A 51057-nucleotide genomic window follows, 5' to 3' on the forward strand; every position below is an offset into this window, starting at 1 on the left:
CCCGTCCTGCCACCACCAGCACCCCAAGGCAGGGGTCCCACCCCCAAAACGGGTCCCAGCTGGGAGGATAAAGCCCCCTGCCTGAAACAATGAGGCTGGGGGCTGAGACAAAGGTTCAGCCACATCTCTAGCAGGGCACTATTGCTGCCAGCTCCTGGGCTGGCACAGGGATCTGTCCTGAGCCGGGCCAGGATAGGGCCCCTGTGATGCTCTCATCATGCTGGTGGGAGGTGACCTGTGGGACAGACCAAGGTGTCCAGCTGCGAGTGGGCCACAAAGCTTTTCACCTTTGATAGCATGCTTTTTACAGTCTTTTCCATTCCCAAGAGAAACTTTGCAGGAATTTTCTATTTCTGCAGGAAAGGCAGCAGGGAGATGAAAGGTTGATCTCTCTCGAGACCTTTGTACTTTATTTTTACTTTTGTTGTTGTTTTTATTTTAATCTTGAGGAAGGAACAGACTAAAAGAGGCATAAATAAAATCCAGCTAGTTGGGACAAAGATACTTGGTTGAAATCCTTGCCCAGTGCTGTGGGTGAGTTTGTACGTGAGAGAGACACTCAGCTAAAGGAGGATTCTGCATCTCAAACCAGGATTTTTTTATCTTTCTCTATGTTCCATCTGGAGAAGAAGGAGAATGACCAGGTTAACCTTCACCTCTGAGGAGGGTGAGCAGTGCTGTAGAGGATCATGTCCACAGTAGAGGATCATGTCCAAGAGCCACCTTTCTCCCCCTGTCCCCAGCCTCAGCAAAGCAGCTTCCTCCCTGCTATGAGATGGGGTTAAGATAACTCTCCAAGGGCTGGTTAAAAGCCTGAATGATGCTTTGCTAAATGCAACATTACAGAAGCACAAAGTACTGTTAGCACTAAGCCTGGCATAAGCTGAAGGAGCAGTCTCGTTTTCTTTTCCAAGACAGACTTTGGGATTTCCTTCACCTGGGTCAGCACCTGGTGGTGTGTCAGGAGGCTTTTTTGGAAAGGAGAGAAAATGCTGTCAAGCTTTCACCTGCATCTAAAACATGTTTTAGCCTCGTGCTTCATGCAGAGTATAGTGCCATTGCTTATAACAAATATAAACATCTCAAATTTCCTTGTGTTACTTTCCAAAGATCCCAGTCTCAGGGTGGCTTGTCCATAGTCTCTCACCACAGGTTGCCCTCTCTGAGAGGTTCATTTCCAAGTCCCAAAATGTCTCCCACAACAGTTCCTTTGGAAACTGCAGTCCCTTGGCCATGGCCACCATGCCCTGGGTGCCAGTGTGAGCCTGGACTGGCCACTTCTGCCAGCACTCCAGGGCTTTCTCAGTGGGGTGGCAGGACAAGACAGAACATGTTGAGAAACAGCAAGGAGAGAATTGTTATGCCAAGTTCAAAGATTAGTGGTTGGCTTATTAGGTTTTCCCCTGAGCTCAGTATTGAGTAATTCTAAATGACCCACACAGAAGTCTGAAGGGAGGATTAGTAAAGTTTAATGGTGGAGGTTTGAGTTTGGAAGTGTCATGGGACTAAAAGTGCTGGCAAACAACAAAATGTTTCCCCCCTTGCTGGTAGATGTTTCTTAATATCTTAAAAATTGTTTTACCTCACTTGCTGGTTTTCTGAGTCTTTTTAATAAGCATTCCCATGCCCATTCAGTCTCAAATAGCTCTTGGGTTTCTAAATGTATTTCATTGTTTCTCTGTATCTTTTTGATGCATTTATTCCAAATCCCTTTTAGGTAATCTAATCCCTGGTTTTGGTGGTCCCTGCTCAGGGCTGGCTTTAACTGGAAGTGAATAAACTGAGCTGAAAGACAAGTCAGGTGAGCACTTAAATAACTCCTATAGAAGATGGTGGCTCTCCAGGGAAGTTGTTCTTGGTGGAAGCTTCACCCTTGAACTAAGTAGTATGAAAACAATCTCCATAGGCCATGTCAGTGGCAGTGGAAGTTATTTTAAAAGAGAAGAAGGTTGTACAGATACCTCAGGAAAGTCCAGGCTGATGGAGACCATACACCAACCAGAAAAACATGTCATTGCTGGTTTTGGCACTGATTTATATAAAAGTATTTGGAAAAGATACTCTTGTCATCTGCCACTTCAGCTGACCCACTGCTTGATGTAATTTCTCATAAAAACTGTTACAGGGACAATCCTTTAGTCCTAGTGAGGAAAATCAAAATACAGCTTCAGTCTGCTTTTAAAGCTGCATCTTATACCATATGCAAGGGTTTTCCCAGACACATGTTCTGGGGTGTCACACCCAAGCAGCAGAGCCACCTGAGCCCAAGGCATTTCCAGGGAGCAGGAGGGAGCTGCAGGGAGGGGTGCTCTGCCCCTGGAAACATCCTGGTACCCCCAGGAGAGGAGAGGGGCACTGTCTCTTTCTGACAGTGGGTAGCAGCTGAGGGCTGCATCCCAAAACATGCAGTCCTGCTGCTGGTGTGAGGACACAAGTGACCACTAGCATGAAATGCTGCCAAACACCTGTGACTGCCAGCAGGGAGAGAGGCTGGATGCTTCATGGGTGCAGCTGGACTGATGATTCCCAGTGGGACTGGGGCTTGATTCTGTCCAAAATTTAGACACCTGCCAGGAGGTGATGCACATGAGCCAGGGCAGAGCCCCATGCTGCCACAGGGACCCTTCCCCACTGACACACTCAGGATCCAGCCTGTGCCAGGGGTGCTGCCCTGCTGCAAGGGACAGGTGTGGCAGAGATGGATTGTCTCCATGCCATGCTGAGGTTGTCCTCAGCCCTCTTTCAGCTCAGCAGTGACCCAGGCTGCTGCCTGAAATCTGAAGCTCCCCACACTAAGCTGCAAGGTCTCCTCTGTCCTGCTGACAAGTCTCTGCAAAGCACAGGGTTCATTGCAAAAAAGAAAAAAAAAAAAAAACCAAACCACACAGAAAAAAAAAGGCCAAACCACCACATAACAGAAAACACACAACCTGGGGCGCTGTGCTGGCCAGTCACTGCTTGCTGGCTCAGCCTGGTGCCCAGGTGAGCCCTGCCCCACTTCACAGCAGCCCAGGGAATGAGCTGGAGCAAGCACAGCAGGAGATGGCAGTGGGCAGCTCAGCTGCTGCACCAGGTGGGTGCTGCTCAGGTGCAAGGTGTGATTCCCAGCAGCTGCTGCATTAGGTGCCTCTCACACAGCCCTGCCCAGCCCCTGCTGATGATCATCCACCTGGCTCTCTTCCACTTAATGCAGTCAGGAGCTGGCTGCACTGAGCAGCAGTCTGTACAGTCACCAGGCTGGGGACCCTGGCCAGGACTTTTGGGGTTGTGGGGACGTGCATCCATCCATCCCCAGCACATGCCTCCTGCTGCTGGGATAGGGCTTCAAAAAGAGTTGGGAGGTGGGAAGCATGGACACTGAGGGATGCTGTGAGCAGTACTGTGGGCTGGGATCAGCCTCTGGAGAGCCACAGGGAGATTTGGGAGGTGCCCAAGCACCTGGTGGGCACAGAAGCTGAGCACTGGGGTAGCTGGGCACTCTGCAGCCCCTGCACATGTGGCCATGCACACCTGACCTTGCATTCCCTCCTCAGCTCTCCTTGGCCTCCAGGACAGCTGTAAGAAACCTTCAAGCCTCTCCTGAAGCCCTCAGCAGTAGGAAACAGCTGAGCTGTTTGATTTCTCATGGCCCTTCCCACCCTTTAGGCAAGTGCAAAGTTTGGGGGGCCCACTAGCCATCCCTTGGCAGGATCAGAGAGCACCCTGTGCCACCCACCAGATGGAGGAGGGGAAGGGGCACTGACAGGGACAGAGGGGGGACATGCCAGACTCAGAGGGAGGGAGGTAGGTACCCATCCTCAAGATGCTCAGTGCCATTTTCCCTTAAAATAATGGCTTATTTAAAAAAAAGAAACCAACAAACAAACAAAAAAAAAGCCAGCCATGACTCTCCCATGGAGAGGAGATGAAACTCTGGGGCCATCCATTGCAATCCCCTTGTCATGCATATTCCCATTCCCACAAGTATTTCTGGAGCCATCTCTCCCAGACAAGTTCCAGCTTGGAGGCTGTTACAGCAACAATCCAAGACAAAGCTATCTCATTGTCCTCTGCTGAACACAGCCCACTCCTTCATGGACCACAGGGGTTCCATGGCCCTCCTGTGTCCATTCCCCCTGGAGACCTCTCCTCTCCTGCCCACTTGGACATGTGCAGTCCCTGGCTCCAGCACAGGCTCTGGGTCAGCAGTGCCAGCAGGGGATGGCAGTGCCAGCTCCCAGTAATGGCAGCCTGGGAGCGCTGGCAGCCCCAGCAGGGATTAGTGATGATTCAGGGGATTTCACCACAGCCTGCAGGGAGAAGGGCCAGTTTCTGTGGGCAAACCGCAGGCCCTCAGTGAAACACCAGGTTCCCTGCCTGAAATGGCTTCACCAGCCATGCCCCAAAGCCACCTGGTTTGCACCTCACTGCCTCCAGCCTGTCCCTGGCCAGCTGGGACAGCACAGCAGGAGGAGTCACCTCTGTGCCAAAGACAGCGGCCAACCTCCATCAGCTCCCATGGGCAGAGCTGGCACTAGAGAGAACCCTCCAGCTTAGCTGCAGTTTGGATGTGCAGCACATTTGAACTGCAGACAGACACTATTCACACCCCAGAAAACCTGCCCTTGGTGAATGTGCTCACTGCTCTGCTGGTCCAGGCATGGGGTTTCAGGTGAGTTAATTCAGTAATTTTCCAGTCTCACTCTTTCACATGTAATCCAGGAAAGCTTTGCTGTGCTTGAGTGCTACCATCAAACACCATCACAATAAGGCACTGCTGCTGACACTTCCAAGGTCTTCCAGGTTATTCTCAGTTTCACTCCCTGGTCATCAATAATGGATGTGGAAAAAGCAACCAGACTGCAGCTGTCAGCCAAACCTCACACCCACCTGCACAAAACACGGGGAAAAGCTGAGGTCATTGCAAAGATCTGGAGCTTGCATGCATATGGTAAATTAAACTTCACTTTTGATTTTATTCTAAAATTGCATTGAAGAAAGCTCAGGGTTGCCCATTCTTGTGTATTTTTAGCTGAACTTTTCACATTCATTAAAAACTTCAACGTTAACATTTTCCTACCCATTTTCCTGGGTGTTGAACATGAGGCATTCTGCCCTTTTAAAAGTTTAATTCATATATATATATATATGTGTACGTGCATATACATATAAATGGTTTCTCAGAGTCTTACTCACTGGCTGAATGAGAAAAACAAAAATGTTTGGTAGGTCTGGATGCATCTGAGTTTATTTTTACCCTGTCTGATACTGCAGAATTTCCCTGCTAATTTTCAACCCCAGGCTGAGCTCATGCCGCCAATTTGATCACTAGACTCACACTGTGGGTGTAGCAGGTACTAGTTCTCACCTGGCACACTCAGCCTGGCTCTGTGCAGCATTTGGACGAAAAAACCTGCCCAGATTGTGTTCCAAAAGGTGGGGGAAGCCCATTAGTTCAGGACTGACACCTCGGGCAGCCCTCACCCCTGGCCAGTGGCTCGTGGCTGGTGAGGTGCTTGGGTCCAGGGCAAGTGGCCCACATGGCCCTTGAACAGCAGCTGTCTGGGGCTTGTGTGATTTCTGTGTAAGAAAATAAATCTAAAATGTCATAGCCAGGGGAAGAGGGTCAAGCAATGCAAGAGGCCCAGTTATGATTAGCTTCTCATCTTGTGCTGTGGGGTGTTCTCCATCGCTGGGCTGGGCTCCCCTCCACTGCAGACAAATAAAACCCAACAAAATCCCATGATGGTGGGGAAGTGCCCTGCCCCACTGGGAGAGAGCTGGAGAAAATGTCACCAGGCTATTTCCAGCTTTGTAACTATGTTTTTTTAGGAGGAGGGAAGGCAGACTAGCCAGAGGAATGTGGAGCAGCCAAAGGAGCCTGCTGGCCTGCTGCTTCCCCAGGGGAAAAGCAAAGCAAACAGGAGATGAAAAGCTTGAGATGCCATCTCCATCCTCAGAAGAGTGCCTTGCCTACCACACTACCACATTTTTTGTGTGTGGGTGGGTGGGTGGAGAAAAGAACAAAGATCACTCAAAGTCTTCTGCTCAAGTTATTCCATGTTGCGTAAAAATATGGTAATGCTCATCTGAGGACAGGCTGGAGCCTAAACCCTCCCAGGTGAGTGCTGGAGACATTAGGCAATAGCACCTTCCTTTTCCTTCTTGGCCTAGCAATGGATGCTGAGCAAAATGGAAAGCTGGAAGAAAGCATTGCCCTGCCCTAGGCTGTGGTTGGAGCTGAGCAAGAATCCTCTGCGGAGAGCCGGACTGGAGCAGGAGCCTCCTGTGCCCCAGGCAGAGCACTCACCAGGAATCCAGCAGGTAAAACCACCTTGCTCCATCCCTTATTTTTGTGAGAGAGGAGGGACACGGTTTGGCCACCTTGTCCTGGGAAGCAGGAGCCACTCTGGAGCAGCTGGAGCTGCTTGGGAAGCAGCCACCCTGTCCCTGGCCTGGCCGGAGGCACAGGGGAGCGTGCGGGGAGCCTGAGCCCTGCTCTGAGGGCTGGGAGCCTCCCCCACCAGGGCTGCGGTGCTGAGTCCTCCAGAGGGTGAGACACCATGAATCATTTTCCAGTAGATAGCACGGAAGTGGGATAAGGAGCATTTAAGCTGCCAGTGAGTGTAACATGAGAGGCAAATGGTTTCCCAAAGAGATTCATTTCTTGAGCAAGGGCTCTGGGGTGTCAGCAGGCAGAGCGCTGCCTGTACCACACGTGTCCAGAGGCAAGGCTTGGCACCACACCAGCCAGGGCTGGCCAGCTGCTCCCTGAGGGAAGCAGGAACAGGAGGAAAATGTAATGACAAACAGAAATTTCTCTTTAGAACATCATAAAAGTGGTGCATGTCTCGCAGCACCCAAGGGACAATGTGCCGGCCTGGGGGAGCAGGGGCAGTGAAACAGGACAATACAAGGGGCTGCCTTGCAGCAGCAGGATGGCAGCAACCATCCCTGCTCACCAGTCTATAGGGGAGAAAAGCTCAGCTGAAGCATCACAGGAAAGCCCAAAGATGGCACAAAGGGCTCCTGACCCCTCTCCTCCCCCAGCACTGCTGGGACCAACAGAGCAGTCCCCGTTCCGGCCTGGTGAGGACACTGCCATCACCGTGGGGGTGATGAGAGCAGGAGCCACATGGCTCCTTTACAAAAGCTACAGGACACAGGTGGTTAATGCAGGTTCCCTGGATAAAGCACAGCACTGACTGATAAGCTTCCTCTCCTGTCCTGCCCCATGGCAGCCTGCCAGCACCTGGCACCATTTGAGTGCCCAGAGCACAAACAAGTGGCTGCTCCATACAATCCACGATGGGCACCCAGGGCACAAGGGTGAGTAATGCCAAAGACCAAACCAAAGCTTTTAAGGTGAAGGGGCAGGAGCTTTAATCTCTCTCTTGATCAGAGGTTTTTAGAAAGTCCCACCTTGGGTTGGTCACAGTATCCACCTTTTGCCAGGACACATTCTTTCTCTGAAATACTTGCAATTGCTTTGCTTTGTACAAGCTGAAACAAAAGCATGGTCGCATGGCAGCAACACGAGGGAACACAGCAAAGGTAGTGCGTGGGAAAGAAAACCAATTAAAAAGAAGTATTTTCTAGCTGGATGCAGGCATTAAAGACTGGCTTGCTGCTTTGAGCACAATTGTTTAGCCAGCTACAGGCGCTGTCTCAGATTGCAGGGACTCAGGGGCTGAAAGCAGACAAATGTAACAGCTCTGATGGGTTAAGAACATAGGAGAAACAAGATGCATAGAGAGAGAAATGTTTTTATTAGTCCAGCTGATATAGCTAGAAAAAAATAGACAAGTTTTCAGGCAACTCCTTTCATTAGGTAATTGCTGTGAGCGCAGTAACGACGCTGTGTTGAGGAGAGGCACCACTAAATGAACACTCTCTGATTACAAGAAGCAAAACCAGCTATTTGCCAAGCGTCTGTGAACAGTGACATGAAGCACAGCATGGGGGATCTAAAGAATATACAGAACCAATCGGTTGTATCTTGCACCATTTTCTCTTCCCTGCTCTCACAAGCTTCACACAGAAAACTCCTGTGCTGATTAACTTAATACAGGAACACCCAGTACAGAACAAAACTCTTACATATGATCTCCTCTCCCCCACCCAATTAACTTTGAAACACATACAAAGCTGTATTAAAAGAAAAAAAAAATCTTATCTGAAATGTTCACTCAGCCTTTTCTCACCAAAATTAAATTAGCTTACCCCAGCTGGAATCATCTCTTCAGCTAAGTGACAGCCTGCAATCACAGCCTTAGAAATATCACAGCCTTTACAAAAGAAAGCTTCAGTTATCTACACAAACCTATATAAAGCTGCACGCCAAGGAGCTCTGCAACAACCTCTCATCACGCTCCCTCCATCAAATCTGTGTTTTAGCAGTGGGTAGAGCTGCTGAGCAGGTGCATCTGCATGAGCTGCAAAGGCTGCTCTTCCCAAGGGTCTGATGCTCCCAGTTAGCAATACTTGTGGGAAATACTGCTCCTGCATGTTAATAATGTGATGCTTCCACACAGCAAGCACACATGTACAGCCATTCTGGAGAACAGACCTACTTGATGCAATCTTGAGCTCATATCCAGAGAACTACCTGAGCTTGCAAGCCAGGCCCAGTTTGGAAAAAACTATTTATTCATGTTTTAATTGACTGTACTGCTCAGTTTTAGGTTCATGGGGCAACTGGTGCAGGGGCCAGCAAGAGTCAGCTGACTAAAGCTCATTAGCTGGTATTTTCCTCTAAGTGGCAGCTTCCAGCTCCCATCTCTGCCCTGGCTGAGCTAAAATCACTTGAGAAGCATGGGCTGAATTAATCTAGATTTCACCTCACCCCTTACACTCACAAAAGAGCAACTGGTTGTTTACACTAGCTAGGTTGAAGACAAGCTCCTCCCCACAAAGCAGCTCAGGGTCACTAATACCATGGGCTGGAGTCTGACCTCAGAGCCTTGCCCTGCACCCCCCGAGGGCCCAGCTGAGAGAGCAGCAGCCCTGTCTGATCCCTCTGATCCCAGCCCTGTCTCCCCTCCCTCACAGGAACCAGCCTAGCTTGCAGTACCCAGGATAATGAGAGTTTACAGTTGGCATGAGCAGATGCACAAGTCAAAGCCTTGGAGGTAGGGCATGTTTGCAGTGACTCATGTTTAACATTAGTTCTCAAATTTACAGCAACTACAATCAAGTTAAGAGGTTCAACTTCTGAAACTGCTTTAACAACATTTCAACTCAGCTGGTCTGCAGCAGCACACCTAGGAAGATGTGCTTGCACACAAAACCAGACCACCTAGCATAACTATGAAAACCAAGTCACTTAAATCTCAAAGACATTCAGTTAACATATCTAAGACATCTCAGGCCAAACAATAGTTTATTTCATTTTCAGCAACATCTCAACCATCAAAAAAATAAACTCTAACACAGATGGATGGAAGACTTCTCTACAGTGTAACTAAGTGGGCTCTGACCCCAAGGGTTTGAATTGGAGTGACATTTTATTATTCATCCAATAAGTTAGGAAGCATGAGAATAAAGTGCTTTATTTCTGAGCTGGCATGAGGTCATCAATGGACTGGCCTTTTTCAAGGCGTTTCTCCATTTCAATGAGAAGCTTCACTCCATCCACCACCATCTGCACCAGCTCCACCTCAGAGAAGCCGAGACGATCAGCATTGGAGACATCAAACACTCCTCCAACAGCAGCTGTGTCCACACCACCTGCAGCAAGAGATGCAGTTACAACATTGACCTCAGCCACAGCACGTGAGTCTGCCTTTCCTCCCTCACTAGCTTGAGGCAGGGACACAGCAGGACCATTCTCTACAAGCTGCCACTGGTACCTCGTCCTACATGCAGGAGATAAAGCCCTGTGTGACTGCCAACATGAACCACAGAATATGCAATTAGGCCAGTTCTTTATTCTTCTGACCCATGAGCAATCTAACCTGAGGTCACAAGTACCCACTGGAGCCATCTCCTAGCCACAGGTTAAACCAGGATTTCCACCCTTGCGTAGGAACAGGAACAGCTGTCGCCAGGTCCACCTTACCTGGTGCTCAAAACGACACACAGGACATTAACTAGACAAAGTACAAACTAAGTAGAGCAGTGGCATCCTAAACTCCTCCACTATACAATGTGAAAACTTTTTTCTCTACATGTGCTTTACAAGGGTTTCTTTTGGGTGGTGTGACAGGCACTGACAGTGTGAAGCAAGAGATGGCTCTGGCCATAACCAGGCATTTGCTGGTGTCCTAGGGCAGACTGACTCAGCCCATCAGTGTTATTATCAACTCTCACCTGTGCCTCGTTTCTGCAGCCGAAGTCTCTTGAGGACTTCTCCAAATTTCTCATGTTTCCCAAGGTGTGGGAGCTTGATGTGCACACCAGCACGGAGCCCTGTTCCAAGGTTGGATGGGCAAGTCAGGATGTAGCCCAAGTGTGGATTCCACATGAACTCGTAGTTTTTGGCCTTGAAGAGACTTTCTATCTATAAATAGAAAGAATGAATGTTTAGAGATTGTTCTCTACTTTAAGACTGTAGAACATCCATTAGTGCTCACTTGCAGCTTCAGTCACTCAGCAACAGCCACAACACTCAGAACAGCTATTTCAGCCACATAAGCCTCCTCCCTATGGAAAAAATGGCCACCAACAAGGGGCTTTTAAGGCCTTCATCTTGCTCCTAGCAGTGAAACTGGCTAAGTTTAAAAGCTACACTCCTTATGTCACTATCTGTTGGGAAGCTGGATTTAATGCATGTCAAGCTGACACATCTCTTAGGATCAGGAAAGGGGCTGGTAAAGCTCAAGCTTCTATCAAGACTAGAAATAGTGAACTTGAATCCAGCTTTGCCCATGCACCTTCAAGCAATCTCTCCTCCTCCCCAAGGTGTTTCAAAGCTTTAGAGAACTATGTAGAATTTCTTTAAAATACAGTTGAGACATTTGGATAAGGGTGCCACCACATCAAGCAAACATTCTAGATTACACAGCTACAAGGCTTTTTGCCAAAACACCTGTTTTGGAGCCCTCACAGCTCTGGATCTCATCAGGGTGTTCTCAGAGATCCAGGTTGTGAAACACAACCATGGAGGACTCAAGAGGAGGCTTGAAAACTGCATTCTCAGCTCTAACCAGAGAGCCATGTGCCATTTGAACCTACAGCCCAGACAATGGTGATTTACCTTTGTTAGTCCAGTACAGAAGCGGCTGAATACTTCCTTCATGTTGCCACCTTTCTGCATGGAAATAACTCTGAGGTGATCCTCCTCATTGATCCAAACAAGGAAAGTCTTGTTATCATTGTGCCTAGGAGACAAAGCAATCAGTTTGCTGTCTTGCCCATTCACATTTTGAAGATGGCCCCAAATTGCTCATCACTGCAGTTTTTAGTTCAAGATACTCACTTAGCTGCTTCAACAAGATTGATCTTCCTTCTTTTGCCCTCACAGGACCTGAGCTAAGCTGGTAGTCGTTACCCTGCTCTTTTCAAGAGGTAATTTGAATTGGCCTTTACAGAGTGAGTAATAACATGGCATTACCTAGTCTTACAGTATCAAAACCCAAAACCCCCTCATCACCCTAGCTCACTTGTGTTTCCAGTTTACAAGTTAAGGTATTTCTGCTCAGCAATTTGAAGAAAGGTGATCAATAGACTTTGAGGAAGTCCTGCACAATAATGTTCATAATGACACCATGCATAACAAGCCTTTTTAGCAGTATTTTGTCAGATTATGTCAAACTGCACTTTGTATCTTACTTTCACTATGAATTTTAGATCAGGGCTCTTCAGAGATGCTATATAAAAATCCTCTGAACAATGGGCTCCTCCTGCCCCAGCTTGCAGCTGACAACAAGTACTATCATCCATGTTTATCTTGCTAGTAATTTCTGAACTTGATTAGGATAAAAAATTAGCTAGTACCCAAGGAAAGTTATTTATGCAGACAACACTAAGACATTACACACTTCAAGTCTGTAGATTAGTCATGCTCAGATGACAGCGCTATCTGGTGCTGGCAATCTGCAGGTAGATGATGCAATCTTAAAGGTGACCTACAGAAACAAAGTGTGCTTCCTCCAGATTGTACTGAAACAGCTGCAGTAATAAGATTGGAGCATTCCTGTTGATAAAAACCTAGCCCTTAGCTTACAAGGGAGCAAGTTAATTATGCTGCAGAAGCTCCTGAGATGCAGTTTTATGTAGGTGACCTACATTTAAAACAAGCAGAATCCTTCTATTCCACACCTCTGCATCAGTCAATTCCTGTCACCAAGTCTCTGGGGACAGAGGGAGATCTCATCACTAGCACAGATAAAGCCACACCAGTCCAGCACTAGTGAGTTTCTGCAAGCAGAAGTGAAGAGACTACAGGGGAGTAACTATGCATCCAGGATCAACCCTGAGCTAAGACAATGCTATGGTTTGTATCACAAGTTACTCTTGACTCTTGTGGGAAGAGCCGACTGCAGTGGCACATCTGCTCCTTTACAAGTGATCCACTTCCACAAGCTGATTCAGTTTTTGCATTGTAGCTCACTAACCCATGCAGGCTCTGGTTCTGGGCTAGCCAAGCTGGCTTGTTCTTGCCAGCATAAGAGCACTTGTCCAAATTTTGCTGGTTAACTGCAAGTTCTCTGTAGAAGTTTCTCATCAAATACAGTAATATAAGGTGAGAAGTTACTACTTTGCCCAACAGCACAAGTCACCACTGAAACAGCATTCAACTCCTATGACTGCTTCCTCACAGACATACTCACCAGATACCCCTGGCATCAGGCCAGTCTCGTGCCATCCCAGATGCCAACAGAAGAGGAGAAACTGGCTTGTCAAACAAGAAGTGGTCATCAATCAGCTGCTGCTGCTCTGCATCAGTCATGTTCCTCAGAGCATAGTACTTCCCCTTGAGATCACCATCCAGACTACCCAGAGCTGAAAGAGAGAGACTCTTTTAGAATGGGACTAAAGGTTCTACACTTTCCCAGCACTCGGCCATACTTTGTGTGTGGTCTCCAATGTTTGATCTGCTGGGTCTGGTTCCTCCCTTGCTTTCATCTGCAATGGCAATGCCCTTGTGGCAGAACCTGAGGCAGTGTCAGATGATTTGTCTGCACCTTCCAGGCTTATACAAGTAGCCTTTGTTCCCTTACATGCAGTTTTGGATCATTACTGCTGCTGAACTCTAAAAAAGGGGACTGCTTTTTCTTCCAAGGAGAGCCAAGGTTATGAATATAACAAGCAGTATTATTCTAGTCAAGGACTGTTACCCTGCCCTTGAGAAATTTTGAAACAACTACACTCTCAGCCTCCAGAACTGCACCTTGAGCACTGGGAGGCAATAGGAAAAAAAACACAACAGCTAAAGAGCTTCAATGAAAACCAGCGCTTATTCTAGTCAGCTGCAGATTTGGAACAAGACTCCATCTCTAAGCAAGCTGAACATTAATGAAAGTCAATTAAATGTAGCCACAAAACACTGCACCCCATGACGCAAGCCCTACAGTTGCTACATACCTGTTACATTTCAGGTTTGAGCCCTGATGAACCAACCTCTTTCCCCATACACACAGACAAAAGCTTTTGAGATCAGCAGAGGTCAACTTTAATGCAGTCCAACTTCCCTCTGCCATGTGTTCTTGCTCTCAGCTACAAGCTGCAATGCTGAGGCAGCTCAAAAGCAATGAGCCTTTTCCAGGGAAAGCTCCATGTTCATACTAAGCCTCCAGGGAGCTGCCTTTTGCCAAGTACCTCCATTTTCAAACTGCAAAGAGCACCTCTTGCACAAAGGACAGGACAGTGTCCCTGATGCACCCAGCTCTCACCTTACCTTCAACAGAGAGCTTCTCGATGGCGCGCCTCTCTCCTCGACTGCAGTGCGGGGGGAGGCAGAAGCCACGGATGCTCCTGCCAGTTCTGACACGGGAACTCAGCACGTAATTGGGATCCAGGTCATCACCTCCCTGCAAGGTTAGCAAGTACAGCCCTGTTACCAAGATACCTAAACACACGTAGCCCCTGCGCATTTAAGAACCCACTTTACACCTGAGGCAGTGACTCCTGGCCTGTAAGCCAGTGCCTCACTTCAGGGCAATTCTCTTCAGCATTTCATCAAGTACCTGTGTAACTTAACTCTTGCTCTGAGGTCAAGGCTACAGATACTAAGTAGTCCTAGAAGACAGGGATTTGACCAGAACATCAGTTCCATGTCCGTTTCAGACTGTGGTCTGGGCTTCTGTTACCCACTACAGATTTGCAATCTAGAGATATCAACATGAGGCAAAACCTTCTTTAGGTAAGTGTTTATTCTTGCAAATGAGAACTATTCATTTCTGTTCTCCCAAATCTCTTTATTTTCAATATGATTTATGGCTAGCAAATCAATATGGAGTTAGGAACTCCCAGAATTTAGTTTACAATAACCTTTAAAATCTGTAAAATTGTTAAGAATCCTTACTCCTAGCTGTAAAAATATTTATTTAATAGCATGACGCCATCAGCTGGTAATTAAGATCCAAGATCAGATAGAGAAAGTGTTTAAATTTTATGATAGTCCTTGATTTCCAGGACAGTGTTTAAGTTGACTTTTAGAGCCCACAGCTCACGGAAACACACACTGAAGTGTTTGGCACAACCCACACTGCAGCAGCACCTGAAAAAAGCTCCTGCTGCACACAAGCTGCCCAGCCACTGACATCCCACAGCAGCAAGCTCTTCAGGCTGCTTGCACCAGACTCACAGCCCAGGTGTCCATGCTCAGTGGAAGCAAGGGGACAGAGCCTGAGCAACCAGCTTAGGCAGCTGCCAACAACTTCACAGTCCTCAGACCAATAATCTGTAATTGATCAAAACTTTATACCTGCAGGTTATCAGCATTCAGGTCAGTCTTGTGCTGATCACTTGGTTTGTAGCCACCATGCCTGTCTTCAATAACTGGATCAAAGAGCTCCTTGAACACTTCATAGGATTCTTCATCACCAGCCACACATCCTACTGTCATTATGAAGGGATGGCCTGGAGTGGTAATAAAGTCAGAAGAGCTAAGTTTGGGTGACATTTGGCTGTACTCCAGTGCAGCACTAACCAGGCAAGTTCTTTAGTGGCAAGTCTAGTCACTTAGAAGTTCATTCTTACATAGAAACATTTGGAGAGACCCTACATTTTACACTTCATCCAGTTTGTCAAATGCAGTGCTATGGAAACCCATAGCTATTGTCATTAAACCAGGCTCATTTGTCAAGCTTGGTTTAGGACAAATTTGCACAGCACATCTAATTTGACTAGCTAATTTAGATCACTGCATAGAACTTTATGTCTAAACAATCATGCTTTGCTGCAAGCAAGCTTTGCTTTTTGCTCCTTCTGCTACAGAGCTACATTTCTGTAGTCTGCTCATAAATGCCACCTCCACAAGATTAGTTTTAAGTCACCATATTCAAAAGCACCAGTTACTTCAGCTGGTTCACACAGAATATTCTCAATGCATTTTACCAGGATTATCAACCCCAGTCTGAATGACATCATCCAGGGTGAAGCCACTGGGCGTGACTCTGTCTCTCAGTTTCTCGTATAATTCCAGGGTTAGAACTTTGGCCATGTGGTTGTTGTGGGTGCTCAGGTCCGGATACTCCTCATCAGGAGGCAGTCTCTGATTATTTAGTTGGGCCATTTTGATATTGCTAGAGTAAAAATAAATACTGTAATGTTAACATGTAAATACATCTGCTCCCCCTTTTTCATAGAAGTGCTAGAAAACATCATGTAACCAGTCTGGAATAGGAAGAGACCAAGATTGCCAGGTAATCTTTTTTTTTCCCCCCCCTCCTCAGATGAGTTATAATTAGAATGCATTTGGTTTGACTTTTTTTTTCCCTCTCCAGATTGAAAGTATTTAGCAGAGCAGTTACATAATTGAAGTGTCTGGGAATTGGTGTGTCAGATCACAGCATGAAACATAGCTGGATGGAAACATGGCCTCCCAACAGAGCCATGACTTTAGAGCAGTCTCTGAATGCTTTAGATTTGTCCCTCAGTAGCTTGAGAACTTTGGGTTCTCAAGTATTGTCAAGAAGCACTTCCAGTCAGGAGGGAGAACAGATCATTATGCAGACCTAACGATCCCATTACCTGGGTTGTCAACCCCAGTCTGGATACAATCATCCAGGGTAAATCCACTGGGAGTCTGTTTATCCCTCAATTTCTGGTACAGGTCCGGGGTCAGCACCTTAGCCATGTGATTGTTGTGAGCTTTCAGGTCAGGGTACTCATCCTCAGGCTTGTACTTCATCTTCAGAAGGTTGTGGCTGTTTGAGAAGGGCATGGCTGACCCTACCGCAGTCACTAGGGGAGAAAGACGGGAAGCCTTTCACTGGGGGTTTGGCAGCCTCCGGACCGTCCGGGGGAACGCCAGGCACCCAAAAGGTCACCTTGGCTCACGTTCCACCCGCGCCCTTCACACCTTTGCGGCTACAACACCTTCCGCAGGCGCCGAGGAGGAGTAAAGAAAGTAAGTTCTTCACCTCCAGCAGCCTTGCCCCGTCCCCGCCATCCCGGCCGCAGGGGCACAGGTTCTCCCGGCTCCGGGGCGCCGCCCGGGTGAGGGGACGCGCCCAAGGTCGCGCGGAGCAGCCGTTGCACAGCGGGCGGACCCCGCGCGGCTCCGGGGCTCGGGGAGCGGCCGGGCCGCCGCCAGCCGGGGGGTGCTCGGCCCCACCAAGACCCCGGACCGGCCGGCAGGTGAGCGGGGCGGCACCGCCGCACCCTCGGTGCGCGGCCGCGCCTCCTCTCGCCGCTAAAGGGCGAGGGGAGCCGGAGGAGCGACGGCGCCCTCCGCGTCCGCGGACACCCGGCTGCTCCCCGACCGGGGAGGGGAGGGCAGCGCAGCATCCAAAAAGCCCTTACACAACAGACGGCTGCCTCAGGGGACCTGGACGGGGCGAGCGTATGTAACTACCCTGCTAAATACCGGGTTAATCTGGTTTTAGAGCCCAACCAGCCCGGCGAGCACCTGCGCCGCTCCCCGCGCCCCCCGCACCGGCTGCGCCCCTGCCCCGCGCCGCCCCTCGCGCTCCTCCTCAGCCGGACCGGCTCCACCCCACACAGCGGGGGAGGAAAAAAAAAAAAAAGGAAAAAGAAAAAAAAAACGGAAAAAAATAAAATCCTTTGTTTAAAGGCTGCAGAACGGCTCGGCTGCCCCGGGACTTACCGCGGGCTTCGCAGCTACAGCAAGAACCTCCGCGACGCTCCGCGTACTACACCGCTCGAGTCCGAGTGAAGCTCCAGCGGCCCCGCCGCGCGTCTTTTATATAGAGTGCAAGCCCGCACCCCCATTGGCCGTTATTTATAGCCCATTCATTGCATTGGGCCGCGCAGCGGCGGGCGGGGCGGGTGCTGCGCCGCCGGCTGGGCCCGCGCTCGCCGCCATTTTGCTCGGCGTCGGGGAGGTCGGTTGTGGGTGGCGGGACCCTGCGGGCCGCTCCTGCGGCGCTGAGGCGGCCCCGGCCCCGGCGCGTCCGTTACCGCCGGCGTGAGGGCAGGAATCCATCTCGTGTGCCACTGGCCGGGGCGTGCCACCGCACACCAGCGTGGCTGGTTGTAGGCTTCACACCTTTTCCAACACCTTGGTCGGGGGTTCAAACACGGGTCTGGTAATGCATCACCCCAAAGTACGGGTTATGTGGCCTGCGGACTGGCCGTGCTGAGAGCCTGGTGAGTGGCAAGTGCCCCGAGCTGGCAGAAAGCCCTGAGGCGCCTGCGGATGTGGCGCCCAGCCCCCGGCAGCCCGGCTCTGCAGAGGGAGGACCTGCACCTCGCCTCCAGCACCTGCGAAACCGTGGGCTCGTTTTGCAGTTTAATTCGAAAGGAAGTAGGGTGCTGGTGTAAATCGCAATGAATCCTCTGCTCTTGTCATGTGCCAAAAAAAAAAAAAAAATTCTTCAGCTTTGATTGGAGAGGGGGTGATTTCCTGCTAAAGACAGGCACAGGAACTCTGGGATCTGACCCATCTAAAGCTCACCTGAAATTCATGAAAATAGTGACTTCCACTGGTCTTTGTAGGAATGAGCAAGTTTGTCCCAAAGCAAAGATGCAGCTGAGAATCCTGCCGTTTGCAGAAATTGCAGTATGGTAACAATTTGAATGAGTATCTTGATTTGACTTTCACCTTTACATGATAGTATCTTTATCTCACAGCAGAACCCATGTTTATGCTCCTGTCCAAACAGAGTGTATTTATCCATGAATGTGCAGATCTGACTTGCAGAGTTGCTTTCCTTGACATGAGCTGTGAATGTCAGGAGACATCACCTGAAACTCTTTCCCCATCACAATCCTTTCAGCACCATGACCAGTACCCTCACCCTAACGAAAAGAAGTATGTGCACTTTACAGAACTGTTTAGGACTTAAAAATAATAATATACATATAGAGGAAATCATTGCAAAATAAAAAGCCTAGACTGCTTCAAATAAAAATGTGCTGTGTTTGGCTGCCATCCAGATTTCCGAGTTATTCCAGGTCTGGTAGACTGAGATGCTGAGTATACAGATCTCCAGGAGAAGCCAAGGGCTCAGCATCTGTGCAAGTCCGGTCTCAGCTTCCGGATCAAAGAACAAATCCTCTCTCTTGGTCTCCTCTGCACTTTTAACCTCACAAAGTCTTCCCCTATGCACTAATAGTTTCACACAATGCTCATGTTTCAGAATAGTGTAAATTGCAAATAATGCATGGCTAGACAAGTATTAAATTATTATAGGTGTAAAATTGTACCTAGAGTCCTCAATAAATTACAATAGAAATGTAATATTACTGGATTACCTCAGCTACAAACATAATTCTGATTTTGGATTTTTTTTAAATGTAAACCACAAATATTTTATTCTTAATTTGAAACAGGAATATACTAAACCCATTTTCTTACATTATGCATATTTTTGTGGCGGTCTTCTCCACAAAAAGAAAAAAAAAAGCACCAGGGTAGGTTCTGAAGGCTCCTTTTATCTTATTCCATAATCTGTTGCCACACAAACAAAGAAGCAATCAACTGTTCTGTAGTTTAATTGTTCAGGAGACTTGTGGAGTCAAGGTCACCTCAAGATCCAAAACCCAAGGATCCGTTTCATTGCATATGCTCTTTTCCTCCCAGTCTTGCAGAACAGGGAATACCAGTCATGGTGAGCAGGTAGAAGTCTCAGGGTGCCAAACATTACAGCACTTCCAACACAAACACACACCTCTTCTTCACAGAACTTGAGTGGCATGGAAAGAGTCAGGAACACAAAAACACTAAAATATATCCAATTTACACAATGCACCCTCTACCCCCCTTTTCTCACCACTATTTGACAAATTTCTAGCACACAGTAAGTCAGAAGTGACTGGGTTTTACTCAGACAGCATTTAAAGATTTGCTGAAAGCTGTGTGTAAATTGGATCCTATCTTTGTCACAGCATTCCGTGCCAGCTTCCCTAGTGACTTAATTACAGATGCTGTGCCCTGTGTCAACAGCCTCTGATCGCCCGCTTTATCTGCCTCATCTGCTGGGAAACACTGGCTTTGGATAAGCCTGTATGGCCTGTTAGACTGTGATAAGGGCACCAATACTCACTTTCCATGCTGGGATGGTATCTTAGTGAATACTGATTTATATGCTACATTTCCAGTTGGAAAGGTGGGCTGATTACTCCAGAGATGTTTGCGCTGAGCTTTAACAATGAAGAATTAAGGGAAGTTAATCAAGGGCCACGCAGCTAACTTCCTAAGAGGCTTAATTATAAATGTTGTGTGGTGTGCAAGTGCAAGACAAAATGGGTGTTAGCCAGTGAATGTGTCTTCTGAAATTACTTGCGTGAACATAATATGAACCTGAAGAATTAGGGGATAAACATCATCTTGGAAACACAGAACAATATTCCAAATTAGGAGACAGCAAGAGAAAGTGGTTTGCTGTGAACAACTGAATTGTTTCCAATTCCTAATCTACAACTAAACAGCACTTGAAAATTAAACATAACACTCATGTACCAGTAGATTAAGGAAATTGGCCATAGCTCCATCTGCTTAACTTGTCAAATGAAACTTCTCTTCCCATTTATCACTTAAAATGTATTTGCTTAGTTATTATCCTTGGTGTATGTTTTTCTCACTGCTTAGGCAGGCTGCTGAAAATTACTGATTGTTTCCAGTGAGCTGAGTGCCTATGGAAATGAGGAGTTGCTGAGTGTCTCAATCTTGCACACAGTCAGGCCCACGGTGATCTGAACAGCAGCCCATCATGGGAAAGAAAGGACATGAGAACATAAACAATGACAAATATAACCAATGACACTAAAAATGACAGAAAATTAAACAAAGTGGGTGCAAATATAAAGGCACAGTAGAGCCATGATTGCCAGTCAGAAAAACAGCTGAGTAGGAGTTTGCAGTTTAAGAAACCTCTGAAACTGCATACATTATGTTTAGATTAGATGGAGAAGAGTTTCATAACTAACAAAGTCTACTGCAATTATGCTATGGGCAGGTCAACACCATAACAAAAAATATGTTTTCACTGAAGGTAATGGGAAAAAAATCCCTTATTCTTGGTGTAACCACATTAATTTAAAAAATCACAGATCATCATCTAAACAGCTCTCCGTTACTGGGTTTGTGATTGTGAAAGGATGACTTTTTCTCCATTATTATGTATTACAGGTTACTGGTGAATGCACCACAGTACAGAGCGTTATCTGATTTAGCTGGGAACACTACCTGCAGCACGTCCAAGGTGATTCACATGCTCCCTGCTATGCCCATACCGCTCCCATGCCAGGTGGCCTGGGCTTGTTGTGAGCAGAAGATGAGGCAACATTCTCCTCCTTTGCTCCTCCTTGCCTCCTGACTACAGCCCCCGTACCACAGGGCAGGCAGGGCTCTCCACATCACTTCGATCCTAAACACGAGACAGAAGTAGGAGTTAGTACCATGCTGTTAGGGGGTTAGATAACAATTCTGCTGCTTCTGAGCCCACAGTGTGGTTTCTCCTGCAGCCTTATGAAACCTCTGTGAAGAGCTTGGTTGGCCTTGAGCTGCCTTTCCCCGAGGCTGCCCTGGGGGAAGGGCATGCAGAACTTTCTGGAAGCTGTCTGCCTGGGGGCCATCGAGGCAAGGCCCAGGTGTGCCAATGGCAAAGCCATTCCCTGGGGAAAGGGCTTCAGCCCTGCTGGTGGTGGCCCTTGCGACCCCCTACACGTTCAACGGGTGATGAACGCCGAGTTCCCACTGGGGCTCTCAGTCCCCATTGCAGCTGTTCCCACTGACCCACTGGGACCCGTCACTTTCACTGACCGGGCAGCTGCCCGAGGTAGGAGCACCCCACGGGGTGCCTGGGGGCTGCTGAGGGTGGTCAGTGACCGTCCCCACTGCTCAGGACCCAGCAAGGAGCGCTGAGAGGACGGGGCGGGGGCGGTCAGCAGGGGGACAGGCGGGGGACAGGCACCTCGAAGGGGCTGGGGGCAGGGGTGTGCTCAGGGGGATGGATGCTTCGATGGGACTGTGGGCATGACGGGCTCAGGGGAACGGGCGCCTTGATGGAGCTGAGGGACGACGGGCTGAGAGAAACAGACGCCTCAGGAGGGCTGCAGGAACTAGGTCTGATCGCGCCGGGCACAAGCGGCGGCGACTCCCGGCTCCAGGCAGGGCTGGCGGGGGCGGAGGCGGTGGGAGCGTCAGCAGCCTGCGACCGAGGCGGAAGAAGGCGCTGGGCGGTTCCGCGTGTGAGGAGAGCCGGGCCGGGCCGGGCTTGGGGAGGTAAAGGGCTCGGGGCACGGGGAGAACCGTCCCCGCGGGGACGCGGGGTGCCGGGGCCAGGGCGCTCCGGCCCCGGGGCCGTTACGGGTTAACGCTGCTCTCCCGCAGGCGGATGCCGCCTCTCCCCCCTTCCCTGCCCAGCCCGTGCTTCTCACCTGCCCGCCGCTGAGGTTCCCGGGTCCGCTGGCACGGGCCGATGCGCTGCTGGGGTGCAGGAGCCGCATTACCGCCCTCGGGATACGGAAGGGGCTGAGGGCAGCCCTGGTATCGGGGTCACCTCTGAGCGGGGGCACGGAGGCAGGGAGGCGGCTGTGCGTGCGCCTGGGCAGGGAGGCGGCTGTGCCTGCCGGAGGTTCCCCGTGCCAAGCAGCCAGGCTTCAGGAGGGGGCAGGGGCAGCCTGCCAGGTCCCTGTGGGAGCTGCTCAGGGAAGAGAGACGTGTGCCTGCCTTGTGATTGAAGGGAAGGCAGAATCATGTTAGTGGTTTTATTTGTGGGGCTACGAGGGATCCCCTGGGCGTTGGGTTTAGGTCGCTGCAGCCATGGCAAACGCAGAGAGAAGTCCTGACCCCGTGTCAGGCGGCGCGGCCTCAGTTTCCCGCGACAGCGGTGCTGCAGCAATCCCCTGAGTGCTGCCCGGGGGGAAATTTAACAGTGTGGGACCCTCTGCACTGCCAGGCAATGGAGAATACTGGAGGTGGTGGTGTCACTGTGCTCCTTGACAAGGGGGCGAGGAAAAGAAACTTCCAAAATTCCTCACAGACGCCAATTATACCCCAAGTGTGTGAATATAATGTAGCAGGTGAGGCCTGAGGGATGGGATGTCACTTGGGATGTCACCTTGCACTGACATGGATGGACTTGCTGGACTTGATGATCTAAAAGGTCCCTTCCAGCCTTAAAGATTCTGTGATTCACTGCTGTGACTATTAGCTGTGGTAAGTGTAGTGGCTCAAAGGAAGGCAAGGAAGCTGGGAACCAGCTGGTTGGTGTAATCAAAGGGAGAGGAATTCGTTCAGTGTTCCTGCAGGTTTGCTACAGGATTCTTTTGCACATGGGTGTAACTGCAGTAAATACTGTGAAAGAAATGGATTCCATTTGAGGTCCTTTCACATGACGCTTGTGAGAGCTGAAAACTGCACTGAATTAAAAGTATCTGGAATGAGAACTCTGAGTATCATTTATGAAAGATTAAGACATGAACATAATCATAGGGTGCAAGCTATAAAAGACAGCATTTGTTCTATCTCACAAAGTCCTTTATCTATACATTTCTGAATTCATGGGATGCTCTTCTTACTATTTCACCAGATGTCCAGACAAGCCTCCTCTGCCTTGGCATCTGAACACCTTATGCAATAAGCATGTCATAAGCTTTGGAAGTTTCAGCCACAAGCACATCTGTTTATCAACCTCAGTGCCTGCAGTGGAAAAATTATAAATCTAGCTGCTTAACAGTAAATTGAGCTACATGGAGCTCCAGGCAGGAACCAGACTACAGACACCAGACTAGACTTTGAGAACTGAATGTTTTTAATTGAAATGATGAAGCAGGACCAAACTCTTAAACATTCAACTCAAAAGTGCATGAATTCAGTAATTGTTCTGAAACTAAAAGTAACACTGCTTTTGATTCTGCCAGGGATGGTGTACCAGAAATCTGACTTTCAAAGCCTGCTGTCATAGGCTTTAATTTCTAACTTTAGGATCCCTATTACTTCATTAAGCAATTCTTGCATGAACTGATCAACCTGCAGCTTAGACAGTTAGCTGCTTTATCTGAAAGGCAATGTCAGATTTCATGGTAAGCCACCTTCTGATTTCTAGATTGTCTTCTCAAAGCCATCAAAATTTAATTGTAATTCTCTAAAACAGCTCTGAGACCATGGGGCTGAAGTGATTCAGCTGTTGGCATTAGCTTGCAAGTGGTTGTTTACATTTAGCTGGAGCAGAGATCACTTCCCAGACAATTATTTTGCACCCCCAATGGCAAATTAAAGGCCACAATATTCTTTTTTCATGTAGTTAGTCAAGTTTATGCATAAATTAATGCCCTTAGCCTATCTCTAAACGTTCATTTGGAAAACTTTCAAGTATACTTTTGTTAGTGATCCTAATAGCTGGTGACTGAGGTCCAGGCAAGTAGCAGAACGTCTTTATGTTGTAAATCATCAAAAAATAAGCAAGATGGGAGTAGAAGTTAAACTTAATAACATGCTCAGGAACTGTAATTGAACAGGGTGCTGAAATTGGTACTAACCTGCAGTAGCATTTTGAGCATTTACTCAGTAGCAGGCTGAGTAAATTACAATGTATTTCCTGATTTTTCTTTAAAATGTACCATAAACCAAGAAAAATACTTGTTATTTTCAAATCTGTGGGATCCTTCCATTGATTGTAATTGGATCAAGAGTACAGTGGAGAGCAGCTCCCTGAACTCCCTGGACTCTCTTGTAGCATCTTATTTGCACAGTGCGGTTTTGTTCTGTATTGGAGAAAATAAAATTACTTGGTTTTATGTCTGTAGGTTCAGCTCCACTGTGGTCCTGTGAAACCCTCCTGACATATTTATTCTTCTCTAGGTGACAATCATCAGCCAACTACAAGATTGTGACCATGAGTTTTGTGGAATATGGAGATACGATAAAGGATGGTGACACGGCTATTGTGTTCCTGGGCCACGAGTCCATGTTTCCTGTGAAGGTGCAGCATGGCTCTGTAACACAGACTAAGTACGGGGTCATCAGGCACTCCACAGACCTCATAGGCAAGAAGTATGGCTCCAAAGTGACCTGCAGTAAAGGAGGATGGGTGTTCATTCTTCATCCAACTCCAGAACTGTGGACCATGAATCTCCCGCACAGGACACAGATTCTGTATTCCACTGACATCTCCATAATCACCATGATGTTGGAACTGAAGCCAGGCTCCATAGTATGTGAATCAGGTAATAATTACTACGTTGAAATCCTTTTTTAGGAACTAACACCAACACTTTCATGAAAAAAACAGGGTTTTCTTTATATTTTGCAAAAAGTTGCACTTTCTTCCCACTGTGATACAATTTTCCCTGCCCACGTGTTGAAGAATTCTATGTCATGTGCACGTTATCAACTGTTTCTTGAAAAATTGATGCTACCTCAGCATGCAGCCTCATTTATGTGGGTAAACCTCTGAGCATGTGTTTGGTTAATTCATCTTAGAACAAATATGTAAACATTTTCATTTCCCTTTGCTAAAACTGTTGTTGAGTACTTAAAAAATGTTTGTAAATACATGATTTAAATCAAGATTCAGGCTTTGAATTTGCAGCTTCAGAGGATGTAGTTGAGATAAACTGGTGAAAGAGACTCTGGTGATCGGGTGTTGAACTAATAAGAGAAATAAATTGGCAGTATTTATATATGGTACCATGTAAATACATCAATTTCATTCTTCTTTTCCCAAGTGTAATCTACTTGTAGCACCACAACCTCATGCAAAATCACTGATTAAATACAATGGATGATGTGTTCATCACAGGGCTCTGGTTTATTTCTAAACTTGGTTTAATTTATTACAGCTTTTGTGATTTTGCTTAATTTGGCAGTAAGGAGAAAATTGACATAAATGTTATCTTGGTTACATAGAGTTTATAATAATGTCTTCATAACTTTATTACTACAGGCAGTATGAGGCTTGCTTCATTTGAGTGAATCTCTGTAGTTTGGAGAAATAGCAGCTGAGGTAGTTTGTCCTTGTTTTTTCTGGCTGTTGGAGCATTTTTTGAAGCAGTTTCATACACCTCCCTCTCAAGCATAGATATGGCAAAGGATCAGCATGATAGGGCTGTGATGCACTGTGCTTTCTTACATTCACCATTTCCTGTTCCCACTCATGCATAATTTTGGGCAGCTTTTCAGGCATAATGACCACTTTCCAACACAACTGAGACAGCACTTATCTCTGCACCCAGTTGAGAACCAGGCACTGTGTTTAGCTGCTTGCTGTACAGCAGCCCTTGAAGCAGGCAAAACCCTGTGCAGAAGCCTCTGATACTGTGAAAATAGCTGGGTCCTGTGAGTTTGTGATTTGGTTTGCGGGACAACCAGACATTTTTAGTTTTGTCATGGGAAGTTTCTGTATTCATCAGCTCTTCCCCTCCCTGCTATGTTTAGACAGGATGGGAAAAGTAAGCAGAAAATTATTTGGGGGGCAGGGGGAAGAGATTGGAATTGCTCCATATCCTGTCTCACTCAGACTAGTCAAATGTACAGAGCTGTATATAAAATATTTTCAATAATGTCAAAGGTGCCTGGAGAGGATGAAAATGTTTAATCTCTTGCTTATCTAAACATCTAAGAAATGGAAATACTTGATGATTTCCAAAAATGTTGTGAGTCAAAAGTCATAGCCACAAATCAATCCTTTTTGCTAAGGGGAATCTGTCCCAGGTTCATTTTCATGCTTGTACTGACATTGTATTGCAACTTCAGCTTTCCAGGCAAAGTGAATACTTTTACAGCTATAGTTATGCTTGTATTGCTTGCAAGGTTCAGTGTTCACAAAGAAAGGAAAGAAGAAAGAATACTCTAATAAATCCATCTGGCTAACTTTGAAGCAAGAGACCTTACTGCAGATTTACTGTGAATTAAAAACTTGACAGGTATTGACAATTGGACCCTGCAGTGTGGTGAGACCAAGACAGTGATGTAGCCTGATGTAGTGCCTGCTTTGTGGTGATGTAGTGCCTGCTTTGGTGCCATCCTAAATTCTGTGGTGTTTGGTGATCCAAAATCATTAGCTCTAGATCAGCCTTGTGTGGGCTAGACAGAACCAGCCCAATGGTGATGATTAGAAACAAGACAGGATATCTGGTATAGTAAAACTTGAGTCTGCTTCCTGCTGGTGCCAAGTTTAGGTGTATTTTAAGCATGAATTAGCACAGAGGTCTGTATTTTTTATTATTTGAACTTAGATATACAGTTGCTGTGTGAACTGGCAAGGCAGGCTCTGTAAAACATGCTGGGCTCTTTTCCTCTTGTCTTACAAACTCAGCTGTAGAGGTGTGTCCTGTATTTAGCCATTGTGAGCTAGCAGAATTTTGAATTGGTCTCCCCAGCTGTGAGAAGAAATGATTGAAAAAGTAAGAGGAAATACCCTCTGTGTTGTGTTGAAATGCTCTGAATATAAATGATCTTCTGCATTTGATTATAAAAATGGAGTAGAATAACCAGAAGGATTAATTTTATGTCACTTTAATTATATAGTTTAAATTGATTAGTCATTATTTGTCCTAAAAGATACAAACATATTCATATAGTTTTTACCATGTTTAATCATCTTCAATAAACACATAAAGAGCAAGCTTGTCAGCAGCACATGCATAATTAAAATGACCCAGGCATGCTCTGTTGAGGAGGCTATAAGGAGACTCTGCATCTACCTGATGTTTCATGGCAGAGGTGTAGGAATATGATCCTTTTTCTGTCTTCTGCTAATTTCTAATTTATAAAGGTATGTTGAGTTTTAAAACTGTTAGAACTGTTACTAGAGCTAAGATCTTTTTAAAATATTGGTCCCTGCTCTAAGAAATTCCACACTTGGATAGAGTTTTTAACAGCTCTATCTTTCCAAAATTATGATATTCAAAACAGCTGCTTAAATATCTGCTGTGAGTGGCCCAATAGTATGAAAGTTTCATTGTTGTCAGGTAACTCTAATAATCCCATTTGTGTTTATTGCATGTGCAGCAATGCCTAGATAAAGTAGAAGGCTAAATCTTTTTCTTCTGTCTCACCCCACTCTCCAAATCATCAACTTCCCAGGCTAGGCTGTCTGTAGAATAATTCCATTTGACAACTGGTTTTGAGGGGTTCATGTTTATTTTTAATACTATGAAACCTTTCAATTATTTTTTCCAAGCAAAATCCTTTTCTTTCCAGTCCCCACACATCAAGGCTTTTTACTGTTCTCTCTCCATGGTGAGATGTAAAATAGTGCCTGTCTTAATAGTACAGCATGTGAAATCTCATTTAATCTGATAAATCTCAGAAATATTTTGGCTTTGATGGAGTGTAGTATTTAGACAAAACATAATTTAGTCAAAAGTACTTTAACCACCATCCCAGTGATCCTTCAGCATTCACAAAATCAGACTCACGTGAGCAAAAACGTTAATTGGATTTTTTGTTTCCCTTCAGCTAAATCCCAAATTAAAAGTTGCTAAACCCTATTCACTGCTGCACTGCAATGGGTTTCTGAGCTGAGGGACTGGATTTCTGAAGGCTGAGAGCAGTGTTCTGGGTTCTCATAGTTTCTCAGAGAAGGAGTAATGGGAGCTGCCACCCAGCCTTACCCTAGAGCTTCTCAAAAACAATTATGAAATTTTCAGACTCACAGCCTGGGTATAGATTTTGTTAAAGAGTACACCCATTAAAAATTAATGAGGACTTAATGATTAATGGATACTTAATAAATGATTAAGAGTTTATTGTGAAGTCCCAGCAAGTCAGCTGTATGCTTATGACTCTTCTGAAGTGCTTATGGACTTTTTGACAAATACTGCTCCTGTCTTCATTATTTTTGTGTCATAAGTACATCTAAATTGTTTGCAGCTCTGTTTTTAGTGTAAAGTACGGATCAAAGTTAATTTGATTCTGGAATGTGTCCAAACTAATTATGTCTGTGTTTTATAATGTCTCCCTTATCTACCTCTTAGCAGCTGTTCAGGTTTGAGTGGGAGAAGAATTAGAAAACCTGATCCTTGTATAGGACCTCTTGAAGTATTAGGAAGGCCTCATCAGTACAAATGTCATAAACCACAACATTCTCTTGCCACACCAAAACACTGAACTGGTGCTGGGGCCCCAACAGAGGGGAGTAGAAAAGATGTGGATCTATTGGAGCAAGTCCAGAGGAGGCCATGAGGATGAGCAGGGGGCTGGAGCGTTTTCCCTATGGAGACAGGCTGGGCTTGTTCAGCCTGGAGAAGAGAAGGCTCCAGAGACACCTTACAGCACCTTCCAGTACCTAAAGGAGCTGCAAGAGAGCTGGGAGAGGGAATTTTACAAGGGCACTGAGTGGTAGAAAAAGGGGTAATAGGTTTAAATAGAAAGGTGTATTAGGAGGAAACCCTTTACTGTGAAGCTGCTGAAGCCCTGGCACAGACTGCCCATAAAAGCTGTGGATGCCCCATCCCTGGAGGTGTTGAAGCCCCAGACTAGATGGGTTTTGAGCAACCTGGTCTGGTGGAAAGGTGTCCCTGCCCCAGACAGGTGGGTTGGAACTAAAGAATCTTTAAACATCTTAAAGCCCAAACCATTCTGTGAGTCTGTGATGATTCTATGATTCTGTGCCTCTGACCACATGAGGCATCACTGTAATGTATTCAGACTTGTGGCTGTCATTAGCTGATGAGGAATGCTGTTCATACCCTCAAGTGTTTGTTTTCAGACTGTCTGGACTCACTTTGATCTTGTAATTTCACCTGACCACTACACTTAGCTCCGAACCTAACCTTGTTAACCATATTATGTTCATTTTGTAGAAGATTCCCTCCTAAAAAATTCAGACTTTTGAATCTCTAAGGAAAATGTATTTCTTCACTTGAATCTCTAAAGAAAAATTAATTCTTCATATTCTTTTTAGGCAGTGCCAGCCTTGAAAACCTCCCTACTATCCTTCCCTCAGCTCCTCAGTCTGGTCAGTGAGCAGTGGCCCTCTCTGACCTCCAGCCTGTTGCCTAAAATTAAAATGCCTGCTTCAGCATGGTGTCCATGACACATAGGCAGATAAGCTAATTTTCTGTCATGGGAACTTCTTGACTGCAAAGTGAACTTTTTTTATTAGGTGTTTTCTCTTTCATCTATCAGTTCAACTCCTTGAAATTCTCTCCCTCCCTCTCTTCCTTCTCTCTGTCCCTGCTCCTCCTGTGTCTTACCTCTGTTACCATGATTTGGACCCTTGGCTATCTTCCCAGGAAGATATTTGGGTTAATTTCCATCAAATGCTTAATATCTTTTCATGTATTCATTATAAGTCATTACACTAACTTGTCATGTAGAGTGAGCAGTCTTTCTGTTCAGTCTTTCTGTTTCTTGACAGATTTTAGCTGTGGAGTTGTTAGCTCTGTCTCAAGATTAATTTTCCCTTGGTTTTGAGGCTCCTTCCGTTCTCATGGCTGATTCATGACCTATCTTACTCTTTGCTAGGACTAAGTGGTGTAGCTAGGAGACAAATAGAGCAACACTGTCATTGTTTTGTTGTATTTACGCATTTCAGAATATCTTAGGTAGCCAAATTATGCATCAGAAGCTTAAGCTCTCCTAAAATGTTACTAGATATTTTAGAGACCCAGTATTAAATAGCACTTTGCATGCTTTTCTTTTATTCCTGTTTCCAAGCAATATGAACCTTTTTATGCACTTAAGAGCTTATTCAGCTTTATTCCAAAATACTTTTGCTTACACACAGCTGTACACATCTATAAATCCTAAATGACAATTTGAAGCTCCTTTTTTAAAAAGAAGCACCACGATGAGAAACTTGTAGGGAAGACAAGCCAAGCAATAGCCTGCAAAGAGAAAATGTAGTGGAGCACAGAATCAGGTCACTTATATTTATGGCATGGGTAGGATTCCAGGGGATTAGACAAATACACTGTGCAATAAGGAAACCAGACTAACAGAAAACAGTGTAAAATGTACTTTGTATCCTGTATGAGTTAAGTGCTGTGCTTGATGCTGTGGTGACACTCAGTCTTGGCAGTATTCTGTACATGCTATATTTTTGAACAGCTCAGATATTGTCCACTTCAGCTTTTGAGAAGGTGAGAAGTTATTTTACCTGGTCATTGTTTCAAGATGGCTGAGGTGTGTGGAGGCTTCTCTGTGGAAAACCTGTCACTTGAATAAGCAGAGAGTGAGAAGAACAGATCTCTTGGAGGTCAGGGCAGTTGAGAAGTCAATCTGATCAATACTTGCTTGTCTGCAAATCAGAAGGAGCTATCAGTAGGTGCTGAGCTAGAGCGTTTTATACAGATGTCCACTTGCTAGGACTGAAATCCTAAAACTGCATATTTTAGGAGAGGAGCAAAAACATTCCCTTAGAGCTTATATGTATCAGAGAAGGAGAATGTCATGTGCTTGAGCCCAAGAAGGAAAGAATACTGCATCAGTGTGCAGGGCCATTAGCCACCTAAATCATGGGTGTAACACAGGAGCTTAATTCCTGCCTCTGGAGTGAAGTGGAGCCCATTCCTGGTTTACTCTGTGCTGATCCCCTGCACAGTGCTGCCTCCTCAGATGTTGAGCTTTGAGAATGGCATATTGGGGCCCCTGCAGTGTCTCATTAAATGCCTGCAATGCAGATGTCTGCTTTTTGACTAAGATGTTTGAGATCACAGAACAGTCAGTGTAAAAGAGCATCACATTTTCCAAGTGAAAATTAGCAATGACATAAGTGCTCACCTAAGTGAGCTCTAAAGCAGCAGCTGTGATGTTAAGGTTGTCTTCAGTACAGTTTGAATTGTTGTTGTTTTACTTCTCTACTGTAGAGTCCATTCATGATTAAAACATGGTAGTCAAGTGGGCATTGTCCTGTGGTAGAGAGCAAACAGTTCCTAAGACTATTTATTGTGCAGGCTGTCAGAAAAGGAGCATCCTAGTGTAATAATTATAAATTAGTTGTTCTAGTTGTCTTACCTTCTGCTTTCTAGGTCATATCAGAACACAGACATTTCACTGCACCTCTATGAGAAAGAAAATCCACTGGAGTTCTTCCAGTTCTGATCTTGCCTCTTCTGATACAAAATGTTAATTTTTGAGTATCCAGTTTTTTGGTTCAGGTAATTTGTATACAGGTAGTTCAGATATGCTATTTCTGGTTTGGTAGCATTCTACTATGTCTGCAGTAGTACTCCTCGGGTTTTGTTGCTGCCCTGACTGATTCTGTATTATACTAGGATACATTTCATTTCCCAAGGAAACTTGTACCCAACTAGAACTTACTCCAAACTGAGTAAGACTCTTTGAGTCATATTTTGCTTTTTATCAGTAGTGATTTTGAAATAAGGACAAAGAGAAATTGAGATGGTTGCAGGAGGACAAAAATGTTGAATGCTGCAGATTTGCAGGGAAGAAGGTGAATATAAACATTCATTTCCCTTTCTAGAACATCACAAAAACAGAGGGTTGAACCCCTGCCTTGTGCAGACAGTGCTGATTGGGCTTTAGGGCTTGTGGCAGGTATGGACTCATGCCAGACTCATGTTAATGGATCACATCAAATGTGCTGATCTATTGGGCACATGAGAGTTAAGGGTCATCATCATGTCACATGTCTGGGTTCAGAATATATTTTCTAGGAGAGATTTTTACAATAATGGGTGATTCATAACCATCTTGTTTCCTGCAGTTTTGATAGTGTTGTCACGGAGAAGACAGGCAGCATCTTCAGAAATACTCCCATTAATAATATTAATGTGATAGAATTTGATAGGTTAAAATGTGATACATATGTATTGTTCTCATGTTTGTGGTAGCCAGTCAACAATAAATAATTCCTGGCAACCTTGCTTAACAAAAGCTCTGTCTGTAATATGCCTGTAAGTGGTGACTTCCAGTATCTTGGTTTTAGTTCAGGGTTTGGCTTGGAGTGTTTGTGAATAAAAGAGGAGTTTTAGAAAAGAAGCCAAAAAATCTTAATGGGTTTTCCTATGGAGAAGACGAATAGTATCTTCTGTGGTGTTTTTAAGAGCAGATTTAAAAGGAAAGTGATTAAAAATGTAAAAGAATATGAACAAGGAAACTGGATACATGCACAAGCTGCCTCACTCTTCTGCTTACAGCCCAGGCTTGTTCCCTTCTTCAGATTAGCAGGGAGAGATGCAAAAAGTGTGCAGCACTACACATTTGAGAGGTACAATGATTAAATTTCCTCATTTTACAGTAGTTCTCAGTTGTGTAATCCTCCCTTTTGGCATGAACTGCAAAGGCAGAATTTCAGTCTTTAGCATCCTGGGAGCAATAGTTCCCTGCTTTTGTCATTAAAAACCTATCAATGGAATACTATTCCTTTGTTATGCACATATATCATTGAGTTTTCACAACTACATGGCTGCTGTGCTACTGTTACTCCTTTGACTAAGGCAAAGTTCACTTTGACATTTGGATCCTTCAAGTGCTGTGACAGGGTGGCTTTTGCTGTATGCACATGTAGGTGTGTTTTGCTTTTTGTTTTATTTTAATACCACCTTGAATGCCTGTACTTTGACTTTATTAAATACATGTGTGTAAATGTTTCTCTCTTCTCTTGGACCTCTCTGAAGGCAGTGCTAAAATGTGTAGCTCCTGCACCGCTGCCTCCCTGTGTGCCGTGCTGAAGCTGCGGCGGTGCCCGTGTGCCCGCCGGGGTCAGAGCCCTCTCCCAGGGGAGCAGGGGAGCGGTGCCCATCAAACCTGGGCCCTGAGCTCTGTTTACAGTCTGAATGCGTCCCCTTTCAGAGCTGTCGGATTAAATGCAGGGCCGCAGCAGTGTTCCTCCCCTTGTGGGACTAGAGGGCAAGAACCTGCGATCTGCCAGTGAACTCAGACTTCCCGGATGATTATGGAAAGCACTGCTCCAATTAAGCGGCTGTACCAGCCCCTGTGCCCCCTAATTAATTTCCTTTCTACTTGTTCCTGAGCTGCTGTACTTCAGATTCTGTCCTTTATATGTTTTTTAAGATTTATGCTAGCTGAAAGGACTTGCCTCAGGCTCAACAGTCATTTAAAATAGCTAGAAATAGATTTTATTTCTACAGGAGAAATGTGTTCTAAGCACAGGATTATGAATCAATAAACACAGAGAATTCAGGCTTGCTGTGGGGTTTTGAATTTGGGGGATTACTCCATTAAATGCCACTTGAGTGACTAATTTGCAATGGGAATTGGTATATGGGTGTTTTCTTAAGTGAAAATCTTTGTTATTAGTCATCCATCCATTTAATATGCCAATGGATCATTTAAAGTAAGTTTCCTAAATTATCTAACTAAAACAAGGAAAAAAAATCTTTGTATTGTCAGTTCCTGTTTGTATGTGGTAATTGTAGTTACCTACAGTTGTGTGATAGATTTTGTTAGACTAAGTTAAGCTTGTGTAGGTGAGTATGTGTGTAAGTGACCTGTGAAAACAGCTGTTTGATCAGTGTGGCTGCAAGGAGCCAAGAGGCCTTGGTTTGGGGTAATTCCAGTGAGAATTGAGGATGTCTCTTAAGAGATCTGTGCAAAGTAAACTGTATCCTGAAGGCCATTTGTTTGCATGGATATTAATAGGATTTTCAAGCACGGAGCCATGCCAACATATTTTCTTTGTTTAGTAAAGTATAAGGTTTTGAAAATCCATTAAAATTTGCCTTAATCTCTTTTCACCCTAGAAGAGTCTGACACTTAGAAAAAAACCTCTCCAGTTCATTTCCCTGAATTTTTCCTGTTGCATTTACTTCCTCGTGTTCTCTAGTGGCAGTTGTTAGAGCTATAGCTGACCCTTGGCATTAGTTTCCTCCTCCAGGGAGACAGGACAGACCCTGGGTTTGCAGGATTTTGTAGTGAATGCTTTGAGGACCCAGAAGACTGTTTCCTAGGACACCTAGTCCCTCCCTCCTTGTGCAGGAAGGACTGTTCTCTTTCAGGAACTGAACAAGTGGTTTGTGTTCGTTTGAGTTTTGAACAAGTGTTCCAAGCAGGAAGATGAAAGCAGAAGACTTTATAGTTCTGATGTTTGTCCCTGACAAACCCAATTTCATGAGTTGTTTGTCTTTCCTAGGTACAGGCAGTGGGTCCCTCTCCCATGCTCTGATCAGGACAGTGGCTCCCACCGGGCACCTGTACACAGTGGAGTTCCACCAGCAAAGGGCTGAGAAGGCGCGGGAGGAGTTTCGGGAGCACGGGGTGGAGCACCTGGTCACTGTGACCAACCAGGATGTCTGCAAAAATGGCTTTGGGGTCTCCAACATTGCAGATGCCGTGTTCCTAGATATTCCATCTCCATGGGAAGCCATAGGACATGCCAAGTCAGCATTAAAAGCTGAAGGTAACTGCATTTTTCTCTTTCTGTTCAGGAAGCACTGTGCACATATCTCTGCCTTTGAGCCATACACTAGATGTGCTCCCTTCCCTTATGTGATCACTGTTCTCAAATGTCAATCTCCAGGCATTTCTAAGGCTATAAAACCTTCAAAAAGTGTCTTCAATTTACAGTGGAAGATTTGAAAGGAGAAGAACAATTTTTTCCTGCAGGCCTGTGAGAATGGCTACAATTAGCATGGGCAGTTTATAAAAACTCCTTTGAACCATTCTCAAGTGCATTTTGCTAGATCTGAGGTGTGTGGGAAGCAGAAGTAACAATAAATGCTGAAAGCAAATTTCTTTGGCAATTCAGTAGAAAGGTGTTTGTATAAAAGGTGTTCAGCCTCAGTTCACATCAATCATTGCAGATTTGTACCCATTTAACAGAGCACCCCAACGGTAATGTTAAAAAAAAATGTGGTCACACTTAAATATGCTTGTCAGTTTATGTCCTAAATCTTTGTGATTGGAACTAATGAGAAGTTTGCCATTGGATGCAGTGGGAATGGAACATAAAGGATGTTCTAGCTTATGCCAGTTACTCTGGGATTGTGACAGCAAGTGAAAAGTGATGTTGAGATTTTGCACAGGTTTCATCACTTTATTATATCTATTTACCGTATTGAAAAATAAGCTTCAGTGAATAAATAATTCTTTTATCCTGGAATAAGTTTTAATTAATTTCATAATTGTGTGGATCTGAATTAACTTTTGCCAAATTGCTTCCATCTACAAAAGTAACTTCTCTAATCAAGAGAGCATGGAGTGCTGAACAGTGTCCATGCTGGGACATGAGTTTAAAAAAACTTGATTATGTGCCAAGGCCCAGTTCTTTGTTAAAATATATAATCACAGGCTGGACTTGAAGTGAATTGCAAAGTCTTGGTGAAATCACAAGATTGAAGCTTGTTCTTAAAGGTCACTGAATATGCACTGCCTTGCTGAGTCAGGACCAGCCCTGCTGTTAGGGCTACCTCAGCTACTACTGATAATTTTCTAGAAAGCTTTGTGATACCCACGTAACACACTTCCTTTAAAAAGTGAATAAATAGAGTGAGCCTTGTTAGCACTCTGTACCTGCAATGGTTACAGCTCAATTTGTAGCAGCTTTCCAGTGTGTCCTGGGGGGGAAGAAAATCACTGCACTGTACATGCCCTTCCCATGCTCAAATTATCTAATCTAGTGAGCACAACACTCAGCTGACTTCCCAGCTTAGAAGGCGCTGCATTGCGCAGTCCAATTTGAATTATTTAAGTGGTGCATGCTTAGAATACTAAGCAGGGCTGCTTGAACAGTTCCAAGTTTTGAATCCTTGTCTCACTCCAGCATTTGAAATCCTAGAAAATGTAATACAGTCCCAAACCGGCCATACCATCTGGCTATGCTTTTCTGTGCTATGCTACAAGGTTACATCTGCTTAGGCAGTATAAATAATACTTCAAAATCCCACATTTTTGTGTTTGTGAAGTGGCGTCATTCACTTTATGAGCCACTCAAAAGGGGAAGTTGCTGATCCTTGCTGCAGTTTTTGCTGCAACCAGACTCCCATGTCTGAGGTCTGGTACTGGGCTAAGGCTCCTCTTTTGGGCAACTTTGTACCTGAATGAATAGGTGCCTTTTTTAAATTTTGCTATTTTGCATATAAACAAAAACTGGTTTTCACATAAAATATAATTGATTATGGTAGTAAAATGTAAAAACTTAGACACTTCCCTGTTTTATCCTGAGTCATGTGGGTAGTTTTATTGTGGATTTTTTACTGCTGTTAAATCTAAAATATGGCAGAAGGTTATCTGTAACTGCTTCCCTTTCCCTACCACAGGCAGATAATTTAATAGTGCTCCTTTGTTTTGTTTTCAAAGAGTTAAACCTCTTCTGCAGTACAGCCTGTGCACATTCTGCTGTTATTGAACCCTGTTCCAGGGTTGATGTAGTGATAAAGCATCACTGCAGGAAATGAGTTCCACTCTTTTCTGTCCACGCCCTCTCTCTCAAATCTGGACAGGGTCACATTTGAACCATTCACACTGTGGGTTTTGTTGTGATGTGCTCTGCGAATGTCACAGCTGTACTGCCAGATAGTGGTAATTTAGTCCCTGAAGTCTTAAGGTATTTTGAATAAAATGAGAACTAAGCAAATTCTATATATAGCATTAGCTACTCTCTTCCTTAAAACCTCCATACTCACAATAGAGTTCAACTGAGAAGATATGGGAGAGTTCTCAGCCTTAACCAAACCTTATGAGATCTGTGTTTTCTCTTCCACTTCAGCTCAAGGTCCTGAATAGTTGCTGCTCTTAGTAGGCTGAGTGTTAATGATCCTGTGTGCAGAGTGCAACTATCACTCATGTTATGCCTTGCAGGATGCTGTAAATACACTGCTTGGAGCAGCTTGGCCTCCCATTTAAAACACTGCCAGCCTCTGAAGAGCTGAACAAATAAAATGGCTCAGTAGGTTTGTGACTGGAAGGTTCTTGTTCTCTGGTGATGCTTCAGGTTTGCAGCTCAGCTGCATCCTTTTGTGCTGATGTCACCAGTCACACTTCCAGCAGAAAAGCTGCTTGTAGCATCTCTGAGGCACTGCTGCACTGCAGAACTGCCTTTCATTTCCAGACCTGCACTGTTTTTCTTCTGCAGCATCTGCTGATTAATGCTTTTCTGTTGTCATAGCTGCTGTTCCCAATATCTGACCTTGGTGGTTTTTGCACAGTTGACATTAACCCCTTCAGGCTAAACTTTTAAAAATTAGGAAAATGAGAAAATTGTGAGGTAACAAAAATATCCTCAATATTCTACAGTTCTTAAATGCCCTGAAACTTTTGACTCACAGTCATTTCTCAGCTGAATACTGTAGTGCTTTGAATATAATTCTGCACCCACCTACTCTACTCTCATAAATACTGTCTATTTCTTCCAAAGCTGTGGAAGATGAGGGAGAAACCCACTGGTACAATAATTTTCATACAGATTTTAAATTTTCAGGTAGGGGGATGGAAAATTACAGCCATGTATTAGGGTGGATTAGCCTCTTATATTTTAAGTTGCTCCTTATGGTGTTTAACAGTCTGAGTCACAAAATTATTAAAACCACCTCTCTTTTATTTCCTTTCTTTCTTTAAAGATTTTACTCTTTAATTCAGATTTTCCATTCCCTCTGGAGCATCGTGAAGCCCCTAAATTCTGAGTTTATCAAATTGTGATCCTTGAAAATAACTGAATCAGGTAACATGGTGCTGTTAATTCTCCCCCCAAAACTCTGCAGATAAAGTTCACTTTGAACATCTCCCTCTTTGGACTCTGCACTTCCATGCCCATGTAGGAAGCCTCACTGACTATTTTTCTCGATCTCCAGAGGAGATCCCAGTTTTAAACCAGACAGGTATGGCTTTGAGGCACAGCTTCTGTCCCTCACCATGTGAAGGACTTGGACTCCTAATTCACCCCTAGCTTGGGTCTGTCAGGGCTGGGTAGGTCAGGTGCACACAGTGGGCCTGCCTGAAGTAGAAGTGATTCTTTCACGTGTAGAGAGTCAAGCAGAAGGATTCCTGCATCAAAATCCTCACTGTGGAAGGCCAGCCAAAGCTACTGGCTTTGACACAGTTTGAAGGAAGTAGTTTGGGATGAAAGGATGACTAAAGAAAGTTGTTAGGTTTTCTTCCCCAGTATGGAGCTGACTGATTCTTTAATTTCCTTGTTACATGCTTTTACCAGCCCATAATAATGAGCAGGAATAAATTCCTTTTGAGTGATGCACCTACAAGTGCAGAGGTTAAGGTCACATTTGCAGAAAATCACATCAAGCTCCTATTAATGAGCTGGCAAGTGATTTAGAGAAAATTCTCTTTTCTGAATCAAGAAACATCCTTTAATTTCTTCCAACAGCCAAATCCTCTAATTTCACTTGTCAGGGAAGCTACATCAAATCGCCCACGAGCACACGCACTTAAAGGACATTCTGTCCCCTTTTGCAGAGACAATATTTTTGTCACAGAGTAAATGCCACAGTGATGCTGCTCAGTGACTCTCCTGCCTCACCCCTACACAATGATAATGCCTGTGTGGTTTTTTTTTTTTCTTCCTTGAGATCTTTGTAATGTAATCTTCCAATTATGACAATGCATTGAAGTCCCAAAACCCAAGCTGTGTTCTTTTGCCAGAGGTAAAAATGTTGTGCTGTGTTCTTTATGTCACAGAATCATTCTAAAATTACTATCCCTTTTCCCTAAAACTTAATGGTGCTGCACTACATGTGCATCATCTGAATAATACTGGGATGATGAAAGAACCTGTCAGAGCACTTGTAACACATACAATAACCTACAAAAATAAGAGCACATTTCTTGGACTTGTTTTCGGTATCATAAGCACACACTGGAGTTCTTGGTTCTTGTCAATTAACAGCACTAAGATTTTCCACACTTGAAACCTAATGCACTCAATAGCTAAACAGAACTGGTAGAGATGTTAGTCCTTGCTCAGACAAACCACAAACAAAATTGTTTGTTAGAGTTGCACAGGAATATTCTGGCAACTTTTGAAGCACTGGCTTCTTGTAGAGATGCAATGGTGGGTGCCTCAATTACCAATTAGATAAAGTCTGTTGAAATGTACAGTTCTGTGTGGATGAAAATCTTCTGCTTCCCTCTTCCCTTAAGCTCACTTTTCTAATCATTCCAGTCTGAGTTTTACTTCCATTTTCATGTCCTCCCAACCCTGTTGCTGGTTACAATGACTGCCAGGACTGTGTGGGCTTGTTCCGTGCTATGGATTCAGGACATTTAACCTCTCCATTAATGCTTCAAACTGACTCACTCCCTGTAAAACTGAAGGTAGAAAAAAACTTAAGTCTTTCATACAGTCTCATTATTCTCTTCTCCTCAACTGTAGCACTTGTCAGATGCATTATACATGAATAAACACATTTTTAGACAGCTCTTGAGATCAAAAAGCTCACACAGCTTCCCAATGTGAACAGGATTAATCTCTCATAATTACTATATCAATTTATGATGACACACAGATCTCATTAACCAAATTTAGGAACGGTAGCTCTCCTAAAAGGAGAGCTCTGAAAGAACACAAACCCAATTTGTACAAAAAAGTTTCCATTCAGATGTTTTCACTGCTCTCTAGTCTAGTCCATCCCTTTGTGATCCACAGACAGAGCAATGTGCCCCAGGGAGGAGAGGGGGGAGTTCATGTCTTTTCTTCATTCACTAAGGAATCCTTGGCAGGGCAAGACAAAGCAGTGCACATTCAAGTCCTTTAAACCCTAGCCTCTTGCATCTAAAGGACAAGAGGGCTCTCAAAGAGTCTGAGAACTGTGGATGCTGAAATCTAGATTTATATTTGTTTGGTGATTGTGACAGAAGGGGTGCTGCCTGGCTGGTAGTCCAGCTGGGTACAGAGGGCAGCCCTCAGAGTGCAGAATTCAGAAGCATCTGCTCTCTTCAAGATGACAATGTCTCTGCTCCTGGGACAGATGAGCCTGCCCTTCTGAGTGCTCTGGTTTTCTACTTTTTTTGGTTTTTTTGCTGGTCTAAACACACCACAGGAATTGAAACTTCCAAATGTTTCTATTTTAGACAGCCTCTCGCAGTCTGGAACTGCAATTTCATTTTTGCCTTCCAGCCTTCTGCTAACTGTAGCTTTCCAGTCTTCACTCCTAATATCTGCTTAATCACATAATTCCAGCCTGTAGCTGCAAGTCAGATCTGGCCTGCCTGATGGTGCAGGAAAAAGCAGAGGGGACTCCTCTCCCACTTGTTAGGATCTGTAAGGACAGCTGCTTGATGGGTTTGCTTCTAAGCCCTTTGTGGGTATATTTATTTGGGAGGGATGTATAAAAATAACGAGAACTATTAAAAAATAACGAGGCATGAAAGGGGAAAACAAAATTGACTGAACTATTAAAACCCATTGCATGGTCTCAGGTAGATGGAATACCAGCAGTTCACTGTTTTCTCATCTTTCATACCTGAGAAACTTCCAGCAGTGCAGGAAGTAAAGTAATATTTTTTGTGCTTGCCTTCTGGATATTTGCTACTGCAAGCAAGAGCTTTCTCCCTATTAAACGGCTTAAAAGCCTGTTTTCTGTAACCCTACTTCCCCCAGCAGTTGTGAGGAGGCAGCCTGATAAATCTTCACCAAGTTTGGTGTCGATGTGCTGTGCTCAGCTGACCAGCCCCAGGCAAGAGGAAGGGTGCTCTGCCTTTAATTGAAGGCTTGACAAGAACCGTAGGTGGCTTTGCAGCTTGTATGGCAACAGCTGTGTGCAGGCTTTGAGTTTTTGACTGTAAATCCAGAGCATGTGAATTCAAAAGCTTAAATGTATCTTCAAACCCTTACAATCAGAATAAATAAAAACAGGCTTCCTGTAAATGTAAATATATTTTGCTTTCTTTATTGCAATATAAAACCTCAAAACCAAGAAGCCTGAATGAAGTAGTAGTCTCTGGTCTCTCAGATTCTTGCTTTGCAGACAAAGAGTTATTGTGAGCTGACATTTAGTTAAGTCAGACATTTGTTCAGTTCCCTACAAAATAAGAATATAAATTCTTTCTTTGTAACATGTGTGCATCATAGTAGCTTTCTCATTATGTAACAGAATTTTTTTCCTGAGCTTTTCTGTTTTACATCTGCAACCACAGAGTAGAGTGTGTAAGTTCTTTGGGCAGAAAAGATTAGCTGTCAGATTCAGGAACATTTTGGTAGTGCTGGCCATCCTGATGAACATACAAATCTAATTTCATGGGAGTTAATGGGCTGGGCGTGCAATTAAATCAGCATCAACAGACTTGGTTCATAAAGACACATACCAGCATTAGTTTTGCAGGTGATTATTAGATTTGAGTTTTAATTGTCACTCCAGGGAATTACTTGTCCAGGGTACTTTGTTCTAAAGATTCATGATAAGAACCCCTTGGTGCAGAGACTTTATTTGAGGACTAAAATGAAATCCTGCTTAGCGTATGGTGGATTAATGGCTGTGGAAAGTGTTCTTCCCCAGGCAGTACCAGCACATCATTGCTGCACAGTAACTGGAGTGCTACAGTGACGCTTTCAGACCTGATGCTTTCTTTTTTTAGAGATCTGACTTTAGAAACGAAAAAGGAAAAAAAAAGGGTAGTTTGAGATAAAGCAGGCTTCATGTAGTCCTAGCATTGCCTCTATTTTTAGCAGGATGCTTTGCTCTGGCTTGCACGGGTTCTTTAACTGCTTAGATGGCTGGTATTGGAAGGTTTGACTGGAGCCCAGGAGAGGACTGGGGAGGAATGCAAATCAGGTCAGCAGGCATCTTCATCTAATTGTAATAAATGAAACAATAGCTGAAGCTGCATTGCCCAGTGTTCCTTCCTCCTGCACAAAAGCTTTTCAGGAAGGGCAGTTGCCTTGGGGGACACTGTGTCCTGGGTGAAAGCACATGCCCTGGCCTTATGGCAGACAGTGTCCTTATAATTCTTTGATCTGATTTGGCTGTGGCTTTTCAGAGTAAATCTGAATCATTCTATTCTCAGCTGTTAAGGTGACATTGTAGCACTTAGAAAGGTGTAGGGGGCCTATTAATAGCCCGTATTAAGAATCAAAAATCAGACCTGTGCATAGACAAGGAGACAAGTGTTACTGTATCACTTCCAAGTCCCATCCTTGAGTTTTACAACATTTTGCTGTAAGCCTGCACGATGTGATATCCAGTAAACTTCAATGCTCAGGAGACATGCTAGTCAGCTTGACTAAAAGGGTAAAGCCTTAACAGCACTCCATCTATGGCCTGGAGAGCTGCCTTTATTCTGTGCACGCATACCATGTCCTCAGCTAAACACAGCCTCTTTGTCAGGGGCGTGTGTGCAGTGCTGGGGCTCCAGCCCTGGGCAGTGTGTGGAGAATGACTTCTAGCTTTGTGTACGTGCCAGCTGCAGTTTGGTGCTCAGTCCACAACAGTGGAGAGTGATTCCAAAAGAGTTGCTGCTCTAAAAGGATCAACTTTAACAGTTTTGCTGTGAGCAAATGTGGAGGGCAACATTGGATGTGGAAGATGAATGAAGTTGCTGTTGTTGTTTTTAAAGGGTCTGAAGCATCCTGTGGAGTTGTCCGTGTTTGATTTTGTGCTGACACTTTAAACCAACAAAGTTGCCATGTGAAGATTTTCTTGAAGAATGTTTCCACTTTGTCTGTATAATAGTAATTCTGTGGGCATCTGGGAGAATTTGAAAAGAGATGAAAAGTGCTTCATTTTGGCTTTTGCCCTCTTTTCCACTACCTGTCTTATTTTGCAGGTGGCCGCATCTGCTCTTTCTCCCCCTGCATTGAACAAGTTCAAAGAACCTGCCTGGCCATGGAAGAATCTGGTTTTACAGAGATTAACACCTTGGAAATTCTGCTCCGAGTGTACAATGTAAGGACAGTTAGCCTGCAAATCCCTGACCTTGGAAAAGCAGCTGAGGATAATTCTAGCCCTGGCTTTGACAGCAGCAGCCCATCACATCAAGGCAGCTCGTGTGCTAATCTGCAGCAAGGGACTGTGCAGTTCAAGAGTGGTGTGCCACTCAGGGAGGTGGTTGGGCACACTGGGTACCTGACCTTTGCCACCAAGAGCCTGCTCTAGTACCTGCCCAGTTTGTGCAGTCTGCAGTGGATTTGTGTGTATTCTGTTTTCATGGCTCTTTTTTGTATGGCATCCAAAGTTTTACTTGTCAGGGAATTCCATATATAGTCAGATTTGGTTGGAATATGCTTTGTTTAAATAGCACACAAGCATTAAGCAGAGCAGCATCAAGGGAATGCTGAAACTCTGGAATGGTGCTCCACTTGCTGTCAGAAAGAAGATAAATTAATAGCAAATGGCCATTCACTGGAATGTGCAGAATTAAGATCTCTCATAAGAAAGCAAAACAAACAACAGACAAATTACAAATAAGTTGGATTTTTTCCTCCTTTTTTTCTGAATTACTTTCCCAGGTTTATGTTTTTATTTTTTCCTAGCACCACTGGACACTATTCTTTTAACTTCTCCAGTGTCTGTGTTGCTCTGAAGAATGTGCAAGTGCCTACTTCCTCCATTTTAGATAAGAAAGTTCCAAGATTACAGGGTTGCCAGCCCAACTGTTCACAGAATCAGTGTTTCCGTGGAATAGTGTTCCAGAGGATTATTGGCAACACTCAGGAACACAACCTCTTACTCCATTCCAGGCTGGCATCTGCAAATCAAAGTTTTGACTACACAGAGGTCAAAGAAGTGTGGTAATTGTTGGATTTAATTTAAATTGGTATATTGTGCTCATCATTTTGTAGTAGAAATTTGAACCTGGATCCATACGGTCATGTTCTAACAGAACAGCCACTTTTATAGTTGATGAATCCACTGTGAAAATTAACTGAACAGCTGGCTAATACTATCTGACCACCTCTTTGTAAGTGGTATGGATGAGGTTCCAGTTGTTTGGTGGTTTATTTCCATTATGGTGTATTGTTTTCCTGCAGCTGAATGACAGAAAGATTGCTTTTGGCAGGATTTCTGTCTCCAAATTACATCAATAATGCAAACTTAGTAAAATCCTCAACCAACCTCATTAATTAAGTTTTCGGATCATTTACTCTTTGGTCTTCCATACAGAGCTGGTGGGTGTGATGAACTGTTTGAATGCTGGATTAAATTTTGTATTTATAGATTAAAATAATAATGCAAATTTATTAAAGTTCCTTCTTTTTTTCTTATTTAATTTTTAATAGTAAATTCACAAATATTCCTATTCCAGCAACTAGTGCTGCCACTCAAAGCATTTAGCTGTGCCTTGCATTTAGCTGTGCCTTGTATGTACCTGAACTTATTGATTGCTGTGCAAGAGAAGCAGCCATTCATAAAGTGCTGCCTGAACATTTAAGCTGATATCCCTCCCCCTTTCTTGACAAAAATAAACAAAGCTAAGCTTTTAACGTGTTTCAGCAGAACGCTAATCCATAACGGTTTAAAGAGAGCTCAACTGATCACGGCTGCAAAGATAAACTGTTGAGCAGATTAAAGGCAGAGAGCAATTCTGTTCAGCTAAATCAGTTATGTAAGTTGGCCTACAACTGCAGCATTTCCCCAGAAATTATGGGAAAGTTCCCTTTCTGCTGCTGTTCGTGTTCTCCAGGCTGTGCTGCTGACGCCGTGTGTGGGGTTTGGTGGCTGTGTTAGAGTGTGTGTGTGTTTGTGTGTGCTGGGATCACCACCCAGCAGCACAGCACAGCACAGCTACTGCCAGACTCCAGAGGAAAGGATGGGGAATTACAGCCACAAGGTTCTCCTTAACTTCCTTCAAGGTCATCATCATTCACTAACAAGGGGGATCCCCAAGCTTCTCCAGGGATAATTCCAGCCCCAAACTTGATTGGTCTTTCCAGACAGACCTTATTTTAAAGTAATGTAACATCTAAACAGGACTAAAAAGGAACAAAGTCACATTTCTGTGCTACAAATAGATGTGGAATGGAAATACCAATGTGTCTTCCTGAAGTTTGAAACAAGGCTGATGCCTTTTTGCCTACAAAGCCCAATTCAAAACCCCTTGAAATAAACCACTGACTTTGCTTGGTCCCATATTGATTTGACCTCTGCTGAGGAAGGGCAAGCATTGCATAGAAGAGAAGGATTTCATTTCTGTCTTTGCAATATTTAAAAGGCTTTCTGCGTTTTTGTTGCTGATGGCAGCCACGGCCAGCAGCACAGCACCACTTCCTGCTGTTGCTTTGTTGTCAGGGTCACAGGGAGGATCCCACAGTGTCCAGTGTGGACAGTACTGTCCTGACAGACCCCTCACTGTTTAATGCTGCTTATGGCCACCTGTGTCCTACATTCTGGCTGCACTCCCTGCCAAACGTGGTAGATCAGAAAGATGGGTCTTTCCCTCCACGCTGAGGAATCTGCCTGGGCCACACTTTTGGAGACTCATTTCTCTTCTGAATACATTTTGGTCTCCAGTATGGAACAAAACACTTCTTCCTGCCCTGGTGCAGTTCAGTCACATGTTCAGGTGCACCTTTTCACTGCTGCCATGCGCCAGGATCCCTCAGCCATGGATGGGCACTAGGACACAGCCCTGCACAGCAGCCAGGTCCTGTTGTGCCCCATGCAGGCTGGCATGGAGAGCAGGCTGTGACACCTGGCAGCCCACAAGGCACACAGCAGTGACTAAGATGAGTGACATAAGAAACACTCAGAGCTCTGCTGCTGTTCACAGTTTACCTGTGCTTTAATTAAAGCATCGCAGATCTGCATCTCACTGTGGTTGTTTCCTGCCTACCTGTTAGCACAACACTCTTCTCTGAAGATGATCATAAATCCTGCTTGAGAACCTTAAAGGGACAAAGTGGCAAAAATTCTAGGAACTCTCTCTTCTGCTGCATTTCCTGCTCTGCCTTCTCCTTAGGTACTTTGGGATACGTGATGGTGAGGAGATGGTTCTTCCTGGGAAGCGTTCCAGAGATGAGGGTTCTGCTTCACACTGTCTCCCTTGAGAGTCCATCTGTGCTCCATTAGTCCTGGTGAGCAGGATGTCATGGTGACCCAGAAAGGAGGGGGGCCAGAGAACGAGTGCTCATCCCTGCAGGGGCTGCATCACTTGGCTTCAGGAGTGCACTGTGCAGCCTGGGTGTTCATGCCTTCCCAGGTTTGTTCTGGTCAGAGACTGGAGAACTGTGCCCTCCTGGGCTGCAGTTCAGGGGTGTTTGGTGGTCCCAGCTCACCTCTGTGCCAGTGGGAGCAGAGCAGGCTCTGAAAAGGAAGGTTGGGAAATGCCTGAGCTCTTGGAGGCCATTGTTGGACTGTCTCAGCTTCTGCTTGCACAAGTAGGAGAGAGGCACGATAAGAGCAGAGTGGGAGAGTCAGCATTGCATAACCATGATGTTATACCAAAGGTACGTGCAGCTGTGACCAGTCAAAGGGAGGAAAGGGGTTGCTGGAGTACCAGAAAGTTCTGTCTGTGTCACCATGAGGGAAAGCATTTACATGCTGCTTGGCCTCTCAAGTGCTCCTGAGGAATGATGTTGTTTAGATGCCAAAAGAGGGGAGCCAGACTGTGTTATTTCCTTTGTCCCTACGTGACAGCTTCTGAACTGGAATGGATCTGCATCAGCATCAACACGGGGAACAGAGAAACCTTGAATTAAATAGTGAAATAAAAATAATTCTCCTCGCTGGTATCCAACCCTTTACCTGCATATCTCACCCAGGAGATCTGTGTCCTTTTGCAGGCTGTTGTCCTCTGCTGCAGGGCAGCAGTTTTGAACTCTGAGGTAAACTGGCTGATATGCTGCTGATAGGAACAACCACAAAGGCAGCTGGGAACAGTCCTGTGGGCATCTCACTGTACCTTGTGCTTCCCCCTGGCTGCCAAGGTCAAGTGCCCACAACTGGGCTTCCCCTTGCTGTGAGTGGTCCCTTCCCATCATCCCTGCTCCTGCCCTCAGACCCAAAGCCAACAGCCATTCCAACAGCATGCACCAGCTCTTCCTGCTGCTCCAAGGCCACTGAGATTGCACAGCCAGGCTTTGGGCAGAGCATTTTCCTCTCCTCTTTACTGCAGTGCAGGACAAGGGCTGTATTTTGCCACCCCATCAGGACCTGCAGGTACAGCTGGTGCTCCTGACCAGTCACCTGCAGAGAGCAGCAGGTTGGAGCTGCTGAAGACCTGAGCCTGAAGTTATTTCGGTGGGGGCTGAGTGGGTTGATGCTAAATATCATATTCCTTTACAGTTGTTAAGAGGGCAATCTGCATGAGTGCTTCCAGGGGAGCTGTGGAGCTCTCCCCAGGGGTTCAGATAGCTGCAGGATATGTCAGAGACCAGGACTGAGTGAATTCAGAGCTTCTGCTCCCAGAGGTACAAGCTGAATAGTCAAAGCTATGGAAGGAGAAGGAGCCTTTTCCATCATCTTTCTGATCCTGATTCACCATGTGCATGACTAGGTCTAGCCAGCTCAGAGAAACTGTTGCTTTAGCAACCTCCCTTTGTATTAGGCACCATGCAGGAAGGGGAAGTCTGCAGTGGGATTTTCCTCTCCCTCATGTTGCTTTGGGAGAGCTGTAGTCCCCCCTCCTAATCTGAGCCAAAAATACATTTGCAGTAGTTTTGCCTGCTATGTGTCTGCAATTCCGTGTGGCTGGTCCCTGGGCATGTGGAATGAAAGTTTGTGATGTCAAAATATTCTGAGCCAGAACTTTATTCCACTTGAGGGGATGTTGAAGGCTCTGATACCTTTTACACTGGTCCCCCATCCCCTTAGAAATTGTCCATAAAGTACCATTGCAGAACAATTAAAATAATCAAGGGTCACCTGTTTGTAGGAATCAGCTGGATTTGAGAACCAAATCTGCTTGGAGGAAGCACAGGAAGGAACAGTAGTAAGGTGGAGAATGATTTCTAGGAGAAAGCTCTTCCTTTCCTGGCCTTTTGCAATAAAGAGGCAATTTCCCAGGAAATTCCAGATTCTCCTCTTGAAAGCTGTGGCTCAGAAATGCTCATTAGTGAGGATATCAGTTCAATCAGGCTGTCTTAACAAGGGATGTAGGGTGGGATCTACAGCTGATGGAGTGGAAAGGAGGGAGGGAGAGGGAAAGACGTCTGCAGTCAGCTCAGCCTGTTGGATTTCAGGTGCATCATGTCACACTGTTAGAGGAGTTCAGTATGGTTCAAATTATGTCAGCAAAATACACAATGTAGTTATGTATTATACAATAAAGAATCACCCATTTAAGGACATTACTGGGCAAGAGACTTGAGTAAGAGAGAGATTTGATTGCCTATGTTGAAAAATCAGATTTAACTAAGAAACTAGCTACAGTTTCTGCATGTTCTCTTGATGTGTTTTTGTGTCGTCTGTCTGATAAGGTCGAAACATGTAAGAAAATTGATAATATTTGGAATACAGAATATTTGGAATTGTGGAATACAGAACCCACAAGCACATCAATCTTCCCAGACAGGAGACTGACTTCCAGTCCCAGTGTTCCCAGGAGGATCCTTCATTACTGACATTTCCTCACTGATCTTAACAGCCCTTTAAAGAGAGAGGGAAGTGCCCTTTTGCAGCAGGGTGTGCAGATATTCTCATGGTCACAGCTGATCACCAGCCTGCAGACACATGTCAGAGCAAGGATGGCAGCACTGGGCTCCTTTAGGTTTTTACAGGGACTGTAAATGGGATTGTGTTCCCTCTGAAGGCATTACAGCCAGCCCTGTGCACTGCTGGCATTAGAGCAGCACCAAGAGGCCCAGGTGGGCTGAACACATGAAGCTGTCACAGCTGAGAAAGCCACCAGCAAAGTGTGACCTGGTTAAAGCCACCAGCAAAGTGTGACCTGTGCATGACCGTGTGGCACCACAGCAAGCCCAGGGCTTCCTCCACCTCAGGGACACTGCTGGGCCTTGAGCATTATCCCTTGGAGCATCTTCTGTCCCCAAGGAACACAAGGGCTCAGTTCCTTCAGACCAAGTGCCTTTTGCAGCTGCCACTTCTGTGCCACTAGAGCTGTAGTGTAAGAGTCAAGGTGCAGCGGGCTTGGCTAGGAATAGAAACTGCAGTTCTTCCCCATGGTAAATCTCTGTGTGAGACAGGATTTCTGCTTCATAAGGAAACAGTTCCTCATTTATCATGCAGTTTGACTTTGATCCTGCAAACATTTACTAAGAGAGGGGAAGGGATTTGCAAAATGGCTGTGGCAGGAGATTGGAAATACCCGCGGCTGCTGTGAGAGCGTGGTGGCACCTCCACGTTAGGGAGCTGCAGCTTGCCTGAAGAAAGAGCAGTTTCTCAAAGAAGGTAAAGGGATTTCATGCCCCAGCTCCTACTGGCTTTTCTTGTTTATTTCAGTGGGATTTCAGCACAACTCCCTTGATCACCTGGGCCCTGGCTGTGTAGGTTTCTTTGGGAATCTCACAGCACTGTGCTCCTTCCAAAGGCTGATGCATGAGGGGATTGTGCAAGGCAGTGGCAGAATGAAAACCAGGACCTGATGCTCCAGATTTCCTCACAGCTCCTTCTTAAATAACAGTGCTCTCCTAATGCTCAGCAAGAATCCCCTCCAGAGCAAAACTCACATGGCAGAACCCAGTGCCCACAAGTTCTTACAGTACCTGGATGCAAATACAGTTAGATAATGACTTGACTCATGTCACAACTCATTACCAAATCAGAGCATGCAGCCATATCAATGCTTAATGATCTTCTGAAACTTTAATTCATTTTACTCTGTAGCCATTTTCATTAATTAGCTGCATTAATTTTATACAGATTAAAAATGTAAGTCAATCTCTTTGAAGTAGAAAAGTGGCATTTTAAAAATCTACATTTTATCCCAAGCCTATAAATACATCTGCCTCATAGAAATCAGCAGTTTATGGTAGTTCTTATAGCAGAGAGGGTGACTCAAAGAGGCTTATGTGCTGCATTAGTTTTATCAGAGCTGAAAAAAACCTCCCAAATTCCCTGTGAATTAGAAGGATCAGTGACTATAGATAGATCCTATGCTCTTCCCCCACCAGCTGAAACATGGCACTGGTTTTGTATAGTCTGGATCCAAAGCAGTCACACTAGCAGAAAACAGTCACATTTTGTTGCACTTTTACAGAATACTTTCTCAAGTAAAAATCAACAAAGCAACAACACCACAAAGGCTGCTAATTGCTCAAAGCACAGTCAGTGTTTTCCTCCATGCCTGCCCCACTTTGTTGTAGAAAACCTAAGAGTGGTTGAATTCAATTATACAGCCCAAAATAATATTAAAAGATCATGAGTAAGGCTGCAGAGCAACCCATGCAAAAAGCTGGGGAATCTAATAGAATTAAGGCACTTTCTAAGCCATTAGTTGTAGGATAAATAAGGCTGAGTAATGAGTTCAGGGATAAGGGACAGAGGGTTGAGGTCCTTGCTGGGTCTCACAGGAGTCTGGAGGTCACCAGTGGCGTCCTGGTGTCTGTGCTGGTGCTTGTGCAGCTCAGTGTGCTTATAAATGACCTGGAAAAAGGGCTGAGCACTTTGTGGGGGGAGTCTGCTGATGGTGCACAGTTATTTATGGCACTGAGCATGGGGACAGGTTATAAGGAACTTTATGGGTGAGTCCTGCCTGATGATGGATAGGGCAATAAAGAGCAGGTGGAACTCAGGCAGATAAATGCAAAGGGTTACTGGGGACAGCCCTGTGGGGAGCTGTGAGCTGATGGT

General features: G+C 45.1%; 2 protein-coding genes across 4 annotated transcripts; one reads left to right on the forward strand and one right to left on the reverse strand.

The window, feature by feature from the left end:
* Positions 1-7729: 7729 nt before the first annotated feature.
* On the reverse strand, positions 7730-17354 carry CKB (creatine kinase B). Of its 3 annotated transcripts, none has more exons than XM_054635437.2 (8): positions 17195-17354; positions 16117-16329; positions 14849-15003; positions 13820-13952; positions 12753-12924; positions 11177-11300; positions 10291-10480; positions 7730-9708 (listed from the first exon to the last, which is right to left on the reverse strand). In XM_054635437.2, the coding sequence occupies exons 2-8, from the start codon at positions 16307-16309 to the stop codon at positions 9530-9532; spliced, it is 1146 nt and encodes a 381-aa protein (XP_054491412.1). In that variant the 5' UTR covers positions 16310-16329; positions 17195-17354; the 3' UTR covers positions 7730-9529. The 3 variants fall into 3 exon arrangements, with proteins under 3 accessions (XP_054491412.1, XP_054491413.1, XP_077036857.1); XM_054635438.2 differs by lacking the exon at positions 16117-16329 and adding an exon at positions 15481-15668 and having other exon boundaries at positions 17195-17352; XM_077180742.1 differs by lacking the exon at positions 16117-16329 and having other exon boundaries at positions 17195-17263.
* A 4218-nt stretch (positions 17355-21572) lies between these two features.
* TRMT61A (tRNA methyltransferase 61A) lies at positions 21573-44792 on the forward strand. The gene is made up of 4 exons (XM_054635009.2): positions 21573-21775; positions 24356-24720; positions 34557-34823; positions 43136-44792. Exons 2-4 carry the CDS (start codon positions 24390-24392, stop codon positions 43462-43464), a joined length of 927 nt encoding a protein of 308 aa, XP_054490984.1. The 5' UTR covers positions 21573-21775; positions 24356-24389; the 3' UTR covers positions 43465-44792.
* The last annotated feature ends 6265 nt before the right edge of the window (positions 44793-51057 follow it).

This window comes from Agelaius phoeniceus, chromosome 6 (genome assembly GCF_051311805.1).
Source record: "Agelaius phoeniceus isolate bAgePho1 chromosome 6, bAgePho1.hap1, whole genome shotgun sequence".
Classification (NCBI taxonomy): domain Eukaryota; kingdom Metazoa; phylum Chordata; class Aves; order Passeriformes; family Icteridae; genus Agelaius; species Agelaius phoeniceus.

Excerpts from the sequence above, each read along its gene's own strand:
- CKB (XM_054635437.2), bottom strand. The coding sequence starts at position 16,309 with ATGCCCTTCTCAAACAGCCACAACCTTCTGAAGATGAAGTACAAGCCT. Across the intron at positions 10,481-11,176 it reads TCTGTACTGGACTAACAAAG|ATAGAAAGTCTCTTCAAGGC; the intron begins GTAAATCACCAT and ends TTCTATTTATAG. Across the intron at positions 9,709-10,290 it reads GCTGCAGAAACGAGGCACAG|GTGGTGTGGACACAGCTGCT; the intron begins GTGAGAGTTGAT and ends CTCTTGCTGCAG.
- TRMT61A (XM_054635009.2), top strand. The coding sequence starts at position 24,390 with ATGAGTTTTGTGGAATATGGAGATACGATAAAGGATGGTGACACGGCT. Across the intron at positions 24,721-34,556 it reads CTCCATAGTATGTGAATCAG|GTACAGGCAGTGGGTCCCTC; the intron begins GTAATAATTACT and ends TGTCTTTCCTAG. Across the intron at positions 34,824-43,135 it reads GTCAGCATTAAAAGCTGAAG|GTGGCCGCATCTGCTCTTTC; the intron begins GTAACTGCATTT and ends CTTATTTTGCAG.